Consider the following 72,089-nt stretch of genomic DNA (forward strand, 5'->3'; position numbering starts at 1 on the left):
GAGAAGAACGAGGAGAATCTCAATGTAGTTTGGTTTTCATTTGTCTTATAGAGAGTGAGGTTGACTGTTTTCTATATTTGTTATCTTTTATATTACAGTTTTTGAGAACTGTTCATTAGCGGACTTACTAATTGTGTTGCTTAACTTCTTCTGGCTTGCTTTTCTGAATTATGTGTGTATTGAGATACAGATCATCTGTCAGGGGCATAGCAAGCAAAGACAGTCTCACCTTCTGTATGTTTTTCATCACTCACTTTTGTATTTCCTCCGTGGTGCAGACGCTTTTTAATTTCATGAGTTCCTGTAGCAGTTTGAATGTAGTTGACTCCATAAGCTCATAGCCAGTGGCACTATTAGGAGCTGTGACTTTGTTGGCATAGGTACGGCCTTGCTGGAGGATATATGCCACTGTGGGGGTGGGCTTTGAGGGTTCCTATGCTCAAGATACTGCCCAGTGTCTACCACCACTTCCTATTGCCTTCTGATCAAGATGTAGCCAACACCACAGCTGCCTGAATGCAGCATGCTTCCCACCATGGTGATAATTAACTGAACCTCTGAAAATGTAAGCTACCACCTCGATTAAATATTTCCCTTTATAAGAGTTGCTGTGGTCATGCTGTCTCTTTACAGCCTTAGAAACCCTAACCACAATAGGCCCCTCTTTTCAATTATTGGCGTTATTTCTTGAGCAACCAGGGTTCTACTAAGAAGAATGTTGAGATGATCGCAGGATCTCTTTAGTCAACTTATGTAATATATTACACTTATTTACTTATATATCTGAAGATTACTAAATCCCTGGAATGATGAGTGAATGATTTTCTTGGTATGTTCTGAAACTCAGATTTCATATAATTTATTTGAGAATTTTCTGTGTCAATGTTCACCAGGGATGTTGGTCTGCAACAGTGATTTAATTAATACAGTTTCTTTGTGGTTATTTTGAGTCTGGGCAGCTGGGAACAAACAAGCAGATTCCTACAACACATAGACCTAAACAGAGAATTCTCGACAGAGGGATCTAAATGGCTGAGACACTTAAGGAAATGTTCAACATCCTTAGTCATCAGATAAATACAAATCAAAACAACTCTGAGATTCCATCTTACACCTGTAAGAATGGCCAAGATCAAAAAAACTGATGATAGCTTATGCTGGAGAGGATGTGGGGTAAAGGGAACACTTCTGCATTGCTGGTGGGGGTACAAACTGGTACAGCTGCTTTGGAAATCAGTATGGTGATTTCTCAGAAAATTAAGAAATATCCTACCTCAAGACCCAACAATACCACTTTTGGGTATATAAAGGATGCTCAATCGTACCACAAGGACATGTGCTCAACGATGTTTATAGCAGCATTGTTTGTCATAGCCAGAACCTGGAAACAACCTGTATTTATAGGTAGCTTTGAGTTGTCTGATATGGGTGCTGGGAACCAAACTTGGATTCTCTGGGATAACATGGGGCACTTTAAACCTCTTACTTTTAGATATAATTCTGCGCATTCAGTGACCATTATGTCATGGTGTTCAGCCTGTGCTGACTTACGCAGGTCTGAATTTAATGTTTCCCTTGATCATTTACATCCAAGATGAGAAAGTTCCTGAGCCAGTACAAGCTTCGGTTTCATATCCCCCAAAGGTGAAAAAAGGCTTTATGTGCTACAATGATGGGTGTGTGGATGTCCCTGCAAATCATTTCACATGGAAACTGTAATTCTTAACAGTGTTCTCTGAGCTGTAAACACTGAGGGCTTCACAGGGCTTTCATAGAACGTGACCCCTGTTTCACTTGGAAGTGGCTAATGAGATTTCCAGGAGCTGTGGGAGAAGAAGGGTTCCTAGGTCAGGGACAGGGACCTGTGGATGGATTTTAAGTCTGACAGTGGCAAGGTCGTGCTCGCATCTCACACGTATTCCCCTGGTGGCAGTCGCAGAATGAATCAGAAGTCTAGAAGTTTGAAGAGATTCGAGCCAGGGGGCTCATTAGGGAGCACAGTGGAAGATGGCAGGGGCTGAGACTGGAACACAGGGCCTGGGAGAGGAAGAGGGGAGCGCTTGGTGGTTGCCCCTCTGTCCCTTCTTGCCACCTGCCTCTTTCTTTGACAGTAGTGTTCCATGACAGTTGTGATATTTTAATAGAACCAATAATGCTTTTTATTCTACAGCACTTTGTAATGTCCCCACAAAAGATATGGAAAACTTAATATCTTCAGTTCCCACATTCAAGGCTTTATTAATATGAGAATTTCAAATGCCAAACCAAAAACCATAGAGAAAATCTCTCAGGAAAGAAATCTTTCTCTAGTTTATTATTTTTATTTTTTGCTCAAATAAGTCATGGAATAATTCTGTTCACAGTTGATACTGATACCCACTTTCATCTGATAGCCTGGTTTTTAATACAATATTGTCAACATGCTGCCTAATTTATAAGTTGAAAATCCTGCATTAGGGCAACGCCAGTGTTACTATTGGATAGTTTTGTTTTTCTCTGCTTCTGGTATTTTTTATTAGAATAATGCAATATCAAAGGGGAAGCTTAAACATACTCTGTTTACATAACAAGGCTAGAATTCAATGAAAAGCACATACTACCACCTCATTGCTGTGCAGGAGAGGAGGCACTGTGGTGAGTCATAAGCCGGGAATCATTAAACCAAGCCCTGCTTTTCGGTGCAGTTATCTGAAGAGGTGTCCATAGGACCCTCTGTTGGATGGATCCAGTAGCTGTGAGATGGCCAGTATACTAGAGATAAGGAAGAGCAGGCAGCTATTCGGAAGGAAAAGAACAACACCTTCCTTTCCATCTCCTCAGTAAGTGTCACAGCAGCGAAGAAACCTGGTAAAGGCTATGGAACCACAGGACTTTTGTCCTGCAGTCTTTTATATATTCCTCACAGTGTGGAGGGCATTTTGATTATTTAACCATCATTTAAAATATGTACTGGATACCAACTGTGTGTTTGTCACACTCCAGCTGATCATGAACGGGCAGAGAGGTGGAAAATAGATGAGGAAGAGTGCTCCCGTCTGCAGGATTATGCAGAGAGATTCCAGCTGGCAATATAGAAGGACGACCCGTGAGAAATATGCATTCTGACGGAGACAAGCTCAGACGCAAGGTGTGGTGAATACCGCCCCTTGAAAGTGGCTGTTCTTGCTGTGAAGCCATAGTGCTCCCCTCTCTAGTGGGACTCAAAAGCTCAGCAGTCTCTTAATCAATTATTGGGTGCAATTATTTCTGCTTACTTGTATATCGAGTGACTTTCTCCCCCACTTGGTGACTTACTTTCTCACCAAGGTCCCACGGACATATGTGCCCGTAAAACTGGGATGTAGTCATGAGATTACATATGCACACTACATGAAAATACATGACAATGAGGAGATATCATAGCTTTTATTGGACAGCTGAAATTACAGAGGAAACAACAGTTTGCAGAGTCAGTGCAAACAGCCTTGCTGATGGGGCACCCATCAGGGAGTACTTTCTCTGGTGGGTTGGTCTCTGCATTATCAATTGCTGTGAGCTGTAATTGTGTCCAGGCTCACCATAGCTCATGACAACTGCTCCTGACAGAGAAGTAAACAAAAATGCAAAAAAAAAATCATGCATTACTGTGTATAGACCAAAGGTGTATCTCACATATCTCTGTAGTTAGTAAGTATTGATGAATACTCCGGTGACAACCAATTGTAAGACCGCTAATGCTGCTGTATAATAAGTGTTATGTCACAGAATGCAAACATGTAGTGAGACATACTTCCCTGTAAGCACTACAAAACATCTGAGAGCTAAAATTTTAAAAAATGATTTAAATAATTTTTAATGATTTTAAAACACTTACAATATACTATGGAAATGTAAACATGTCGTCATTTGCAGGATCGCACAGATGATACTGCATTCAATTTCAGGACTTTATATTTGAGGCCTTGATTTTGGAATGGTACTGACCACCAGGACCTGGTACTTCAGTCCTTGTCCTAATTGTTTTCAAGAACCCATGATTTTGAGCATGTGGGTAAGAATAATCCTTAGCTAGAGATTATCTTGGTATGAAAGCCTTGTCTTGGTGGCTATCTCCTAAGAAGACAGCTTTTTTAAATACAATTAATAAATAATAAAGTTATCTTCTCAAAATTACCATGAATGATGACATCTCTTTTCAGAATCTCCCTACTGGACATTTTAACCTGTGGATTATTATGAAGATGATTTCTTCTTAAGTTTAATGTTATTTTAAATGGAGCTTTGACAATAAAAATATAAACAAGGAAGTGTCACACAGCTAGAACACATGAGTTTCTATTGAGAAGCCGTACAGACTGTGGCTTAGGCCAATGGTTAAGAAAAACAATTGGGTCCCAGTAGCCCAACTAACTTAAATATATTAACCTTAATGTTGGGAAATGTGTTCACAGGGTTTAGAGAGCATCATAGCTGAAACAAAACTTCAGCTTTGTTTTAATAATGTAAGGATAGACTAGATGTTTTTGTCATATAATTTTGAGATGAAAAACCCAAAAAGACTATCCAAAATTTTAGAAAGGCACATGGCTAAGTGAGGGATTAAGGTCAGGGAACAAGAATAAAGCAGCCTGATTATCATTAGCTGATGTACCTTTCTTGCTAAGATCAATCATCACCTTTGGTACCCATTTTTGCCTTCAATATCCTGAAAGAAAAAGCTATCGATGAGTGGGTATACACTCTAAAGATTTAAAGTAGAGCTGATTTGTCATGAGTCATCTTTTGGGGGGTGACTTTTGCTGCAGTCCAGCTACGGCGGGTTCACATGTTCCAGGGTAGGGGTGTGTGGTTGAAGATGTGACTTCTTCCTCTGGACACCTACCGCTGTGGCCATTTCACCATGATAGACTCTCTGTTAGGAATCAGAAACTAAAACAAACGCTCCTATTAGTTTTTTTCATCAGGGTTTTGTTGTTGTTGTGTATTTTCCCAGAGAAACAGAAAGTAGCTAATAGAGTTATTTAACCTCAATGTGTCTTTGTTTCCAAAATGTATGATGCTAACAGTGTCTTCATTTCGGCAAAGGTGCCACATTGAAGCAAGTTAGGGCACTTGTGAGAAAATATTAATCAATAAAGATATGGTAGAGGGATTATGATGTGCCTGACACATTTTAAGGAACGGTTTGCGTTGTCTTTCATTTATTTTTTTTAAAGAACTTTATAAAATGAGATTCATCCCTTTCTCAGTTTCACATGGGAGGAAATAAAATTTGAGAGAAATGAAGCGATTTGCTGCATGGCACGCACCTTGTAAGTCGTACCCGTGGCCCTTTCCTGCAGTTCTGCATCGTCTCCTTGTGGCTTTGAAAGACCCCACTCAAGCATGAACTGCTCATCAAGATGGTTGATGATGAAGAAGCCAGCATTCTCGGATAATTTTTCTTCAATGTATACAATGAATGCTATAGGAGGGGCCACTCAGAGCGACTTGCATCACCAGAGAGGATACAAAATCTAAGCGTGAAGTCGCACAGCTTCGCCGTCTTCAGACTTGGTACTCCACATTCAGACCGTTAAGGCGAATTTGTGTCATCCTGATTTATAATTTAAGAGCTGCTTCAGCCTTTGTATGCTTGGCTAAGCTGATGTAAGGCAAGCAAGTGGCCCTCTCTCTGGTGCCAATGTGTTAGTTGAGCGTGGCAGCTGTGGATGACTTCTGATATAGGCCACGTGCAGCGTGAGTGCAGCCACGGTCCCCTGCTCTCCCGAGCTTGCACCTGTAATCTAGGAGTCTAACAGAGTCACACCGTTTGCTAAAACAGTAGGAGGCTTGCGTTTGTATTAGCAAGGATACTGCAGCCCACTTTTGCTGACCCCGCAGAGTGCTGGGGTCCAGATGAGATGTAGAGCAAGAACAACAGCCCCGGGATTCCAGCCCGGTCCCAGATGCGATGGATAATTGGAGACGGTCTTCTGAGGGAGCCTGAGCACTTTCACCTGAGCGTCCTGGCGTCCCCACAGAATGGCACATATAGACTCTAAAAAACAGAATCCAGTGGACATTTATGCATTTTTTTTCTGAGACAAGCAGGAGCTTTTTGTTAAGATTCTCAGAGAGGTCCGTGACCCTTGCTAAGAAAAAAAAAAGTAACAACTAACAGTTTAATCTAAAATCCAGACTTAAAATGAAGTTGATTCTAATTGAACTAGAATAGATGACTACATTAAAAAGCTCTTCAAAAGCAAATGCAAAAAATACACGGTTTTCAGTTACTCAGCCCCACTTACCTAGGAAACAGGGTTTTCAGATGCTGACCCTCCCACCCACCTACTGCAGATTCCTCAGGCACTTTTCATTTATTTACTTAAGTTATAATCTCCATGGTTACAGCAGCCGAGGGGCCAGGGAAGAGCACTTAGGAGGACAGACACTATGTTACTATGGAATTTTCGAGTTTCTGAACTAGTCAATACATTTCCTCTGCTCTTTCCTCCTTAGTTTTACACTTTAACCATTTAACCATCGTTTTTTTCTGCTTTAACCCCCCTCTTCTGTTCAGCCTTTTAATATCCTTTTTGCTCCATGGAAATGGACCACAGAGCTTCCTTAGTGTCCAGCTAAAGCCAGACAATTAATGAACACAGGAATCTCACCTTCGGCTCTAATGACATCCACTACCAGTCACCACACTGTGGAGTTCACTACCTGGCTCCAGAGGGCCTTGCTGTAGGCTTGGGATTTATTATAGCTGTGCTGCAATCACAGCTGTCAGGGAAATGAGCCTTGAAGAGGTGAGACTGAAACTTTGTACAGCCATACTTGGTCAGTCAGACCGGGTCAAAAGTTCTAGGTAGTCTGATCCTGCGGTTTGATTTTCTTATACATTAAACACAGTGAAACATTGGGGGAAGAGTCTTCACAAGATAGTTCTCGTAACAAAGCTTCAGGGACAGCTGTATCAACATTCCCTTGGAAAGTGATGAAGCACCTGTGACCTTTACAACAAGAACGAATTCTATTAGTTGATAAACAAAGCTCAGGGCCCAAAGGAAGGATTTGTAATAATCATAAGGATGGATCCTGTTGATGGAGGATGCAAAGTACATGGAGCCTCTTTCATAAGGATGGGTTCTATTCACTGAGAGACTCAGTTCAAGATAAAGGTCTATGCAATTCCCCAGATCTGTGGTGATTTAGGAAAGTTGATTCTTGAGAGGAGCAAAAAGATCACTGGGTTGTCAGACTGCATTCTGATGTGGGATTCCCCTCTGTAAGCTGTGAATACCATTGGTTGATAAAGAAACTGTCTTGATCCCCTGATAGGATAGAACAAAGGTAGGCAGGGAAAACGAAACTGAATGTTGGGAGAAAGAAAGGGCGGAGTTAGAGAGAAGCCATGGAGCCTGCTGAAGACAGATGCACTAAGACTTTAGCCAGTGAGTCACAGCCATGTAGCGATACACAGATTAATGGAGATGGGTTAAATTAAGATGTAAGCATTAGCCAATAAGAAGCTAGAGCTAATGGGCCAAGCAGTGATCTAATTAATTAATATAGTTTCTGTGTGATTATTTTAGGGCCGAGCAGCCAGGAACCAACAAGCAGCCTTCTTATAACAACATTCACTCCGGCCTTTGGGTGACAAGGTGTCATCCATTTCCTTCCTTTGAAGAAAATAGGCCTGAATGTTTGACAAGCCTGGTTCCTCCTATTCTTCCTTTAATCAGAGTCTCTGACACTGGCTTATGTCAGAAAACAAACTGAGCAAGTCGGTAACCAGTGTATTTCCCTAGCCTCTGCTTCAGCTCCTGCCTCTGGCTCCCTCAAGTTTCTGCCTTGACTTTTCTTAGTGATGAACTATAACCTGTAAGGTAAATATAAGCCTTCTCCTCTGTAACTTAATTTTGGTCAGAAATCTCACAATGGGTGTCAGAATAGAAGTGCACACACTAACGTTGTTTTGATGGGTAAAGGGAAACATGAAGTTAAATCACTAAGTGAAGTGGAGGCAGAATTTAACTTTCTCATAATTCCTCAGCTGCCAAGAGCTGTGTCTACACAGTTTTTGTTTTTAAACTCCAGTGTACGTATGAAATTCTTGGCGGGAGATTTCTCACTCCCGTTCTTTATGCTCTGAAAATGCCACAGTCTTCACTCATCCGTAGTTTCAGTTTCCATGGTTTCAGTTACTCCATGTCTGCTGCTGTCTGGAAATATTGAATGAGATATTTCAGAAGTAAAGAATTCATACATTTTGGGTTGTATCCTATTCTGAGTAGCTTGATAAAAATCACAAGCCATCCTATTTTTTTTCTACTCAAGGCGTGACTCATCCCTTTGTCCAGCTTATTCATGCTGTAAACATTACCCATTGGTGTCTGGATGAGAAACTCAATTCCAGGGCAGAGCTTGTGTTGAATGACTCTTCTGGAATAGTCTAATGTTTTGTTAGTCTGTGTATGTCATTCACATCATGTCATCTTGTGGCATTACCTTACATCATTTTCAGGAGGATTTGTGGTTTAGTTTTTAAGTCTTGCCCAAAGGCTCATAAACTAAATGCTTTGTTGCCAGACTGTGGTGCTTTGTGGACATGATAGGACCTTTCAGAAGATGAAACCCAGTGGAAGGAAGTTAGGCTATTCAAGTGTTCCTTGAAATGGACAGTGTGATGCTGGATCCCCTGTATCTCTGCTTCCTGGCTCTCATGGGATAACTAGATCTCCACCATGATGTTCTTCTTTGTCTTATGCCCAGAGATGGCAGAGCTGGATCATCATGGACTAAACTCTCTAAAACTGAGGGGGAAAAACAAGCATTTCCTACTTCAAGATAAGTTTTCTCACATACTTGTAACATTGATGGAAGGCTAACTCAAGCAGTAAGAACCATGCAATAGGAGAGAGAGAGAGAGAAAGAACATGAGGGAAAGCCATGGATAAAGAACCACGCCCATGCTACACTTTTGTTATTAGTCGCTTTGTTAGCCTCTTACCATGTGAATCTATTTAATAGATATTATTGTGGCAAATGAAGGGATCATTACTATCAGTTGTTGAGGCTTTTGGATGTATCGCTCATAGACAGAATAGAGTATGTCTGTCAGGTTCACATAATTCTTAATGCATCCAGGGAATGGCAATAGATGGTTTAGTTCTAGTCCATAGTCTGACATTGTTCTCCTGTTTGCCTTTGTTCTCTTCCTCAATAACATTTAAATATATGACCTCTGGTAAAGACAATAAAAAGTGGATAAAACAGAAAATGCCTGACGTTATCAGAGCATTTTTAACTTGGAGCTGGACATAGAGGCACATATCCGTTTTCCCAACTCTGGGCTAGGGAGAAGACGGAGGCAGGAATTCCTCTCCTACCTCAAGTCCAGCCTTTGCTATACAGTGAGTTCAAGGCTATCTAATGGCACAGAGCCAAATTCTGCTCTAAAATTACCATCAAAGTAATTACTAAAAGTACTTGGGACCTGCAGCTCATATTTTAACACATTTGAACTTGGCTGACAAGTAAAGATGGTGAAGTATGCCTAACAATGTTGAAAATCAAAAATCGAGGGATTTCTAGCAACAACCAGTTGGTAGCTCAATACTGTAAAATTGAAACCAGAAGTCTCTAATTTGCCTCAGTGCCAATTCTCTGAATTTCTGCTTCATTGTTTCTACGTAATAATAGATTAATTAATAGACACCCAAAGCTTGAAAAGCTCTGTAACAAAGAATAATGAAAGTTAATTAGATAAGCAAATGTTCCTGCTGTGGCTTCAGAGTTTGAAAGGTCAAGAGGAACTTTAGTGGCTCCATTTCCTTACTTGCAAGACTCAGACAAATAGTGGTATTTTAAATGCTATGTCTGTGTTGCATGTGTGTGTGTATGTGTATCGGTGTATGCAGGCCTGTGTATCTGTGAACGTGGGAGTAAGAGGTTGATGCTAGAAATCTTTTATTCTTTGCCATTTTATTTTATTCTTTTAAATATAACAAAATATAATAAAACAAAACTATCACACTGGAGTTGAAAGAGACAAACAGAGAAGTAAACAAGCCCGAGAAGGCGCAAAAATCAGAGTCTTACTTGTTTTCGCACTCAGGAATCTTACTAGATTTCAGGAGGCTAAAGTCAGAGAAATGGTGTTGAGGTGGCCTTCTAGTTTGTTTCTTTTGTTTTTCATGTGAGGGGATTGGAATTTCACATGAAGCCCTCACTCTTGTGTTCCACAACACACAAGGAGAAGGAAAGAAGATCATGCTTTCAACTTGCAGGTACTCATGCTTGAGCCCTCTCCAAGAGGTTTGGGATGCAGTAAGGATGTCTGAACATCTTCTTAAACCTATTCTCTCTCCCGTCTTTCCAGAGTAAAGTTGGTAGTCTTCTCCCTGATGTTAGTTAAGGAGCACCTTTCTCGGGCTCTGCACTACAAGAGCATGGTATGACATTTTCTTGGAGCTCTCACCTTCATGCCAATCGAAGAGTTCTCAGTAAGAATCAAAATGTCAAACTCTGTGACTGTCTGAGAACCACACTTAATAGTGTTTGCCCCATAGATCTGTAAAAGAACTTAAACAGAGACTCCAATCTTATCGGAACATTCTATCTACAAAGCTATTTTTTCAATGTGTAGGTATGTCACAATACCTTCAATATGTATAAACACACATATATGTACATATATATACATGTATATGTATATATGTTTAGCTTAGCAGCCTACAGAATCAATATTTCTCTGCAGTCAAAAAAATTCAAAGCAAACACAATAATATGTATAATCCAGACACTCTGTGTATATTCCATCTTTATGTGGTTTATTTTTCTTTACTACTTTAACCTCTTACTGTGTACTCTGTCTCTTTAAAGACTTTGTTTTATTTTTTTCCATATTCTTTTCTCTCTCTTTCTCACAAATCCACATACATTTTTTCCAGCACTGTGACCCATTTAGAGGTCTATATCTGTCGGAATCTGTCTTTATTGCCTACCTTCAATCCTTTTCTGACCAGGAGCACTTCTTAAAATGCTAGGCGGTACGGCTACGGCTAAGGCTGCTTTACCTTTTGGCTCTGCCCAGTCCAACATGGTGGAGGCATGCTCAACACCTCTGCGAGGGGTCCAGGTATGAAACGATGTTATGTCGAGCCATTAAGCAATCTGTAACACAATGCTCACAAACTCCACTCAAGTGCTCAGCCTCCCGAGAGAGCCAGAGCTGTTCATGCAACTAACATGAACCAGGAAGCCTTTTCAAAGGAACAGCACAGCTTTTGCTGCTACTGCTGAGTCAGGAAGGCTTCTCTTAAAATAGCACATCTGTGCTTGCTTATAGCAAACAGAGCCCAATCGAGAAGATGTTTCTACCAAAACCCGTGTTGAACTCTGCTCTTTTGTGGTCTAGAATTTCTTTGAAAGCTCTCTCAGGTTTTATGTGGATGTAGCTGACCCACACTGGTGGGCCAATCTGTTGGCAGAGGCCACAAATTTACCCCAAGGGCTATTAGAAGATTTGTACCCAATCTATCCCATCATAACTACAGAGTTGTGGGAATGCGTGGTGCTATCTCTGTTTGATGCTTTAGCCAAACATCCTCATCAGTCAGTGTGGAAGAAATTGATAAGCAATTGATATTTCCCACAGAGAGCACTGGGAGAGAAACCAGACACCTCCCCCAATGCACAGAATAGACATCTTGTCATTGTGAGACAGAGAGTTACATCCACTGATGACCACGGGAGATGGCCGGCTCGACTGGGGAGTTGATGGTGATGATGATGGTGATATATACCGACAACGGGAAGAAAGAGCAGGACAATCTTTGAAGTGAGGCAGTCTGCTCTCAGGGTTGATGCTGGGCTCCCATTCTCTGGCAACACTGGGCTTTGAAAGGTTCTCAGGAAGCTGTACACCTTGAGAAAGGGTCTGGCCAAAGCAGAGAATAATTTCTGTGGCCCTGAAAGTCTACGGCTCAGATTCAAAACATATGCTGGCTGATATGATTTCAGCGAAGGCAGAAAAAATCGATCTGGAAGAGAGGATTTCTTAGAACAGGATAATCCAGCTATCCTCTTGCGGACTCCCCAGGGACACACTTGTGAGACTGTCCTTTTTCATTTCACTTCATTTCACGGTTGCAGTGTTTGCGCAGACATTTCCAGTTATTCTAGTAATAAGTCATAAGTAAGCTGTACAGGGAATTGCCCAAGTGAATGATTCTCATTCTGAAAATGTGTGTGCTATGTTTGCAAATGTTTCTGTTTAAGTAATTTGCTTCTTGACCTTAATAGTTTATCTGTACCATGTGACTGGCTCCAGTTTAAATCTTCAGAAGATCCACACCCTATCTTAATTTATTTCTCGGAATTTTAAGTCATCATTTGTCCGTGAAAAGTATGAAAATCAGTGGTTTTTCTCAAAAAGGAAAGATTTCTTAAACCTCTGAACTTGAATTTCCCTGTTTAAATTTCTTGCCAATAGTGTACCAAATCTCTAAGGTTGGTTTAGTTCATGAACAATAATTCAAAAAAAATTATGGGCTGTCAAAATTTTAAGTGCAAATTTTACATGGCCCCATTATGAGAAATCACATAGCATTCCAGCTAATTTTAGGCCATTTTGAATTTATATGAAAAAGGCTTGCCATGTATACAGATGTTATTTTTATTTGTATTTCATTTGTGTGTTTGTATGTGTCTGTGATATGTGTGTGGGTGTGCGTATGCCGTAGCACATGTGTGGAGGTCAGAGGACAGCTCTGTGGAGCTGTTCTCTTCCCACCTCTGCATGCCTTTCTTACCAGCAGAACAGCCACCCCAGCCCTTGTCTTCGGTTTCTTCCTTCGGTTTTGCCCATGATCACAGATGATCTGGTGGGGAACTGAATATGACATCGCAGGAGTTTTAGTGGCAAAATTGAATTTTATATAAAACAGTGTTCAGTGGTGATTATTTATTTTACAATATTAAAGGCATGGTTGTAAGTTCTCTAATACCAATATCTATGACAAAGCACATTTGAGTAATTATAACTTTTTAAATGCACAGGTGGTCCAAATATTTATCCTTGTTCCATGGGGTTACAGTCACAAAAATATGTTATGTATAATTAAGCAATAACAATATTGCCAGCACCATTCAGAGTAGCACCGATAGACTCTAGTTTCCTCAGGACTGTAATTGACCACCTGAGTTGTTTATAGATGTGATTATCTGTGATTTGATGTTCCTGGGATGATGCTGCTGACTGAGGACCACATGTTTACAGCAGGTTTTGAGAGTTTTCAAAACATTGACACTAACTTCATTATTTTTAAAAGATTATCTCTGCTTGTAAGAGCTGATTATTTGAAACTATAATCTCCTGAACATATCCTATCTAAAGAAAAATGAAACAGACATGCCTAATAAATTAAAAGACAAAACCAATTCAGAATAGTTCAGATACTGTGAAGAATAAGTATAACAGGGTCCCTTAAAATTGTTAGTATGTGAATAGAGTCATTAATAACAAAATGGAAGTTCCTCAAAAATTCAAAAATAGAAGTATTTTATCATCGAACAATCTCAATACTAGACAAGTAGCCAAAGGAACTGAATCTATATGTTGAAGGGGGGGACCTTCTCTCATTGTTTGCTGCAGGCCTGTGTACAATATCTAAGAAGCGCAAAGTGATACTAATCATCCATAAAAAGATAAAATATTATAATTGGCCATGGCATGGAGCGAGCTAGATACCATAATACTGAGTGAAATCAGCCAAGCATGCAAAGCAAGCACTACAGTCAAATTCATTTGTGGACTCCCAAACAGCGAATCTCCCAGCCATTGCCAGCGGAATGATGGCTCCTAGAATGTTTAATGCCGGAGAGAGGTCACTGGAAAAGGCTCATCAATGGCTCTCACAGTACCATTGAACAGGAGTTCCATGGTTTTATTGTGCAATTACAGAGTAGGGTAACAATATAAAGTGATAACACACTGTACATTTAAAACAGTTACATGAAAGATTTTGAATGCTTTTACCAGAACAAAATGATAAATGCTTAAAGAGATAGGCATATTAACTGAATTTGAATATTATACAATGTGTACACATGTGAAAACAATACATGTCCCATAAATATGTACAACTTTAATAAGTATAAATGAAAACACCTAAGGGTAACCCACAGAGTTCAGCCTACATAAATTTAAATACATAAGTTTATAAGGGTTAAAATAGGTTCATTTTAGCTAACAAAATATTGTAAATATTGCTTTTTTTGCACACATAGTATTCAATGAGTATTATTAGAAGATATAACAAATTGTTTTTGCCTACTAACTAATCTCAGAATTATGTTCATGTTCAACAGTAAATGATTTAGAGCAATCCAAAATTTCAATATAACTATAATACTAGAACTGTATATGATTTTATTATATTGGGTTTTTTTTCTTTGCTTGATTTTCCAAAAATTTGGTTACTCTGTCTTTAAGCCCGGCTGAGGTGTCTCTCCCCACATTTCACCTTCAGATGCAGCTGCAGACAAGGTGCTTCCAGGAACTGGAATCATTTGTATTGTTTTCTATCCTGTTTTTGAGCTGGATTGAGTATGTCAGGTTTTCACCTTTGACCCTGATTCTGACGTTTTTTTCAACTCTTTGAGATAGTTGTTATTTGGTGTCCTGTATCTTTCCCCCCCCCCCAGTATCTTTCTAATAGGCTAGAAGGTGTCCTTTAAACTCCAATGCTGCCAGTGACTGCTTTTGAGGAGCTGGGATCTGGCCCGGAGGAATGGGGGCAAACTGTCATTAGACATATTCATTTTTCTTCTTTGCTAAAGTCCAAACTAAATACAAACAAATGATATCTATCCCATTATGTATATAAACTTTAAAGCAGTGGCCTTTTCCCTAATGTTCAGAATTCTACGGTGGGAGAATAAAGAATCAATTTGGGGAATGAATTAAAAATCAATAGACTATCCCCAAACATCAGAGCCAAACAATGAGACTCTCTAATAAGCTTTAAGCCACAATTTCCTACTTGTGTAAGTCTAGAATGTCTGAATATATACAGTCTTGTAAACACACTTGCTCTGGGGTGTAGTCTTACACACACACACACACACACACACACACAGATGGAGTTAGGAAAGCTAATTGTTGACTTAAGAGTCAATATATAAGTCCCAAATTCATTAATAACACCTTATGAAAATGCTGTTTGCATGTGCTTAATGCGGCAGAATTTCAAACAGGTTGCAATTTACTCATTACGACTAACAGCCCCAATTAAGTGGAAGTTTCTGACTAAAAAAAAAAAAGATTAGTGTTGACACCTGAAGTGTAAGTGAAAACAAGATTAGTGATCTTGTTTTTAATTTAAGATTTATTTTTAACTAGTGTATGTGTGTGCCTGTGTGGGTATGTGTGCTCATAAATAACTAGTGTGTGTGTGTCTGTGTGGGTATGTGTGCTCATAAGTAACTAGTGTGTGTGTGTGTGTTTGTGTGTGTGTGTGTGTGTGTGTGACTGTGTAGGGCATGTGTGCTCATGAGTGCTGGTGCCGTAGTGACCAGAGGTCTTAGACTCCCCTGGAGCTGGAGCTAAGGCAGTTGTGAGCTGTGTAATGGCGGTGCTGGGATCCAAACTCGAGCCCTCTTCAAGAGCAGTTATATACTCTTAGCCACTCAGCCATCTGCCAGCCGTGAATTTATCAACCACTAATAGATATGTTCCAAGTTCTATTGGCTTATTTGACTGAATGCTGATCATTGCTCTTATATTTCATTCTGTGGTCTCAGTCTCATTCAACTTACGGATAGACTTTGATCTCAATTAAAGGACTCAAACATTGTTGAAGTAGGGGTTTTATTATGCTCCATTTCTCCATGGGTAAGTTCTATGGCACACAATGTAAAAATTAGCTAGACACAGTGATTTAAAGATTTACCTAATATAACCATAGCACCTCAGTGTGAAAGATAGGGATCCTGAGCTCTGAATTATTAGTTAGCCTACCACAACGAATCAGATTTGCAAATAAGAAACAACATGCTAACTTGACTGCACATTGATCTTTTCTGCAGCTGGTTGAACAGCATTTTTCAATGTAACAGGTGGAAAATGACACTGTGCTTATTGACTGAATTTTTAAACTGCCTAGTCCATTAAGATCATGTTTGTTACTGGGTCTTGAGGAAGGTTGTTTCCTAATTTTCTGAGAAATCATCACACTGACATCCAAAGGGGCTGTACCAGCTTGCACTCCTACCAGCAATGCAGGAGTGTTCCCATTTCCCCACAACCTCTCCAGCATAAGTTGTCATTAGTGTTTTTGATCTTGGCCTTTCTGACAGGTGTAAGGTGGAATCTCAGAGTTGTTTTGATTTACATTTCTCTGATGACTAAGGATGTTGAACATTTCCTTAAGTGTCTTTCAGCCATTAATCCTCTGTTGAGAGTTCTCTGTTTAGGTCTGTACTCCATTTTTTTATTGGATTATTTGTTCTTTTAATAACCGATTTCTTGAGTTTTTTATATATTTTGGAAATCAGACCTCTGCCTGATGTGGGGTTAGTGAAGATCTTTCCTCATTCTGTAGGCTGTTGTTTTGTCTTGTTGACCGTGTCCTTTGCTTTACAGAGCTTTTTAGTTTCAGGAGGTCTCATTTATTAATTGTTTCTCCCAGTGTCTGTGCTGCTGGGGTTATATTTAGGAACTGGTTCCCTGTGCCAATGTGTTCAAGTGTACTTCCAACTTTCTCTTCTATAAGGTTCAGTGTGGCTGGCTTTATGTTTAGGTCTTTGATCCATTTGGACTTGAGTTTTGTACATACTGATACATGTGGGTTTGGGGTATATATCCAAAGGATGCTCAATTGTGCCACAAGGACATGTGCTCGACTATGTTCATAGCAGCATTGTTCGTCATAGCCAGAACCTGGAAACAACTTAAATGTACCTTGACCAAAGAATGGATAAGGAAAATGTGGTACATTTACACAATGGAGTACTACACAGCAGAAAAAATAACATCTTGAATTTTGCAAGAAAATGTATGGAGCTAGAAAACATTATTTTGAGTGAGGTAACCCAGACACAGAAAGACAATTATTACATGTACTCATTCATAGGTGGTTTTTAAACATAAAGCAGAGAAAACCAGCCTACAAACCATAATTCCAGAGAACTTAGACAACAATGCGGACACTAAGAGAGACTTACATAGAACTAATCTACATGGAAAGTAGAAAAAGACAAGATCTCCTGAATAAATTGGGAGCATGTGAATCTTGGGGGAGGGTTGAAGGGGGAGGGGAGAGGCAGGGAAGAGAGCAAAGAAAAATGTAGAGTTCAATAAAAATCAATAAAAAAAAACAAAACAAAGGTTTGTTAAAGTGTGTATTTACACACTTACTTAAATTAAGGGACTTGATGCTTGCTTTATTTTAACCATATTTTATTGTTATTTTAGAAGGAAACTAGCTTTAGTAGTGGATTGCCTTGTACGTCTTCTCCTTTTGCTCTTAATATGCTATGATGTGTATGTTATTAGTTTTCAAGGTTCATCATGACTTGAAGTGCAAGGACAGATCTCAGTTTGTTTACCAAGCGATGTGACTTTTACCGAAGGATCTGCACTTTATTTCCTTATAACAGCTTGAAAACGTTATTTTTTAAATCTTTAAGTGACCTTGAATATTGATGGTACTACCTTTACCTCCCAAGTCTTAGATTAAAGCTGTTTACTACCATGCCTGGCTTTAAAAATACATTTCTCTGAGTCAGAGAGACTGCTCAGTGGGTAGAGGAACTGTCAATCAAGCTTGGAGACCTGAGTTTGATCCCAGCTCCCCTCCTTCTCCTCTCCGTGTGAGCTGAGGCTGGAGTGAGCCTCTAAGCTGAGAATGAAAGTGAAAAGCCTTCTGTTTCTGAGAATGTGTTTACAGCAGGCTGAAGCAGAAGGATCCTAAACCCGACTTCAGGGCCAGTCTGGTCAGACAGTAAGGCCTTGTTTCGAAATCAATGAGTACAAATAAAGAGATAAACATAAAGAAGGGATTTTCTTCCAGGGGTCCATTTTTCATTTTATGGTATTCAAATCCCATATTTTTAAATGCATAAAAATACATGGTACAGAAAATTTGCTTGCAACGCAGTAATTTAAAATGCCTCTGCAATATTTCCAGGTTATGTTTTAGGATTGTATATCGATTGGAAGATGAATTTCCCTATTTTATCCATTTCGTCTTTGGGCATTTAGCGCAGAGAAAGAAGAATGAGGAATACTTTTGTTCAGAATGAGTTGCATAAGATACAACGTCAGCAGAAGTGAAACGGATGAGCAGGTCATTTGGCACGGTACCCGTGGTTGCCCGTGCATCAGTCTGTTACTTGAGAAAGGGCTGATCTTGAAAGGACAGCGAGCTATGCACACTCTGCAGTCGTCTCTCCACACCTACAAACCGTGCGCTGTGCAGAGCTGAGCTCTTCAAGAGACACTTTTACGAAGATGGAAACCCCACCGTCAGCTTCCTGCTACCACAGGCTATGAGGCTTGCAAATGGATCATATCGGGATGGGGCACTGATTTCCTTACCTTTTCACTTGATGTTTTTCGTAGACTTAGAAAATATTAAGTAGATTAAAAATAGATTGGTAGTGTTTGAATGATGCAAAAAGCATCACAACTAGATATTATCTAGATATCATTAATATGTGTATGAAATATAGCCCTATCAGTTCATCCTGCTGTGTGTCCTTCTGCCATTCCACATGTCTGTCTTATGTTTGTATTTCTAAGCAAGTACTGATTTTTAAGTGTGTTTGAAATTTATGTAAATAGAACTGTGCTGTATTGTTTTTTTCTGTGATTAATTTTAGTTTAGCATTAGAGACTTGTATTTTGACATATGTAGGTATAACTCATTTTTCCCCCTTCTGTAGAGTATATCAAGTAATAATACACCCGTTTGTATTTCACCCTGTAATTGGTGAGCAGTGGGTGGGGCCATAGTTGCAGTCTTCAAACATCCTGTGTATTGAAGGCTTCATCTCTGGTGGGGACATTTGGAGCTGGTGGGGACATTGGGAGCTGGGGGAACCTAGAGACAGGGTCTAGTGGGAGGTCTTTAGGTCACTGGGAGCATGCCTTCCAGAGGACTGTGGGCTTTTTGTACCCTGTTCACTCCTGGTTTTGCTTCCTGGCCGTGAGGTGGTAGAATTAACCCTGCCCCTTCTTGCCTTGCTGAACTGCTTTCCACAGGCCCAGACAGAGTCTACTGGTGAGTGACTGGAACCATCAGATGGGAGCTAAGCACACTCTTTTCCTTTTATAGATTATCTCAGGCATTACGTAGTTCTAATGGAAAGCTTACCAAAAAGGAACTTCCTTGTTATTCCAACAGTATCGCTGCAAATGACCTTTTCCTTTGGGTGTGTTTGCCGACAGATTTTCAGGAGGGTCCTGGGGTAGGAGTGGGGTTATCAAGGGTAAGGTGGACCCATCTGTCGTGTGATGGCAATACCAAGCTTTTCCTTGCCATCTCTCCACGCGAAGGCTCTACGGGAGTTGCTGTGGTCATGGTATCTCTTTACAGTAATAGAACATTGATGAAGACAGCCACTGTAATTTAATGTTGTGGTTTTAATTAATATTGTTATTACTTTTGAAGCAATACAACTCTTCAAGTAATTGGTGCTGCCAGGAGCAGTCATGTCAAGAAAAATCTAAGTTCTTAAAATATTTTAAATGCCATATTCTATAGGTCTTTGAAGTGTTGAAGATTATCTATCTAGTTGAACTATATCTCTGTACATCTAGAAAACCTAACATGACTATAACTTTGCCTATTATAAATGGCTATCTATTAATCTATAATTTTAAATTATAAATTACATTTTAAATGAGCTGCAGAAATACATACACACAGTATTATCTTTATATCATATCTGCCCCTCTTTTTTCAGAAATTGACTGTGACCATTAATCATTTATAATCAACCCCCTTTAAATGAAAACAAATATTTATAAGCAATCACTTTGGGAATTTGGGTATTGTTTTCTCCAAACTGCTTCCTGCTGTTTAGTGGGTGAAGTAGTTTTTGTGGGTGATCACAAAGACCTTTCAGAGGGTCTTGTTCCATCAAACCACATTAGCCTGGAAGGGATCCACGGATTCTCATCTTCTGTGGAAACAAAAGCAGAATCTCTTTTCCAAAGTAACATATCCTTAGACTCAAATTTTGATGTCAACATACTTTTAAATACATATGTTGGCTTATCTTAGCAACACCCAGAATCAAATGTCACTCTGTAGTCAAGAAATTCAAGAAAACACAATAATATACATAATCCAGACTCTTTACAAATTTTTGTCTTTATGTGACTTTTTTACTTTATTACTTTTTAATATTTATTTTATTACTTTTCCTCCTTTAGTCTAGAACATTTCTACTCTTCTTCCCCCCCCTCTAAAGCTCAATTACTTTTATCCAACAGTTTAACACTTTTGGAGGTCTTTTTTTTTTGTCTAAATCAATCTTTATTGTGCATCTGTAAACATTTTCTGACAGTGTTTCTTAGAACGCTAAGCAATGTGGCTGGGACTAAGGCTGCTTCCTATTGGTTCTGCCCAGTCCAGCATGGTGGAGGTATATTCATCGACAGCTCTGTGAGCTAAGGCTGCTATAACTAAGAGATTAGATGAATTAGGAAAGTACCAAGATTCTCATTCTGAAAAGTGGAACTTGACAAACGTAGGAAAATGATTATAAAAAGTATAATGGCATTTATAATGGCATCTGTAACACTCGAATGGCAAATGGTTTTTTTTTTTAAACCTCACCCTTTCTTGTACCCTTGGCAGCTTTCTTAAGAAATAAAATTTATGTGGCAAAGAAAGATTGATTTGTAATGCAACCATTGTCTTCTATTATTTCAGCTAAGTAAATTAAATGGAATGTTTTATTAAATTGTGACTTACTTGTCTTATTTTCACAAAAAGCTTATTCTTTTTATTTTATCAGCTAGGTTGAGTATATGTGTGTGCTAAATGAAACTTGAGGAATAGTCACTAAATATTAATTAAAAATAGTTATTTCCATATAATGAGATTTGGAGTTAATTTTATCCTTAGCGGAATTTATTTAAAAATTTAAATTGTGAACATACATGATGGACTGTTTTAAAGTAAATTAATGTGATGAGATTAGTAACTGAATGCATTGATATCCTTTTAAGTTAAAAATTAAAGACAGAAGATTTTTGTCTACAAGTTTTTGTTATGTTTTGCTTTTCTCCACTGATATGGAACACATTTTCTGAGCTTTTAATTGTGGTTTAGCTGGGCAGTGCTTTTTCTTATATCATGAGTTTCAAGCACAGCTGTGATTGACAGGGATATTGATTCATGCTTCTGTCCTCTGAGTTTGCCTTCTTCCCAAAACTGCTATGGATGTCTACAGCTCTTGTGCCCACTTACAGAAGCTTCCCTTGAAATCCTTCCTCCTATGCTTCTAAACTCCTCCAGTAGCTCTTCCATCCTTATTTGAGAAAGGTCTTGGAATCTCTAAAATCTGAGTCACAAATATCTTAAATTCTTGTCTGGACTGAATTCACGGCTAAAGGAAATGTGCCCTGCTGCTATTTGTGTATTTTTGCACCATCACTATAATTTAAATAGATGAATAAATTAAACTTAACATATTATGGAGATGCATAATTTTTAGGACCTATATAAAGTTATTGCTATAAATATCTCAACTGGCTGAAATAGAAAAAGGAATATAGATTTTACTGTCAAGGCCAGTTTGGTTTGTTTCTGTTTGTCTACTTAACAAAGCTCAATAATTGGCAGGTGTCTTCATCTCTTGATTCTCATTTTTTTACATCTGTAAAGTAAAGATTATAATGATGATGTTATAGTAGTATTTCCTTGAGAATTCAGTGGGTCGATACATGGAATATAGACCCTTATTATTAGTTTTGAGCTTACAAAATCTAAGGCTGAGTTACTTAGCAAAACTGCTTACAAGAACTAAATCTAAGTAGGTAATTTTAAAAAGTTCTTTTAGATTTATTTATTTTATGCATGTGAGTACTTTGCCTTTATTTAAGGACTGATGTGGGGTATCATTCTGTATATATGTTGCTTTTATTGGTTGATGAATAAAGCTATTTTGGCCAGTGTCTTAGCAGAGTAAATACAGGTGGGAAATACACACACATACACACACACACACACACATGTATAGAAGGTTGAGTCAGATGAACGCCATGTAGTTGCTGAAGAAGAAAGACTCCAGAATGTTACCAGTAAGCCACAGCCTCATGACAATACACAGAATACACAGATTAATAGAAATGAGTTAGTTTAAGATGAAAGAGGTAACCAGCAATATGCCTAAGCCATCAGTCAAACATAGTTTATGTGTAGTTATTCAGGTGTTGGTGTCCAGGAAACGAAAGCACAATTTCTGGTTAGACACCAAGTGCATGTCTGGTTCCTTGAGAGATCAGAAGTCATCAAATTCCCTGGAACTGGGTTACAGATGGTTGTGAATCACCCTATGAATTCTGGGAACTGATCCCAGGTCCTCTGCAAAAGCAATGAATTCTCACAAGTACTGAGCCATCTTTCTAACCACTAGGTAATGTCTTGTGATTCTTAACTATTTTCAACTGCTACTGTAATCCCTGTACTTCAATATTTTTCATGGCGAATTTCCCTCTTCAGTAGAAATCACTTCCAATAACCTTATAAGTACAAAGAGAAACTGTTTGCTATAATGGTTGAGAATGAAGGCTTAAAATCAAGTGGCAGAGGTTTATATCTGCTTATACCTTTATGGGATGGGTTCCATGGGTAAGTTACCCTCTGCCTTGGTTTCCCTTCTGACACACACACACACACACTCACACACACACAAGCACACACACACACACACAAAGTAGAGGCAGACAATTGAGCAGAAGGATGATGTCTAACAAATGTTCACTGCATACTTTGGGCTATAGGAGGAACCATCTGTTGTTGAGGAGATTACAAGAAGAGGGGGAGGATAAGACAACACATGAAAAAATACACAGTTGTGACCAAGTCTGGGCCTCTGTTCAGTTTTCCAGTCTTCTTCCTATGAAAGTTCAGGGGACATGCCATTTGTTTTTAGGAGATAGTGGAAGACTATCTAAACAAATGCAAATTTTTATTTTAAAAATTTTACAGAAAGTTGCTGAGTTTCAAGTTCATGGGTACAATACTATTGGAATTTGAAGAACGCATCTTCATTTTTTAAACTTGGAAATACATTTCCTTTTTTTCATACAATCTATTCTGTTCATGGTTTCCCTTCTCAAGTCCTCCCAGATCCTCCCCACTTTCCCACCCACAGGCATCTGTATTCTCTCTTTCTCAGTCTCATTAGAAAACAAATAGGCAACAACCTACACCTGAGTCAGCCTGTAGCCAATTGGCCAGCAGTTAGTGGGAGGCAGGGCAGGTGTCCTAGCCCCCTCCCTGGGAGGTGGAAACCAGTAGGAGTTCACACTGTACTGGAGGAGGATGGTGAATCCAGGAGCCTTGGGCTTGGAGGCTACCTGCTTGGAGCTGTCAAGATCTGTGAAGTAGATAAGTATCCAGAGACTCAATATGAGGAGAAAGGTGCAGAGGGACAGAATGGAGACAGATGGATGAGGGATATACGAGTGCCCTCGGACAACTGGTGCTTTCCAAGCCAGAGAATGCGCTTTTCTTATGATGAGAAAGATCTTATCAGAGTTCCCCGAAGATCTGGCAGTGAAGAACCCTTTGAAAAGATCACCAACAGTGGCTTCCCCTCATCATCCTGTTGCTACACATGTTTCTTTGGGGCTTTGTTCTTTGGTCCAAACCCTTGTGCTTTTGTGCTTCCAGGAACTTGGTCTACCTTATGCCCCTCACTTAGCTCAGGTAACTGAGATCCTGACTTTCACTTTGTTCCTTTGGGCACGAGGAGGTACTGGACGTTTCTCTGGTCTTGAAGGCAGAAAAGAGATGTTGTCCATGAACATTGCCTTCTAAAACCCTTGTGCAGAAGTTTCCAGGACCCTTTGCAGCTGGATTCTCTTCCCTGCTTAGCAATACCCGTCAGGGCCACCGCTGTTGTACCTTATTTTCCCTGAGTCCTGGGCAATGTCAGATACTGGTAATAAAGAGGCACTATAAACAGAAAACAAGTAGGCCATCAAACAAAAACACAACTAGGACAAAACAAACAGGAAAAAAAAAAGCCAAAGGGAAGGGGAAACACAACAGATGCAGAGAAACATATAGAAATCCCCCCCCCAAAAAATTGAGCCGGGCAGAAGTGGCACATGCCTTTAATTCCAGGACTCAGGAGGCAGAGGCAGATGACATGAACAGTCACTGTCAAAGCTACTGCCCTAACTTTGAGGAAGAGTACCTTTCTTCAAGCAAACATTTCAATCTTATCCCCAGTGCTCTCTGTTTGCCATCTGTCCACTCATCTCCTATCCCAGGCATTTCTTGGCCCTAGCAGCCCGAGTTCTCCCCAAGGGACTTTACCAATAAACTGCTGTTCTGCAGGGATTTCTGTCTTTCAATATTCTCTCCTACTCCCAAACAATGAGAAGTTAATTTACCCTAATTTATTAACAGACATAGTACTGTGTTCTTATCTAATATTTACACCATGCTAAGAGTTCCTAAAAATAAAACAGAGATAGTAGCATTGAAACGTTAACCCCGTGGCTGTGTGGGAGAGTTTTCCTGGCTGCTGAGTTGCTGCCCTCATGTTAGTTTTGTTCTCATCAAATCATGGAAGATTTTGAGGGTTGGGGTGAGCAGACTCTGTGTATCCTTACACTGTTTTTCCTTCATTTCTCTCTCCAATGGTTAGCTTCCAGATTCATAATAAAGATCAATATCTTCATTATAACATTAAACTGATCTCTCTTGCCCACTACTCTGATCTCGTCCTCACTTCCTGCTTCCTTCCCTGGACTAGAGTTACCTTGGCTGCTCCTGGTTTGTCAGCCACCCAGATTGGTCTTGTCTTGGTAACTGTTAAAATTATCAGTATTGATGTCTTCCACAAATGTGGGCTTGTGACATTCAAATTCAGCCAAGCTCCTTTTCTCTTCCTGTTTTACTTTTCTTCCTTTCTAGCACTCCTGTTTTCTGGAGTCGTAAAAGGTTGTTGGTTTTGTTTCTCATGTAAAATTTTCTATCATGGAAAACTCCCACAAGGCAGAGACTCTACTTCATTACTGTTACACCTTCAGGACCCCAAAGATACTGAGCTTTGAGTAGACGCTCAATAAATATTTGGTGAGAATGTTGACTGAATAATCATAGCAGCTGTATAGTAATTTAATTGCTGGCTAAGAGAAAAGGGAAAACTTCTAATGAATTGTTTCCCTATTGACCACCTGAGTTTAGTTTATGAAAGACTTGATTGTTATCACATTCTAAAACCCAGAATGTGATCTAACATAAACAATTCTGTTCTTTGAATATCTTCAGGGTTTTTTATTTTTATTTTTTAAGACAGGTTTTCTCTGTAGCTTTGGAGCCTGTCCTGGAACTCACCCTGTAAACCAGGATGGCCTCAAACTCACAGAGATCTGCCTGTCTCTGCCTCCCAAGTGCTGGGATTAAAGATGTGTGCCACCACTGCCCAGCTTTATCCATCCCCTCTCTCTCGCTCTCTATCATCTATCTATCTACGATCTATCATCTTCAGTTCTTTAGTAAAGAAATAATACAAGACTATGGGGAAATTGTGAAGGGCTCAGAAACCTTGCTGGGAAGGAGCATGGTTGGAGATTAGCCATCTTGGGTTTTCACTGACAGATTAGCTCACTAGTAGAAAAGCCACACAGAAGAGCCTGCCCAGAAACCTGTTGTAGTGAGTCTTTGTGACATTCCCCTTGTCCTTGACTCCCTGGAAACTAGAAGAGGATGGAATCTGGACCAAGCTTTGGTTACAGCAAACAAGAGCAGAAGCAACAGCCTGAAAGCAAGATCAACAGAGGAAAGCCTTGGCCTTGAGTCTGTGGGAACCAACTATGGTAGTCTCAGGAAAAAGCATTGCTTCTGCTTGCCATGAGAATAGCAAGGGCTCTACCCCCAGAGACCACACCTCTGGGAGATGACCTTTATTCTGTGAGCTCCACAACAGGCAATTTTCTCTCTGCCATGATGCACTGTGCCGACGGTTATAGTGGTACAGCGTGTGTTACTATGGAGATGGAAACAAGAGGCAGAAGAATGGCAGCTTTTCCCCCACTCTCTCTTACTTGAATTTGAATTCTTATTTGAGTACTGCATCCCATGCTCATACCTTTGCAATTTTAAAATACCTGCTTGCTTATTCTTGCTTTATTAATTTCCCAAACTTCTTCAATAATTTGTTCTATAGATTTGTGCTCAATGAGTATTACTGAATAGTAAACATGGGTAATTTTTTAATATTTTTTTCTCTGGTGACTTATGAGGTGAATATATTTATATTTTGAAAAATTATTTCTCACTAAAATATTACCCACTGATGTCTTTTACCCTTTCAATTCTTGTATAAGAATCTTCTTCTCTTCCTGTTTCTCATTCCTTTTCTTCCTTCTCCCTTTCTTCCTTTCCTCTTCTTTTTCCTGTTTCTTTTTCCCTTTTGAAGCAGGATTTTACTATGCAGCACAAACTAGCCTTGAGCTTGAGATTCTCCTGCCTTAGATTTCCCAGAGCTAGGGTTACCATGCATCTCCAGGCCCATCTTCATATGTGTCTTAAATCTAGAGGTTGTGATCACAGGCTGTCTGGAGCCCTTGGAGCACTCTTGGATCTATTCCCTGCCACACTGATGGGTTAGTTATTCTCATCTTCAAGATGAGAAGCAATAAATATGACTATATTTAGGAGAAAAATACAGATTGTCATGCAATAAAATATATGTGGTTCCTATTATTGTTAGCCACTTAAATATTAAGGTGATTATTCCTTTTGTAGGTCACAGATTTTCCACATTTTTTTATTTGATATTTACCTCTATTCCTTCTGAAACTGACCACCAGCCCAGGGATAGCACACCCATAATGGGCTAGACCCTCCCCCATCAATCACTAATTAAGAGAATGCCTTACAGCGGGATCTTATGGAGGCATTTTCTCAATGGGGATTCCCTCCTTTCAGATGACTCCAGCTTGTGTCAAGCTGACATTAAACAAACCAGGATTCTGAGCAACATCAAATGGATATACCACACCTAGCTCCTTTATTACCAGTTAGTAGATACTTGGATTGTTTCAGGATATTGGATAGTAATGTCGCTATGAGAATCATTCATAACTCATAGGATGTTATTATTTCTCTTGAAAATGTACCTAAAAATGGAACTGCTGGGATATATGGCCGTTTTGTGCACAACTTTTAAAGAAAGTGACACACCACTTTACAAAGTGCACCTACCACTTTAATTTCCATAGGCCGTGTGAGTATTCCAGCTTTGTACTTTCTAATCTTTGCTACTTTTGACCTTGTTTAGGGGCATCTTAGAGGCTTTGAAGTCATATATCACATTGATTTTAGTTTTTCATATACCTTTTTGAACTAGTAAATACTTGAGAAAATTACTAATCCTCACTGGCTCTCTAGACTCCCCAAATTTTAATCTACTGTTTTCTGATGTTCTAACAGTCGATGTGGGCATCGCTTGTTCCATCATTCGTTGGTTCACTGCTGGAACCGTGGGTAACAGAATGACTGCTCCAGGCTATACAATGTTCTAGGAAGAAGAAGCCGAATTAAAATGATCCCTGCCCTCAAGGCCTTGAGAACACATGACCCACTGATAGTAAGAGCTATGGATTGGATACTAACACATTACAGAACGTTGTTCACGTTTGGGCCCTTTAATCCTACCACATCAAGTCCTCCCAGTTGTCACTTTCTTACATGGTTCGGGTTGATTTCTACTGGTGAGAGAGTTAGTCTGGAATGACATAGCAGCTGCCCCCTGCAAATGCTAGCAAAGTCTTCACGCTTCACCCCACATAAGTGCATTGTCAGGGCCGTTATCTACTTCAGAATTTGATATGCTGGTAACACCCGAGTTTCTGCCCTTGCATTTTAAAGTAGAAAGATCAGGTGCTCTGTTCATTAGCTGGCCATCTAAAGATGCTATACAGGGCATTCCCTTGACAGACTTGGATTTCATTACAGGGCTGTTTTTCTTCAGGAGGAAGCAGCTGGGTTGAACAAGTTCTGAAGGCAATGGCATTTACAATCAATTTATGACAAGCAAAGACGAGTAGTTCCTCAGGTTTTTATAATTCATCCGGTGGCCTTGTGATTTCTGCTGTCATATTTCCCTCTGCTACAAATGACTACCAACACAGCTACCAGCACCGTTTCCTCTTCCCACTTCCAAGAGCGACTGATCTCTGCGACATTCATACGTGGTTTTAAAACACAACCACAAAGAAGGAATTCTGTGAACAGGAGCTATTCTCAGATCCTTGGCTAGGAATTCTGTGAACAAGAGCTATTCTCCGATCCTTGGCTAGGAGTTCCATCAGTTAGTTTGGGAAGCTATGTAATAGCTACTTTTCTAGTTACCATGACGTGATGTCTGATGTAAACAACTCGTGGGGAAATGTTCGTCTTGTAGTTTCTGATGAGTTGCTCTCTTGGCGGAGAGCATGTGGCAGGGAACTGCCCTTCACATTACAACGGTCTGATCTCACAGAAAAAGGAGAGTGTTCCCATTCTGATGCCTTCCTTTTTTTTCTACTTCTAGTCCATGTGGAGTCTCCAACATAGTTGATTTGGTACGGAAATGCCCTTCCAGACATACCCATAAGTGTGTGTATCAACATGCTAGGGGAGTCTAAATCCAGCCAAGTTGCCAGTGAGATTAACAATGACAGATTTTCATACAACTTATTAAATATTCCTATGGCAAAAATTACAAACTGTTCCATAGTCCAGAAGCACCAAGCCCAGTGATTTAACATGGAAAATACACTAATAGAATGAAGAATTTATATAGCATGTGTTAAAGCATTCCTGAGTAAATTGGTTGAATGTATAAGAGTAACAATATTTGTAACATGTTAAAATTTGGTGAAACATACTGCAATATAATTTGTTCTTTAATTCTGCAAGTTCACAAAAACACTTATGTGTGTTGGGTAATTTATCGGGCAATATGCTAGTTTCAGTGGATACACAGATAAGGAAAATATTATCTTCATTGGAGAGGCAGACCTATGAACAAAGAATTCTAAGGATCTATTCTTTCCCCTTCCTTCCTCTTCCTTCCTTCTTCCCTCCCTCTCTCCTTCCATCGTTCCCTTCCTAGAAAAGTCTTCATCATCAGAACAAGAATGAAGAAGTTCTCAGAGCTTCCAGAGGAGAAAGTTTTGAACTGTATCTTAAATGCTGCTCAAAGTGTGCTTTATAGCACAACTGCATCAGTCAGATACCATTTTAAAAGAGGATTTAGTGTAGATGACTTATGAAGGAAAAGTCTGGAGGGCAAAGAGTGTGCTCTTGTTCAGTTCTGTTGGGGATCCATGACGAATGTAGGTGTTGGAGTGTGTGCTGGCTCAAGCACGCAGTTCCAACACAAGCACAGAACACAGATAGCTGGGGTCTAACTCAGACTTTAATTTATTAAAACCTCCTTTCAAGAACTGCAGGGGGATCCAAGAGCTATGGTCATGCTCCAAGTGACTTAGGGAGTCACCCCAGGTTTCATTTCCGGCTGGCCAAAGTCTCATTGAAGGAACCTCAAATCACTCTAGCACCGTAGGAACTGGTCTTCACATTGTCTGTAGGCATTGCAACACACCAGAATCCGCAGTTGACATACCAAATCAAAATCTTTTAATAAGATTTCTTAGAACTTATATGAGATGAAACTTTGAGAAGTTTTATCTTAAGTACCCTTAAAAATTCTGAGGTTCCCAGGAATATGACCCTCATCAGACACTCCCTTTTGTATATGACACCCATATACAAAAATAATAAAGAAAAAATAGTTAAATTGAAATTTACTCAGTATATTAGCCCCACTCTCTCAATGTAAAATAGTTTTTGGTTTGACAGAGATGTGTACATTTTGTAGTTCTTGAACACTCCAGTTGATTAATTAATTAATTTTTAAGAAACAGTAGCTGTTCTGAGAGAACATTGTACCATTTTATTTTATTTTACTGTGCTAAAGGGAACTGTGCCCAAGTCTCCAGTGAACACCTATTATTAACCATTTACCCTTGGTTGCTTTCAGACATTATCACATTTTATTTATGAGAATCATCACATTTGATCTAATAAGAATCTCCTGGTTATTAGAGTACTCAGTCATATCCAAGTGTTCCCCATCATTTCTTTTTTAGAAAGATAAGTAGGATATGTATTGTCATCTAGAACAGTAACGCCCAATGTGCAGTTCCTTCTGAAATACCCTGAGATCGTGTTATGCACAAAATAAATTTCTGTCACATCACTTCATAGCTGTTATCAATTTTGCTGTCAGGAAAGATGTGTGTCTAAGATGCCATAATTTTCAGATTTTGTTTAAATCTCTAAATATCCTGAAAAGCTCTTTTCTTTACTGAATATCTTTATGAAAATTTGATGCTGCTAAAACCTCTTGCTTTATTAAGCCCATTTCTCTGTCTGTTGGGATTAACTTTCCATGCTTATTCTATTCTTCCTTTACTTATTCTCCCTATTGATGTGTGAGTTTTCCAGGAGCTGTAAGTTTTCAATTCATAAGAGATGCAGGTTTTTGGCTTGACTACCGTGATCAACTAGGTTTGTACTTGGTGTTAAAGACATTCTTGGCTTTTGGATTATTCTTTATTTGAACACAGAGACAATGTATTGGAGGAAATTCACAATGATAAATACGTTGATGTGGAGAACAATAAGCAGAATGCTGGAACTCAGTGCAAATGTGCATAATCTCCTATCGCTACTGGAGCAGAAAGTCACCTCTTCAGGGCCACTGCGGTTTGAAGTAAGCTGAGTGCCAATGAGTCGCTGGGGATGTATTCCTTTGTTCTTGAATTTCACATGAGGTAGCAAGACTACAGCAATCAATTATTGATTAGTGCTGAAGAAGTTTTAGTCTCTACTGGACTGCCCCACACCCCAACACACACACACACACACACACACACACACACACACACACACACACTATTTTTATGAGGTCCAGGTCCCCACAAATTCAGTGAGTCTGCAGCCCTAGCACAACCCCCAAGCAGCCTAGGTTCAGAGCCAGGGGAGAAAACACACTCTGAAAACAGGATCACAGCCAGGGGAAGAGACACTTTGTCCCCAAACCTAGAGCGGGAGAAATGCAACAAACTAAGCTCCTAGATTCAGAGCCTACCAAAGATATTTGCCTTGGTTCCAAAATTAGAGTCAAAAAGGTAAAAAGAACCAAAGAAAGAAGCACAATTTGGTCCCAGAATCAGAGCCACCTATGCCCCCAAACACAAAACCAGCCAATCCCTGAGCAGGAAAACGGACCAATGACTGAGCCTCTAGAGGCTTGGTAGTCTCTTCAGGTTGTTACTGGCAGTTGGGAATTCCCCTCAGGCCTATAAATCTCATTACATCATAGGAGGCAGCCAATCACAAACCTGGAATCCTGAAATCCCCCTCACCCTACTCTGGGACCGCCAATCACAAGCCTTGGAATTCCTTAAACCTCTTCCCCTATATCAACCCCCTCCTTGCACCACATGGGGTCTCTCCTGTGCTGTTCCTGTTGCTGCTGTCACTTGGCTCTCTCTCTCTCTCAGGGATCTTGTGAGCACCATCAGTGAGGCTAGGGGAGGAGGATATATTGCCTCTGAGCTTCTATTAGGTCAGGATTGATTTCTATAAACCTTGAAGTCGCTTATCCATCAGGAATATTTCTCTTCCTGCAAACCTGGGATGACAATGCTGTCATCACGAGGATCCCAAGGTGTAAAGTGTTTGCCAGTCACAGTTTCAAAGTTTTGTAAATAGGAGAAAATAAGTAGCTATTTATGCATGGCTTTTCTTTCTGAAAACAAAAGTGATTTAAATATTGGCGAAAGGATTCAGACTAAGGTCACTTTCCTTCATATTCTCTGCATTTCCTGTGACTTTTCATTCTTTTTACTCAAATCTCTTTCGCTATGGTTACTTGGTACTGATGCAGTACTCTGCTGGGAGTATCACCAATCTAATCTAAACCCTTTCACTTGCAAGTGCCATTCATGGTTCTGTGGTGGTAAGATTTTATCAGAACTCTAAAGTGAAGGTCAAGCAGTCAGAGAAACTGCAGTATAAAGCATTTCCTTCCACCATTTAAAAATCGTTTGTTTTGAAAACAAAAACAAAGAAGGAGATTTCTGCCCCCCCCCCCCCTTCCATTGTTAATCTGGTATAAGCTTTCCAGTTTTGGCTTTTAGCCATGCAGTTACAGACAGCACAGGCAGCTTTAAGCTTAACATAAAATATGTTACTTCTTTTCACCTTTTGCTGAGGCAAGCCCTTTCTGACATCTGTAGGTCAGTTCTTGTTGGTGAGCCGATGACAATGGAATCAGCTTTGGAAACAGTGCAACAGGATGTCAAAATAAGTCGAGCAGCAAAGGTCAGGTGAGAACAGGAGCCCAGGCGCTCACGTGAGCCCCAGGCCGGCATTCTATGGAATCTGAGAAGCCCTTCCCTGGGGAGCAGGAGAACATTGTGTTCTTGCCCAGTCACCCTCTACCACTGCCCAGGGACACAGGAGTGACCAAAGTCAGCCGTGGCCAGGTGAAGGAAGACAGAAGAAGCAGATTAGCTGAACATGGTCAAATAAATGGAGGTAACTGTGAAAACAAGGCCTTGCCCTGTTCCTCAGTGCGTAGTTCTATCTGCCATCTTGGAACCTTAAGAGGGGCGAATCTAAAAAGGCAGCGTACTTAGTTAAGGATAGCAAAATAAAAACATGGGATACAACTGGGTCCTTATAGCCTTTCCTGGCAGAGAATTAACCAACATGATAAGAGTGTTTCAAGGGCATAGGACTTTTATGTGCTAAACAGTCATTTTTTTTTTTAAATGTTAGCTACTGTAAACTGACATGCTCCTGTGAGTTGGAGGTAAAATGGAAGTTTATTTTGTTTCTTCTTCTTCTTTTATAGTTAAGGAGCCACTACCTAAAGAAAACGTTTTTGTCCCTTTGATGAAATAGATTCTTTTCTCATCCCATATAGTCTGAATACAATTTCCCTCTTGTCTGCCCCCACTTCCTCCCCATTGCCTCTCATCCAGATCCAATCCCTGCCTTTCTCTCATTAGAAAAGAATGGACAGCTACAGAATAACAAACAAACATAACAAAATAAAATATAAGATAAAATAAATATTGAAGTTGGACAAAACAACAGAAAACTTAAAGAGCCCCAAGAGAAGGCACAAGAATTAGTGACCCATTCATTTACATAGTCAGGAGTCGCATAAAAGTACTGAACTGCAAGCTATAGTGTCTATGCAGAGGATCCTGTACAGGCTGGAGCTGGCCCTAGGATTACTGCTTCTGTGAGGACACGTGAGCTTTGCTTGGCAACTGGTGTTTTAATCTCGCCTTTGGATCAACTGTTTTTCTTGCTAGAATGTAATTCCTTGAGAAGCTGTAGCATGCCATAGATTAAGAAAACTATAAATTGTAGGAGAGAATGTACTCATAGACTAAAACTGAAATATTTTTTTTAATAATGTGGTACTGAAGAATAGAAAGAGACTGCCATTAGCTTCAGAGCTCTATTTGGATCACAGGATTGGCAGATATTTGGCAAAGGATTAATAATGTAATAGACACAGTTACTCTTTTCTTCATGTAAGAGAATTGCCATGAGCCAATTATTCCTCCGAAAAGTGATTTTTACTCGGTCTTCACATACACATATCTTATAAGTAACACAAAGATACCATGACTCATGTCTGAGGTAGGAATTTGGTCTCCTGGTTTTTAAAATGATCCCTAACCATAGATGCTATGATGTCATTCTGACCAGCCACCATTTCACTGTGCAGACCCATTATAAAAGCCCAGAATTCTTGTTTTTGTAAAGCAGCTTGAAGTCAATTGAGTTTCTTTGGATCTAGATATACTACAGAAAACAAAATATTAGAAAGTTGTTATACATCAAATTTATCTGAAATTAGTTTTAATGATGTTGAGGTAGAATTTACTGGCCAAATGATTGCTAACATGTACAAGTACCTCAATTAGGTTCCCAACATTGTAGAACCAGAAAATAATAACAATAGTACATTTTAATGAAATAATGTAAAGAACGTTTAGCTTGGGCTGTTTTGAGGAAAGGCATTTCCTTTTGGACCATTAAACTGCTCCAAGGTAGAAAGAGACTGATCCAGGTTCTCATATACTGTTGTGTGACAGGAATTTCCCTGGGGAGACAAAAGATACACTCACTGCAGAGAGGTAGCCACAACAGACCAAAGTACAGGTACCACTAACATCCAACTTGGTGAACCAATGGGTTTGCTGGGGTTATTTTCAGGGATATAGGTGAGAGGTTATTTACAAGAGCAGAAATGACTCAAAGGTAGATGCATCACCAAAGTCTACCCCAGAACGAGTGACAGCTCACAAAATTTAGGAACCTGGACCACACTCTGTAGCTTGTAGGCAGCTCATCAGGTGGGCCAGTGTCCTTCTGAGTGACCCTGCAGTATGGAATGATTCCATCTTGGAAGAAGCTGCTAAACAACAGTGCTTAGGGATGAAACTTTAGGTTTGTGAAATGGGGATCCATAGATGAGGGTTTCCCTGGAAGAAAAACAGGTTTGTGGCATTCAGACACATTCATAATCAGTTAGTTACATGTTAGCAAAATAAGAAGTCTCAGAACTATCACTTCTTTGGGTTGAAATATAGGAATTCAGATTGCATAGCTAAACCTTTCCTGGATATTCCTCTCTTTGTTACCCTAGTGCATACCTGCAGACTTCTCCCCTGAAAATAGGCAAATGTTCCTTAGAGTCTGATATCACTCAGCAGAGGTCATGGAAAAAGACCAGTGAAGCCCGTGGTAGAGTGGACCGCCCCTGCATTAGCAGTCCCCAAACACAGTGTGCTCCCAGAGGAGAATGACCCTGCTGAGCTCGCTGACTTTGAGTGATTCTGCAGTTCTTTTCTGTTGGTTTTCTAAAATCCGTGGAGTGAGGCTGGTGGTACAATCTATTTTACTGGTCTTTTGCAAATATTGCTGAAATGGTAGTTGGGTAAAACTCTGAAAGAACGTGTTATTTGAGGGCATAGAACTATTTCTTCATGCTCAGAAGTTATTATTCCTAGACAAGGTGTCCCTGGAGCTTGGAAATAAGGAAACTGCATGACCTCACAGAAGATCCCAGGGTGACTAAATCAATCCAAGGCAGTGTATTGATTCATGGGTGGAAAAAGTAAAACAAAACAATTTTTCATCCGGCAGAACCTACACACAAATGAAAGTAAAAACCTTAGCTATATTCTCATCATCATACCCAAAGAATAACAAAAAATAAAGTGCCCAAAACAGCAAAAGTGTATGTATATGCTGAGGTGAATGAATAACTTTCTATTCTATCCAATCCATATATGAATAAAATACTGAAAGAATGGCTTACATTATTTTTATGTAACCTTACTATAGTGGACCCATTCTCATGGCCATTAGATGGTGAATAACTCTTTCTAGAAACTGGCATTTAAATAAACTGAAGGAAAGGTTAGGGGTTGATGTTAGTTCAGCTTTAATTTCCTTGCAAGATGTTGGGTTGGTATGGTAGTTGGCGTTGGACACTGAGACAGTTTTGTGACTGCTCTCCCTAGAACCTGCAACCATTAAAATAGTAACCTTCAAAGGAGATGCAGCCCAGGGATAAAGTGCTTCTCCAACACATGTAAGACCTTTCTTCAATATCCAGCATATCCATACAAAACAAGTAATGTTTGCAGGATCTCACAGAACCCTTGATTTTTGCTTATAGTGATAAAATTGCATTTTGAAGAATAGACATTAGTTCAAAAAATGTTAAAGTTCAGTTAGATGACAAAGAATGGTTGGTGATAGTTAGAGACCTCAGTCTAATAATGAGTGCACTCTTGGCTTCCGATTCCTCTAATTGTCTACAATCCAGGCATCTGCATCCCATAAAAGGAAAAGGTAGATTTTAGGGTCATATGCCATTGGCAGTTTTAAATAGAGCAGTATGCTTGGCTCTGTCTGTCATAATCAAGTCTAAAGACAGCGATGCTGCATCATGTAATGTTTTTGTGTGTTAATAGATTCCCAAAAAATAGTGTGTGTCTTAGTTAATTGGTATGCTTATTTGGATCTTAATTAACTGTAGGATGGGATAAATAGCGATTCTTGTTATTTGTGGCTTATGGAGAATCAGCTAGCTTAATTCTGCTGCTAGATTTGAATGTACATCATCTTGCCCAAGATAATATTTTTCCCCCTTTCCTTTTAGAGGAGGTATTTGCATCTGCATTTTTTCTTTTAGACATGTCCACAGATACCATACTCATCAATTTGGGAAATTCTATCTGAAATTTAAAAATATTCCATTTTAGTAAATTAGTAATGATTATTTGTTATATTCAAAGCCAGAGACAAAGAGACAGTGGTCTAGTAATTCTCACGACGCCTTCCACTTCTATTTCCTCCTCAGCACTCAAATCACATTTTAATGGCATTGATGTGAGCCAATATATTGAAAAAACATTCATATTTGCTAGAAAATTCTCCAAATGGATATTTCTGGCTATTATTGATTCTTTAGTGAACTTGAAAGCACAGGAAGGCAGACTACTTGAAACTGAGTGAACTCAGGGACCACAGGCAAAGAGTCCCCGTCTGTGATCATAAAATCTGTTTCTTTGGGAGTGTTGAAGCCTGTGTTCACTTGAGAGCTGTGAACTGTCAACTCCTAACTGTGTTCATCCTACCAACAGGGGTGGGGATTATTAGTACCTGCTGAGTTTTTAAAGCCATCTCAGGAAGGGGTCATTGAAGCCTTCTGGTGGCTCAGGAAGTAGTCATTAAAGCCTCTAGTGGCTTAGGAAGTGGACATTAAAGCCTCTGGTGGCTGAGGAAGTGGACATTAAAGTTTCTGGTAGCTCAGGAAGTGGACATTAAAGTCTCTGGTAGCTCAGGAAGTGGACATTAAAGTCTCTGGTAGCTCAGGAAGTGGACATTAAAGTCTCTGGTAGCTCAGGAAGTGGACATTAAAGCCTCTGGTGGCTGAGGAAATGGACATTACAGCCTTCTGGTAACTCAGGGAATGGATGTTAAATTTTCTGGTAACTCAGTAAATTGACATTAAAGCTTTCTGGTAACTCGGGAAATTGACATTAAAGCCTTCTGGTAACTCAGGAAATGAATGTTAAATCCCTGTGGAGGCTCAGGAAGTGGAGATTAAAGCTCCTAAGTGGCTCAGGAAGTGGACATTACAGCCTCAGGTGGCTCAGCATCAGGAGGAAGTCCTTACAGAGGTGCTGGGAGACTTTGCCTCTGCAGCATGACCTTTTTCATGTTTGTCTGAATAGTTTGCTATATCTCAATGTACTTGAGTTTATTGAGGCCATTTATCCCTCTCTCTCTCTCTCTTCTCTTCTCTTCTCTTCTCTTCTCTTCTCTTCTCTTCTCTTCTCTTCTCTTCTCTTCTCTTCTCTTCTCTTCTCTTCTCTTCTCTCTCTCTCTCTCTCTCTCTCTCTCTCTCTCTCTCTCTCTCTCTCTCTCTCTCTACCGGAAACATCTCCTTCTCTTGCATAAACGCAGGTTCGATCTCTCATGCTACAACATCTCATGCTTTTAGTTTTGGATACTAAATTAGGAGACAGCTTCTCTATTCATACACTGAAAGACAGTTGTGAGGACTGGCCCCCCACATAAGACTTAATTGTACATTTCAAAACACTATTCCCTTTTCACCTTCTTCCAGCAGTCTGAATCAACACCCATTCCATTTGGTGAAATTACACTTAATACCAACTCACCCAGCTGGCGGAGCATCTCATTCAATTTACTCCAAAGATATAATTCTGCACTGGAACAGCTGAGGTAAGCACAGTCAATTGCTACCATAAGGTATTGTCGTTGCAACTTGAGGCAATCATTAAGCCAAAGATAATTTACAGTTCTTGTCACCACAAAAGGGTGTATGAAAGGCTTAAAACTCTGCAATAAAAAAGAAATGACACCACCCATAAATCTGAATATATCATTCTGAAAACTTTGAGGCTGGGGATGGTATTATCTCCTCTCCCAGTCATATTCTAGGTGTAGTTGTTCTGTAAAAATAGATAAAAAAGGAAAATTCTGATAAAAGAATCACAGGCAAAAGTGAATGAGAGGAAATCTCAGCACAGGAGTTTTCTAAGATGGACCACATTACTTACAGGGCCATGGGTCCTTTTGATGATGTCATGATACCACAAGCCCAGCTGAAGCACCTATATATTGTGCTACATGTCAAGAGATTAAATTGGTATACGTCTCATTATTTAAGATTAAAAAGCTAGGGATCTGTGGGTTTTCTTTTTCACTCTCTGGGGGCCTGCTACCCAGCTCCCAAATAAATATGCAGAGACTATTATTACTTATTGAATGCCTAGTCTTGGCTTGGCTTGTTTCTAACCAGATTTTCTTAAATTATCCTGTCCATCTCTTGCCTGTGGGATTTTACCTTTCTTTATTCTGTACTCCTGGTTGTGTGGCTGGGTGGCGGCCCTGGCGTCCTCCTTTCCTTCTCCTTTTCTTGCTCCTCCCTTTTCTTGCTCCTCCCTTTTCTTGCTCCTCCCTTTTCTTGCTCCTCCCTTTTCTTGCTCCTCCCTTTTCTTCTGTCCTCCTATATATTCTCTGCCCGTCAGCCCTGCCTGTTTCTCTCTCCTGCCTAGCTATTGCCATGCGGTTCTTTATTAGACCAATCAGATACTTTATGCAGACACAGTAACACAGCTTTACAGAGTTAAACAAATGCAGCATAAAAGAATACAACACATCTTTGTATCATTAAATAAATGTCCCACATCATCAACAAATGTCACACATTTTAAACTAATATTCCTTAACAGGGACCAGATAGAGAGTTCAAGATAGAGGGCTTGTTGGGAAAGCTTCAGGACTTTCCCCCTTTAGATCCTGAGCTCCCAAGTAAAACCTGGCTCATTGTGATGTAAACTTATGACCTCAACACCAGTGGGCGGGGCCAGATGCATCTTGGGGTGTAACTGCTGACCAACCATTTTAGCACAATCTGTGAGCTCTGGAATTAGAGACCTTGTCTCAAAAATAAAATGAAGAAAACACACACGCACACACACACACACACGCATATACACACACATTCATACTACATACCACACACAAGCATCACATACACACCATACGCATAAACACATAAACTTCACACCCATACCACATACCCACAAACCACACACCCACACACCACACACACCACATATACCACACATACATCACACACTATGCACACTACACACATACCACAAACACCACACATATACATGCATACACACACACCACCACACGACACTACACAACCACACACCTACATACACACCACACTTCACACACACCATACACACCACACCATATACATCACACACTATATGCACTACACACACAGCACACATACTATATACATCACTCACATTCACACACACATATGCACGCGCCAGTACTCTACCAAGGAACTAAATATGTAGTCAAAACAGTCTTGAAAAAAAAAAGAATATTGAATTTGGAAAAAATTCACCTAATTGCTTAAAACATAATTGAAAATTTAATTTCTGTTGTTTTAAATGGAAAGATTTTAAATTAAGAGTCAGGACACTTGTGGCTGGAGAGATGGTTCAGCAGTTGAGAGCACTTGCTGCTTTTTCAGAGGTCCCGGGGTTCAATTCCCCACACCTACATGGCAGCTCAAACTGTCTGTAACTCCAGCTCCAGGGGATCTGACACCCTCTTCTGGCCTCTTCAGGCACCATCCATATACACACTGAACATACATGCATGCAGGCAAAACGCTGATACAAAATGAATGAATGAATAAATAAATAAATAGAGCTAGAACAATCATCTCTAGATACATCCCTGACAACTGCTCTAGTCTTCAGCCTGGTCCCCAGCTAGCCTGGGAGTATTCTGGACAAAATCATCAATACTGTGCTGTGTTTTTCAGTCAGCGCTTTGAAATCTTTAAAGAAATAAAATCTTGATTATAGTGCATTGCAGAAGAAAGTGTTTTATGTTAAAATATAAAAGTCATTTTAGATATCCAAATGATACAAAAATAGCCTAGGCTGTTTAAATGGAAGGAAGGTAACCATCAGGAAAGGAGGAAAAAGCTTCTTAATAATGATTATTATAAAAGACAAAGTTAAAAGCTGTTTAGTGGAACAACCAGAGAGAATTAAGAAAATAATAATGTTCAAAGGATCAAATAGGGAATTTATTTTTAGGAGTATCTTTAGCAAAAGAAATGCAAAAGTTTCATACTAAAAACTGAAAGCTGTTACTAAAAATTAAAAAGGAAACAAAAGTGGAGAAATTTCTTGTGCCAGTAGATGGAAAGGCTTGGTACATATAAGATGACGACATCTTGCAAAATGTCCCACCATGCACAGCAAGCCACATCAGATCAGGTGACTTTTTTTCAGGAACTGACAAGCAGACCTTAGGTGTCATATGGGGGACGTGAGGGACCCAGAACAAGGAAACATCCCTTCTGTTCCTGCAGGATGAGGTGTGTCAGCCACTGAGCTACACCCCAGTCCGCAGCCGAAACACTCTTTAAAAAAAAAAAAAAACAATGAAGTTGGAAAATGCATATCTGATAATTCAAAAGTCTCCTAATCATGAAGGCCAAGAGGATAACTTTGAATTTCTAGGAATAATTTGCTACATTCATCGCCATTTGACTCCCAAGAAAGGCAATGATGCTGGGGAAACTGCATGTTCAATAACAAGAATGCATTTCAATGCCCATCTCAAACTATGCCCTAAAGGGATTCAAAGCTGATCCCAGACATAAGTCTGCAGGTACGACAGTCAAGATAAACACAGACAAGACCAGGTGTTAACAAGGAGTGGAGGAACGGAAGCTCATACACTTTGCTGGTGCAGTTGTAATGTAGGTACAGCCCCTTTGAAAATCCTGGAAATTCCACCATGTTAAAATATGCTGCCATACACCTACTGTGTTAACTTCCCATGGCTAATGTAAAGAAGCACAACAAGCTTTATATTAAAGTGATATTAAGTTATAACCTTTCTATTCTTGTTTGCATATCGCAGCTGAGACGTCGGTGCCACTCCGGTCGAGGGAGCTCACAATTTGACTGCTCTTCCTCCCTTTTCAGATTTGTGCGTTGTTGTTTTCTCTGTTTCAAAACACAACAACCCATAACTTTATTCTCGGCTGATTTGTGTTCCTCCTTGCATCCCGTGTTTTACCTGCATCAGGCCAACTAGATAAACCAATATACTCTCCCACTAGAGATACTTTAAAATGTAGTTACACATAACCAATTTCATTTGCAATATAAAGTAAAACACACATGTTTTGTGCATTAAAACAGGAATATACTAGAAATCTATTATTCAATTTACCACACTAAGTGTCCTGGTTAGCTTTACCTGACAACTTTTGGACATCTCAGATGAGGGAGATTGCCTGGACCTGACTGGCCTGTGTCTGTGTCTGTGTCTGTGTCTGTGTCTGTGTCTGTGTCTGTGTCTGTGTCTGTGTCTGTGTCTGTGTCTGTGTCTGTGTCTGTGTCTGTGAGGGTTTGTGTCGACTGTGAGGCTGAGCAAGTCAGAGAGTGAGCCTGTAAGCAGTATTCCCCCATGGTGTGTGACTGTGTTCCTGCTTTGACTTCAATCAATGATGGACTGTGATTGGAATCATGAGCTGAATATAATAATATATAATAAGCCCTTTCCTCCTCTAAGCTGCTTCTGGTCGTGTTCTTTTACCCCAGTGGCAGAGAGATGGCGAATACATCCTACGATTCTTGGTTACGGACCCAGAAGAAAGGGAGACATGTCCACACACATAAACACGCAAATATTCATTCCCTTAAGTGTCTTTTGGCCATTCGGAATTCTTCTCTTGAGAATTCTCTGTTTAGATCTATACCCCATTTTTAAGTTGAATTACTTGGAATTTGATGTCTAGTTTCTTGAGTTCATTTATATTTTGGAGATCATTCCTGTCAGATGTGGGATTGGTGAAGATCCTTTTCCATTCTGTAGGCAGCTGTTTGGTCTTGTTGACTGTGTCCTTTGCTTTACAGAGCTTCTCAGATTCAAGAGGTCCCAGTTATTTATATTGCTTTTAGTGTCTGTGCTGCTGGTGTTATATTTAGAAAGTGGTCTCCTGTGTCAACGTGTTCAAAGCTATTTCTCATTTTCTCTTTTGTGAGGTTCACTGTGGCTGGACTTATGTTGACATCTTTGATGCATTTAGATTTGAGTTTTGTGCATGGCAATAGATATGAATTTATTTGCATTATTCTACATGTTGACATCCAGTATATACCAACACCATTTGTTGAAGATGCTGCCTTTTTTCCATTTTATATTTTTATCTTCTTTGTCAAAACTAAGGTGTTTGTAGGTTTGTGGGTTAACATCGATTCCATTGGTCCACCTGTCTGCTTTTATGCCAATACCAAGTTTATTTCATTACTGTAGCTCTATAATAGAGCTTGAAGTCAGCGATAGTGATGCCTCCAGATGTTCCTTTATTATACAAGAATGTTTTGGCTATCCTGGTTTTTTTTGTTTCTCCATTTGAAATTTAATATTGTTCTTTCAAGGTCTATGAAGAATTACACTGGGATTTTGATGGGTATTGCATTGAATCTATAGATTGTTTTTGGTAAGACTGTAATGCTTACTATATTAATCCTACTTATCCATGAGCATGGAAAAACTTTGCATTTTCTGATATCCTCTTCAATTCTGTTCTTCAAAAACTTAAAGTTCTTGTCATACAGGTCTTTCACTTGTTTGGTTAGAGTTACATCAAGATATTTTATGTTGTTTGTAGCTATTGTGATGGGTAATGTTTCTCTGATTTCTTTCTCAGTCTGCTTATCATCTATATATAGGATGTCTCCTGATTTTTTTTTTTAGTTATTCTTGTATTCTGCTACATTATTGAAGGTGTTTACCAACTGCCAGAGTTCCCTGGTGGAGTTTTTGGGGTCACTTAAGTATACTATCATATCATCAGCAAATATGATGATATTTCCAATTTGTATGCACTTGATCTCCTTTTGTTGTCTTATTGCTCTAGCTAGAATGTCAGGAACTATATTGAATAAATATGGAGAGAGTAGATAACCTTGTCTTATTCTTGATTTTAGTGGAATTGCTTTGAGTTTCTGTCCATTTAGTTTAATGTTGGCTGTTGGCTTGCTGTATATTACCTTTATTATATTTAGGAATGTTCCTTGTATCCCTTATCACTCCAACACCTTTATCATTAGAGAGTATTGGATTTTGTCAAAGGCTTTTTCAGCACCTAATGAGGTGATCATGTAATTATTTTCTTTCAGTTTGTTTATATGGTGAATTACATCGACAGATTTCTGTATGATTAACTATCCTTGCATCTCTGAGATGAAGCCTATTTGACCATGATGGATGATTTTTGTGATGTGTACTTGGGTTCCATTTGACAGTATTCTATTGAGTATTTTGGCATCAATGTTCCTGGTGGAGATTGGTTTATAATTCTCTTTCTTAGTTGTGTCTTTATGTGGTTTGTGTATCAGGATAGCTGTAGCCTTGTATAAAGAGTTTGGCCATGTTCCTTCTGCTTCTGTTGTGTGGAACAATTTAGGAGGATCGGTATTAGCTCGTCTTTGAAATTCTGGTAGAATTCTGTGCTAAAACCATCTGGCCCTTGCCTTTTTTTGGGGGGATTGGGAAGCTTTTGATGACTATTTCTATTTCTTTATGGTTGTAGGTCTATTTAATTTGTTCATTGGGTCTTGATTTGATTTTGGTATGTGATACTTATTCAGAAAATTTTCCATTTCCTTTCCATTTTCCTATTTTGTGGAGTACAGGTTTATGAAATATGACCTGAAGATTCTATGGATTTCCTCAGTACCTGTTGTTATGTCCCCCTTTTCATTTCTGATTTTGTTAATTTGGATATTCTCTCTCTGCCTTTTGATGAATTTGGATAAAGGTTTGCCAATTTTGTTTTTTTCTAGAAGAACCAACTCTTTGTCTCATCGATTCTTTGTATTATTTTCTTTGTTTCTATTTTGATTTGATTATTTCCCACCATCTACTCCTTCTGGGAAAGTTTGCTTCTTTTTGTTCTAGAGATTTCAGTATCCTGTTAATTTGTTACTGTGGGATTTCTCTATCTTCTTTACATAGACATTTAGTACTATGAACTTTCTTCTTAGCACTGCTTTCATTGTGTTCTATAAGTTTGAGTATGTTGTACGGTCATTTTCATTAAATTTTAGGAAATCTCTAATATCTCTCTTATTTCTTCCTTTACCCAGGTGATTCAATTGAGTATTGTTAAATTTCCATCAGTTTGCGGGCTTTCTGCAATTCGTGTTGTGTTTAATTCTAATTTTAGCCGTGGTTTTCTGATAAGATATATGGAGTTATTCCATTTTTTTGTATCTGTTGAGATTTGCTTTGCTAACGAGTATTTGGTCATTTTTTTTAGAAGGTTCCATGGGATACTGAGAATAAGGCATATTCTTTTCTGCTTGGGTGGAATGTTCTATAGATGTCTGTTAAGTTCATTTGAGTTAAAACATCTGTTAGTTCTGTTAATTTCTCTGTTAAGTTTCTGTCTGGCAGTATCACCCAATGTTGAGAGTGGGGTATTGAAATCTCCCACTATTAGTGTGTGGGGCTTAATGTGTGATTTAAGCTTTAATAATGTTTCTGTTACAATTGTGGGTGCCCTTTATTTGGGTCACAAATTTTCAAATTGAGATTTCCTTTTGATAGATTTTTTTTCCTGTGACAAATATGAAATGTCTCTCTTTATCTCTTTTGATTGATTTTAGTTTGAAGTCTATTTTGTTAGATATTAGGATAGTTACACTAGCCTGTTTCTTAGTCCATTTTATTAGAAATTTTCTTTCCCCAATCTTTTACTCTGAGGCAATGTCTGTTTTTTAGGTTGAGGTTTTTTTTTTTTTTTTTTTTTTTTTTTTTTACAGCAGAAGAATGGGTTCTGTTTTTGCATCCAATCTGTTAGTCTGTGTCTTTGTATAGGCAAATTAAGTCTATTTATATTAAGGGATATTAGTCACCCTTCTTTGGGATTTGCTGCTGTGGTATCCTTTGTTTGCTGGGTTTTTGAGGATGTAGCTGATTTCCTTGGGTTGTAGTTTTCTTTCTAGTGCTTTCTATAGGGTTGGATTTGTGGATAGGTATTGTTTAAATCTGGTTTTGTGGAATATCTTATTTCCTTCACCTATGGTGATTGAAAGTTTTGCTGGGTATAGTAATTAGGGCTGACATTCCTGGTCTCCTAGTGTCTGCATAACACCTGTCCAGGATCTTCTGACCTCCACTGTTTCCATTGAGAAGTTAGGTGTAATTCTCATAGGTCTGCCTTTATATGTTACTTGGCTTTTTTACTTAGCAGCTCTTAATATTCTTTCTTTATTTTGCATGTTTAGTGTTTTGATTGGTATGTGGTGAGGGGACTTTTGTTTGGTCCAGTTTATTTGGTGTTCTGTAAGCTCACTAAAAATAAATGAGGAGCCGGAAACATGACTGGGATTAAGAGCGCTTTTTGCTTGTGTGGAAGACTGGAGTTTGGTTTCCAGCACTTATATTGAGCAGGTCACAACTGCCTATACTGCCAGCTCCAGAGGATTTGATACCCTCTTCTTCTCTTCACAGGTACTACATTCATGTGCACATATGCCCCCTCCATGCACACAAACTAAAATTTGTCAGTTTGTAAAATAAATCAATGTTAAACATTAAAATATTATAAAAAATAATCCTGAAGAATGAAAATGGTACTTGGTAAACTCATTGAATCAAGTCAAAACTGTGAAAGCCAGGCAAATACAGAGATGGAGCAACATGGCCACAGAGGAATTAAAATTTCATTCAGCAGAGAATGGAAAACATCAATAAAGGAACACTGACCAGCACTCTGGTTGAATATGAGAAGGTGCATTGAAGATTCAAGAGCAGATGCTATGGAGCCAAAGCAAAGGAAACTTCAGAGAAGTGTGACAGCTGAAAACAGAAACAGATGAAGAACTGGAGGAAAACCAGATCTGTCTAACAAAGTGAAAACAAACAAGTAAATATATAACACAAAATTCTCATGCCTCTGGGGAACACATAAGGAAATATACAGTGGAAGGTGGCATCCGGAAGCTCAACTTCAGGTAAAAAGTTTCCTACTGTGAACGTAAGGAAACAGGAAGTTGTGAAGAACATAACACAAAATCTTAGTCTTATGAAGGATATGTCTCTAAATTAAAAAGGCAAATATAAGTATGGTTTCCCATTTTTACATGTCACCTGAAAAAGATAGCATTTCATTGTTTCCAATTGACATAGAATAGATATATATATATATGCTATGATATGCCACTACCATTCATGTGAGTATGTCAAGCAATGATCAAATAAGTCCCCCCCTGTGTGTGTGTGTGTGTGTGTGCGCAGACATGTGTGTATGTGTGTGTGTGCACATGCGTGTGAGTGTGTGACCAGCTCTCCTTTTCTGCAGCTGGGACTGGCTTTGAACTAGAAATTTTCTTGCCTCAGATCCCTAAGTGACAGGATTATGGCATCTGCCATCTTACTTGGCCAAGATGTTGTTTGCTTTTCTTATTTCAACCGCAGGTTTTGGGCATACTCACTAAAAGTCTTAAGTGATAATGAGCACTGTATGCTTTAGATTATGCCTTATTTAAATACCTTAAGAATAAAGTCAATTATATGAAAAATAAGAAGAGAGAAAAGATGTACATTTATATGTGAATATGCTGATCCATTAAGCAGTTGAACAATGACTGAAATTTTGCCCTCTGCACAGTAGGAGTTGGAGTAATGGAATTGCCATGAAAGAACTTTATTGAGGGGAATAATGGCGTGCAAACCATGACGTGAAAGTGGAACTGAAAAGGGCCTGAGAAGACACACATGTCAGAAAACGGGTCAGGAAGAAAAATCCTCAAAGCCTTCTGTTCACACATCTTTGTCTCACCATGAATGTTAGCTATGATTCATCAGAAGAAGGTGAAATGACCTAAACAACAAGCAAAGGTTCCGCAGAAAAGAACGGTGATGAAGGTACTTAATAGGCTTCAAGAAGGACTGGAATGACTCATGGTTTTAGTCAGATACGGAGGTTTTGTAACATGTCTAGACTGGAATAGCTGAAGACAAAAAGGCCAGTTCTTGATGAGTACACTAATGAGAGAAGAGAGAGAGAGAGAGGAGAGAGAGAGAGAACAGAATAAGAAATATTTTGTCAAAAAATGATACTATCAGCAGTTTGAAATACTTGTAGTTGGAGACTAATTTCAGCAATATTTGTATAAATGAAACTTTATAACTCTGTTATATATTATTTAATATGAATTTTAAACATTAGATTAATTACACAACAAAACTTTCAAGGTAATCAGTGAGAAGAGGGCCTATTGTTTTGTTATATATTATTGTATGACACATAGGTTTCAAAACAGCCCAAGTCTATCTCTGATGTTAGAAAGCAGAGTAATGCTTGCTTTAGGCCTTACAACTAGTCTAGGATGGAACAAGTCAGGTTTCTGAAATGTTTATTTCTTGAAAAGATGATATCATTTATTATCTCCTAACAAACCATTCTGGTCTTAGTGGTTTAAAAATAAGAGTAATGTGGTTTTTGATGAATCTATAATTTGGACATATTTTAGCAGCATGCCCCCGACACTACTCCATATGTTTGTCAGTTAATGCTGTCAGTTGGCTGAGACCACATCTGGGGTGCTGGGTTAGGACACCTGCAACTGGCTGCTGTGTAGGTTTGTTGGGCTTTCCTAAAGCTTGGCTGAACTCTAAGTGTGGACATACTGAAAGAGTGACACCCTTGGCATTTTTGTGAGCTAGAGGCTTGTTTGCATTTCTACTACACTCCAGCGCTCAAGGCAATTACAAAAGTCTTACTGAAGTTCCAGTGATGGGGTATAGGCCCCTCTGTTCAGTGAAATGGGTGTCCATGTCACGTGCAAGGAGAACACATGAGATGCCACACACTAATGCGTCCTCTGGAAAGTTTGCAAGGTTTTCAATGCAGTGTTGCTGTGTTTTAGAAAACCACGCTAAAGACATTTCAAGTTTTTAAAAATGTAAACTAGCAGCCCCTGGTGGTTATTTTAAGGTAAAGGGGTCCATAGGAAAAGTGAACATCAAACAGAAAATGAAGCAAGCTGGTGACGTCAGTTCTCAGTAATTAACTCTTTCAGAGCTGGGGCGTGGTGGGTGGCATGCACCTTTAATCCTAGGACCCTTTAATCATGAGTTCTAAGCCAGTTGTCAGGCTATGATGGAGGAAGGTAATTGGTTAATTATAATAAACCAACTGCTTGGCCTCATAGCTTAGAACATAGGGGGGAGGAGAAAACAGAATAGGATGTTGGGCGGAAGAGGAAGTGAGGTCAGACTCTGTGCTGCTTCCAGAGGGACCGGACAGCCGCCATGCTCTGCTCTCCCAGGCAGCTTCAACCCACGATTGACTTAGGCTAGAATCTTCCCGGTAAGCGCACCTTGGGGTGCTTACACACATCATTAGAAATGGGCTAGTCCAGGTGCGAGAATTAGCCTGTAAGGGCTAGAGTTCAGGAGCCTAGCAGTTCTTAAATGAACACAGTTTGTGTGTTGTTATTTAGGGCATGAGCTAGCCAAGCGGCCAGGGTGTTGGGGACGCAGCCACCACAGCTTCATATTACAACAAGGCTAGCCAGGCCTACACAGTAAGATCCTGTTTCAAACAAACTAACCGACTAAAGAACCAGACAAAATTCACTTGTTTAGTTATGTGTTAATAGCGACTCATTGACATTAAGTGTTTGATAGGTCCCAGGGCATACAGAAATGGGTCAGACAAGATCTTGTTCTTAGGAATCTCAGAGGTATAATAAATGGCTTCGTTGTAATTTGACTGTTACTCTTCAGCATTGGGGAGATAGAGGGGCTATAGCTAGGGAAATCCTAGAGGAACAGGTCTCAGACTGGGTGTGCATTAGATCATTTCCTGTCGTACTGTAGTACTGAGGGTCACCCCTTCTCTGTGAGGTCTGTGTGGGAAGTGTTTGATCATTGGAACCTGGTGTGTGGGGCCTCTAGTTGCCTGCACCAGCAAGCCCAATGACTGCTTTGTACACTACTATTGACTTAAATAACCACGTTTCTTGGCTTCTCAAGGATACCACTCCATAGGGTACTTAGACTTACCTAAAACTAAGTAAACTGGGACAGAGTGCTTGGTTACAGAATATAGCAGTGTGTCTTACTAAGGGCAGCTTATCTGTCAGGGGAAAGCTATATTTAACTTACTCTTTGTTAATTGCTTCAATGTAGTTCTATGAGCATCGAAATTTAATCTCATTGGAAAGTTTTCTTTTTATAGATCCCAGGCTTTTCTTAGATAAAAAATTGCATTACCTCATTTTAGAAAAGAACAAATACGATGTCATCATACAGAGGAATAATTAACAGGAAGTTTGTTATTTTAAAATGATGCGTGTCCTCTCAAAGTCTGAAATATGAAATGAGTACCTAAATTTCAGTAAAATAAATGAGTTTATACTCACACCTTCTTTTTGTGCAAACCTGGACAAAGATGGAGCACAAAGCATGTCTGTGTAAACTCAAAGCACTCCCTAGTAGATGCTATAAATAATGTGGGTCATGAAGATTTCCAGAATACGTAGACTGTATATATTTATGTCTCTATACTCATGATATATAGGCAATACAGATGTGTTGTCTCCTTTAAGAATTTTGGTTTATAGAATTCAGATGAAATGTTTGAGGGTCTTCAGAACCCATACAGTGCATCTGTTAAGCAACAAGGACAGAAATTAGATATTTGTTGTGGGAGGCCTCTTGTTTTATTCCCAGCTGTTCGGCCCTGAAATAATCACACCAAAACCACATTATTTAAATCACTGCTTGATCTATTAGCTCTAGTTTCTTATCAGCTAGGACTTACATCCTAAACTAGCACATCTCCATTAATCTGTGTACTGCCATGAGGCTGTGACTTACCGGGTAAAGTTTCAGTGTCTGTACCTGGTGGGGCTACATGGTTTCTCTCTGACTCAACCTTCTTTCTCCCAGAATTCAATTTAGTTTTCCCTGCTTAGTTCTATTCTGCTAAGCCACTGGCCAAGACAGTTTTTTTTTTTATCAACCAATGATAATCATAGCATCAGAGGGGAATCCCACATCACCTCCCCTTTTCTGTTTAAATAACAAAACAGGTATCAAACAAGAATTACAGTTTTATCTACTTAACATTTATATCGACTTAATTTTTAGCATAACTAACGAAAAGTAAAGCTATTTATTCTTCAACTCCATTGAAGACTCCAGAAGGATATAATATTACCTAAGTAAACGGGAAGTTTATTGTAAGCAACTTCCAAAACTCTAGAATTAACAAAGGCATCTCACTCTTGGACAGTCATCCAGAGTTCTTCTGTATTGGTTGCATCCAATCTTCAGCCCATTGGCCCATAGTATTCGGCGGACTTTTCCATGAAGCAAGAAATTTCAAAGGCAGTTTCGCCTATATTGGCAGTTTGACAGTCACTTTCTTCTATATCCTGCAGAATGTCTGGCAAACTCTTTCATGAAGCAGGGACCCCAAAGGGTCATCTCACCTTTAGGAAAGTTCAGCAGTCATTTCTATGTGGGTCCTGCATGTCAAGTTCATATAGCATAGTATCAAGCTGCTCAGGCAAGAGCAGTTTCTTGCCCAAATAGCTAACAAACTCCCTAAGAGACTGATGCCCATTCTCCTTTAGAAGCAATTGGTGCTGCCAGGAGCAGATGTGTCTTACTGTCATGAAAAGTCCTAAGTTCTTAAACATCTTAAATGCCATATTCTGTAGTCTTTGAAAGGTTTGAAGAATTCCTATCCATCTGAAATATACTTCTATACATCTAGAAAAACTAATATGACTCCAAGCTTGACTATTATAGATAATTATCTATTAATCTATATTTCTTAATTATACATTACATTTTTAAACGAACTGTACAGACACAATACCTTAATCAAGAGCAGAAATATATGTCTAACAAAACTGACCCTAAATTTGTATCAATAAACCAAGATCCATATCAATGCAAAGTATACATCTCTATAGCAAATGAGCGAATGTGATATGGTGAGTATATTTGGTAACTTCCAGAAAGATATGAAAACAGCAAGAATATCTTTGAAAACATAGAGGCTCAAATTAAAGAAAGTATATTGAAAGATGTCAGGTGAAATTAAAGAGATAAAGAAATTGCAGAAGTTTAATTTAGGGTCGGGAAATGACAAATAAATACAGATTATAGACAGAATGGTCTTTATTGAAATAGGTGTGGGAAATTCTTATGAATCGATAGGGCAGCATCACTTCTCAAACAGTCAGTGCCGCCATTAGGTCCTATTTAGACTGGGTAAGGGAACAGCATTTGCTTTTTCTTGTTTAAAGAAAGGAGCACAGCTGGGAGCTAGGGTTGTGTTCTGACACCTTAGTGTAACCAAGCTAGAGACTCTGCAAAGACTGTGGTCTTTCATCTGCTCTTCCTTTGCTTTCACTGGAGGAAAGGTTCATTTATTTCTTCTTAGTTTAGGAGCTGCAAAGTTTTAACGCGATTTACTTTTCTTTCTGTAGCTTAAAGGGAGATACAGCCAGATTCCTATTTACTGTTGGAAATGGACTCCTTTCTACACTGCTTTAACCAGCCTTTAATACTTTGAGATGGGTCCCTTTTGTACTCACAGTTTGTATGTTTAATCTTTTACCAGGCAAGGGGATTATTGAAAGAGTAGTTTAAGTGAATTTCTTTTTTCATAGCCACATATGTAGAGATAATTTTTCACTAGAGAAAGGAAAAAAAAATCAATCTTTTAAGAAGTAGTGATTTTAAATGTATCTACATTTTCATCACAAGGTTTCAGAGAGTAGAGGTTGACGTTGGCTCACAGTATGATGGGTACAGTCCATCATGGCGGTAGCTGAGGCAGTTCAGTCTGTGGTCTATTATGTAACATGGACCTGGGATCAGAGAGCTTGGCAAGAAGCCAGGCCTTGACCCAGCCCTTTATGCTCATCCCTAGTGACATACATCACCAACCAGGTCATACGACCCAAATGGTCTTCAGCCTTCACATATCATGAGGACATAGTATTCAAACACACAAACTTGTGTAGACCCCTTATGTTCAAATCATAATACTTGAAATTTCAAATCACAAATACTGAAAACATTTAGGAAGAGTTTTATTTTTAAAAGCAATAGAAACGTGAAGCAAAGGAGCCCAAAGAAAAGTTTGGCAGGTGTTGTCCATCTTGTCTCTTTTAAGATATTTAAGTCTATTCTTTTAAAAATATAACGTTTCTCTGCTCTTTCATTCTGTTTTCTCATAGACATCTACTTAATGGGCTCCCAGACTTCCCTTCCTGTGGTCATCACCAGGACATCATCTTGGGGTTCTTAGTTCTCATCAATACACAGTCCTCTTTGAAAAGTACAGTGTCCCGTCTGTGCACATCTGATGCCTTTAACTCTCACCATAAGGGATTAACGTCAATGTATAATACCCAGTGATATTAATTGTCTCAGAATCAGCCTTGTGTTTTAGTCCACTGCTTAATTCTGTGTAAATTCCTTTCTTTACTTCAAACTTATTTTCTTTTAATTCAGATGGAATGTATTTCATTTTTTTTTTGCTACAGTTGAATTTTCCCCTAGATTCTCTGGTCATATTGAAGTATAATCATTCTCCCTCAAACACCTAAATTTAACCTTTTATATCAGTTTTGAAATATTATCTTTTTTTTCCTTATGTAAAGCTTTTTACCAACTACATTTTGTATTTTTTTTAAAAACAGTTTGTATTCCCTTTGGTATTGTTCAAATCCAGTCTCATCTTACTGGGCAACTAAGTCACTGAGTCTCTCTGTTAAAGGCTCCACCCCTCAGATATGGAACAAGATGGTGCCCTGTAGCTTGTGCCCCAATCCTTCCCTCGGCCGACTAGAGCATGGCTGCGCCACAGTGTGATCCTGGGGCTTGAAGTAGGATTCTCAAACGCTTGGTGAGCAAGTGGCTATGGTGGGGTGACTTAGCTGTGCTTTGTTTGTGTGCATACAGACAATGGGCAGGGCTGAGAACAGCAGGGAAAGCTGGCCCAGACTTGAGAGGTGAAAGGAGAAGCGTTATTGATCCATCTCAGGGGCTCAACATACTGGCTTTGTGCCTTGTGGTATTTGTAAATTTGAATCTTATGTTCTGTACTAAGCCCCTCTTTACTTGGAGCTAACTAAATTGAGATCGTTTCTCCTGCTCAAACATTTCCTCATTCAGATACAACTTTTCTATCATAGGAAGGTTTCTATCCCTAAGTCCGGTTCATTCTTACATTCATGTAAAAGGTCTTAAGACCCTCTAAGTGCTCTTCCCACTGCTAACTAAAACCCAAACCCCTCTTCCTAGCATTGACTCATAAATAGGTGGCAATCCTGCTTTAAATATCCTTCCTAACTTCCTCTCTTTAATCAGTAGACTGCTCTAGTTGGCCATGGTGCTTTATTCCAGAAATGTTATGTCCATTCCTTACTAATTAATATACTTACTTTTCCTAGAAAAACTGTGTGCAGATGAAGTCATTATGTTTTTATGCATTACTGCAGTGTTTGGTTGAGTAGTACTGAATACATAAAAGTTGAATGTATGCATTAATAATTATCTTTAAGACTCAACATAAGTGTAACTTATGAAGACTGTAATTGATAGATTTTTGTCAACTTGACCCAAGCTAGTCATCTGAGAGGAGGTTGTGTAGGCAAACCTATGGGGAATTTTCTTGATTTATGATTGATGTGGGAGAGCTCAGCCCATTGTGGATGGTGCTATCTAGACAGATGGTTCTGGGTGGTATAAGAAAGTAGACTGAGGAAATCAGAACTAGCAAGCAGCATTCCTCTTTGGCTTCTGCATCAGTTCCTCTCTCCAGGATAGGAACTTCCTGATAACAGGAACTTCTGACTTCCTAGATGATGGCTATTGTGTGGAAGTGTATGTGGAATAAATCCTTCCCCCCAGGTTGTGTGTTGGTCAAGGCATTTATCACAACAATAGTAACCCTAACTAAGAGAAATGCTTTTTATATTACTTTTAGCATGAGCTATGACTTTTCGTTTATAATTTATATACTTGGCTATATAATCCAGTGATCAATTCATTATATGCATCCTTGTGTCTTAAATTTTGTTTTCTTTTTTTGCCCTTCTAACCAGATGAGAAGATCTTGACTGTCAGGAAACATATCATTGTCTTATTTTGTTTTTCCTTCACTGTTTTGGGAGGAAAAATTCATTGCTCAAAAGTGCTTTATAATTATTCATGAATTATCATACTTACAGAATTTTGGAGCTGATATCTCTTGTGGTTGTCTAGAACTGCTTCTGTATATATAGCTATATTCATCTCAGAAAAAGGACACACTAGCCAAAAATATAGTTTCTTATTGACAAAACACAATAGCATTATACCCATGCTATATCCAGTCTTTCCTTTTTCTTTCATTGGCAGTAATGTTTTAAATAGCACTAAGTTATTTATCAAATGCCAGTCTGGGTAGGGAACACACTCATTTCCTTTATTTGCTCATAGTTAAGCTTCTGATTTGTTAGAAACACTGAAGAAATACAGGAGACAGTTTTTTTTAATATTCATTCTGATTTGAAAGTGTTCATGTGAGAACAAAATCCATCTTCTCTGTCAGATGCTTGTTTTTTAAATTTGAGAAATTTGGCTAGAAGTAGGAACTGATTTGCTAATAGTGTGAAAGAGTAGGAACTAATTAGAGAAAAGAAATAATATCAAAACTTTCAGGTGAGAGAGAGCTCTTCCACTTCAATTTGCACTGTTTTAAAACATAATATAATAATATAATATAACGATAAAGCAAAGAACAAATGCATCAGAATAGGACAAAAGAAACAAACATAATGGAAAAAGAACAAGAGAAGGAACAAGAAGTACATAGGCAGAGACCCCCTATTTTAAATACTTAGGAGTCCCATTAAAAAACAAAACAAGAAGCTGTAATATATATGCAAAGAAGATGAAAGATAAAAAAGAATGCATAAATAAAAATAACGTAAAAAGACAAGAATAAAAGACAAAGAACAAAGCAAAGCCCTGCGTGACAATAACGAGAAAAGGAACCTCAGAAGATGCCATGGAGTTCAAGTTCTCTTGGCCGTCTAATGCAGGACTTGCAGCCTGCACTGAAGAGTAGTTTATTTCCCAGTGAGATTTCCTCAGAGAAAGCTAAATTTTCACTTGTAACTTGTCATCAACTGGGAATTCTTCTGGGGTAGGGATGGGGCATGTGTCCACTTTTCCTTTCAACCCTAGAGCCCGTTAGATGCCTGCCTGTGCCGGACCAGCCAATCAGTATTCTACTATTCTACTGCAAGAGCTGATTCCAGGACAGACTCCAGAGCTACAGAGAAACCCCATACTGAAAAAAAAGAAAAAGGTCAAATGTTGCTGTTAACTAGAGCTCATGAAAATAATAAGAAAAATGGACATGACTCCATAGTTATTTTAAGATAAAGCATATTGGATTTCTTTGAAAAAAAATGTAGTTTTAAAACAAATTTATCTTAAAAGTCAAGAAAATATTTAATGTAATTGCATCTTTTTTTGGTGTGTGTGTGTGTGTGTGTGTGTGTGTGAGAGAGAGAGAGAGAGAGAGAGAGAGAGAGAGAGAGAGAGAGAGAATATATGCAGATGTGCAGGTATGTGCATGAGAGACAGAGAAAGAGGGGGTGCATATACAGATATGCACGTGCGTGTAAGGGAAAGAGAGAGAGAGAAAGAGAGAGTGCATGAGCAGGTGTGCAGGTGTGTGTTCGCAAGAGAGAGAAAGAAAGAAAGAGTAGGAGGGCATGTGCATGGGTGTGTGTGTGTGTGCGTGCGTGCATGTGTGTGTAGAGGTTAGAGTTTTCCACTGGCCCAGAATTCGCAAGATAAGTTAGGATGACTGAACAGTGTGCTCCAGAAATATGTCCATCTTCATTCCCCAGAGCAGGGATTCCAAGCATGTGCAGTCACACTGAACTTTTACACCTGGGTTCTGGGCTCAATCTTGGTCCTTATGCTTCCATGGCAACCACTTAAATCACCAAGGTGCCTTATCGGCCTTTACATCTAGCTTTTTGTTAAAAATTTTCTGTTAATAATTTTCCAAACAGTACACAGCAATTTATCCTAATACTTAAGGAATGTTAGGGTTCTAGTGAGACTTGGGAAAATTTTGACACAGCAACCTTCCCCATTTTGAAATATTTATTAGTTTTAAATGTGATTAGACTCTTGAAAACCATCTTCCACTGGACTAAGAGAATGGATGATGAGGCATTGAAGTTGGGATGTTGTCACACCCTACTGATGAATACTGTAACTGTAGCAACCACATGCTGGTGACCCACCTTCTACCAGGAATGGGTTTAGATAATTCCCAGGAGGCTCCAGTAGCTTGGTGAGCCAAAAGGGAACATATTTCAAATTAATTGTTCCCAGTTTGTATGATAAAAAAAATCAGCCAGACTCCTCTGTGACAATCTTGCTTTATTGTGTCAGCAATGAAACCACACATTTAATTGACAAGTGACAGTTCCTTGCTGTTCTGTTTCCTCTGCTATTCATTATATTGTCAGTGGGTGTCGGCAGTGCCAAGGATGCTGACGGCAGGAGGGAGGCAGTGTGAATTCGGTCAGTTCTGCCCATGGTTAGACAGGAGTCTCTTACTTTCCTTGGCCATGTTTAGGTTGTTTGGTTTATAACATTAAGAAATTGAATTATGCTTTTTTACCTGTAAGGAAGTTTGCCTCATGTGGAAATCATACTATAATTTTTTTTTGTGAAATAAAAGATTCACCTGTGCTGCAAATAATTGGTCAAGATGAAAGACCGGGGAATAGTGTTCAGGGTGGTTACACAGACCACAGATAAAGCAATTGACTAGGACGCGGCCACTGCTTGCTTTATCGCCCTGGAAAGGTACCTCTTGAACAACGGTATTCTCTATACCTTGTTTCTATCTTTCTAATGTAAGCAGTCTTACTCCAGAAGGTGAAATTTCTAGTTCTCAGAGCGCTTAAAGATACATTTTGCTGCTGTCCTAGTTTAGGATGCTGAGAAGGAAACACTGTAGACTGGGGTGGCTTAAACAGTACACATGTACAAAGTTCTCTGAGAGGTTGCTGCCCCGCTGTCTCTTCAGATGATGGAGACCACAGAATGAGTGAGATAGACACAGATACAGGAGGAAGCCGAGGAAGCCCACATTCTTGTCTTTTCTTACAAGGGTAACCATTTTACTCAAGGACTTCCCCATTAGAGCCTAATGGGTGGATTCAATCAACCGCGGAGTCTGTCAACTTGTAGGGCCCAGCCTTTACCACTGATGCAGGGCCTTAGAGTCACCCCAGCTTGATGAGGATGAGCAGGAGGGTTGGGTTAGGTCCCTCCATCTTTTACTCTACACTGTTTTTCTTTCTTTTTTTCTGCAAAGAGTACATTTCTAATGCCTACATTGTATTTGGCACCCATTCCTGCCAAACAAACCAACAAATACAGAATTGTAAGCTTTTTCTAAACCTATAGCACTGACCCCACCAATAATGTTCAACACCCAGTGAATCACAAATTCGGGGACTACAAGAGCCTGCCAGAGAGCCGAGTGCAAATAGTAGCCTCAATCTAAGGACGTGGGAGTTCTTCAGCTCAAGGAGCTGCGAGACACAAAGACTTCTCAGCGCAGAAAAGCAAGAGGACAGGTAAGGAGTTAGCTGTAACGGTGAATTTGCAGGGTTGCGTTCCCACCAGTGGGACAGACACAAAGGAAGCCTTGTGGGAGCTTACAGCACTTCACAGCTTCTTTTTCCTTCCACCTAATTAAAAAATAGGTATGGATAGTGTGTGAGAGACAGGGTCCAAACCTGTCACAAGTGAGTAAACCAGAGTTGCAGGCTAAAGGTGTGGTGGGAGGAGGGGCACAAGACCCAATCAAACAAAAAAGCCAAAACATTCCTGCACGCAGAAAACCAGGCTGATTACTTTCCCGGTTTACCTGGAGCTCGCCTCCCAATATGGGGAGGTAGAAAGCACACTCCCTCATTTGACCACCACAGACTTGACAAGAAGAGAAAGTGGAGGACTGAGAGAACCTTCTTTCAATGCTCAGGCTCACGGGGCTTCTCTACAACGAGGTCCAACAGCTTCACAGCACCCTTGCTAGCAGCCTAGCTAGGAGCAGCACATTATCCTGGCCACCCATACAGGAAGAGCAAAGCCGATGAGACAGGTCTTCCTCCCAGATCCGCGTTGTCTAAGCTATGCACCTATGACTGATGAGTTGAGTTCATTTAGAAACTCCTAATCCCAGCCAAGTCCTGGGGCAGCTTACCTACTAGCTGACACCACAGGCAATGGGATGCTCATAAAATATACATGGTAAGCATGAAAAACTGGAAAGCCAGACTCAGCCGTGGTCCTGACTAGATTGATAGGCTGTGCAAACTCCTTCAACCAATGGCCTGTAAGATACCGGCCTACTCTGGGCGTGGTCTCACCAACTGTAAAGGCAGAAGAAAGGCGTGCCAGGGCCTTTTGGTGACTGGATTCAGTTCCAGTTCTCAGCACAGGTAGAGGACTGTGGATCGCTACTTTTTCTGCGAGTTTATCCCCAGATAAATAAACTCCATTTTGGGCTATTGTGGAACTCTTTTGGACGTCAACATAGACAGGGTCTTTCTACTGACTGAAAGTGCAGTTCCCGTTATGTTCTTGTAAATTATCCCAGTCTTTCCTAAGGAACACTGCTGACTGAGGCAACCTACACAGGATAATTCTCCAGGAGGCATAAGAGAGAGGGCAGAAGAGAAGAAATAAAGCTATAGACTTATTACTTCAAAATAGGTATCAAACCATAGATTAAAGAGGCCCAAGAATTACAAATCAAGATTGAGACACCTGTACAGTTAAGTTAGACATGTATTCAAACTGCTGGAAGTCAAGATGGAAAAGTATCCAGCAGACAATAGGGCTGAAAACACACTATACAGAAAAGATAAAGCTAAAAGTGGCTGTTCACTCACTGTGTTCTTCAGACACTGTGTTTGTACCCAAAGAAAGCTGAGGGACAACATTAAAGTTACAGAAATTCCTTTATCAATCAAACTCTATGCTAATGAAAATATACCTCAGGTTGGTCTTAGTTTTATTTTTGACAATAGATAAATGATTATAAGTGTAACAATGCATTATTTTAATAATAATACAGGTAAAATTAGACCATAGGATGACGGCAGCATAATAGAGAGAGGAATTGGAATCTTATATTAAAAGGATTTAATGCTGTACTTGAAGTGTTATGATATTATTTGAAAGTAGAATGTAAACTAAACACATTGCCTCTGGAAACCCAAATCGAAAAGAATAGTTGTGCAAGTAAGTCAACAATGTGGATAAATTGTATTATTAAAAACGTAAATGTAGTAGGAAGAAAAAGATAATTAAAGACGGGTTTAAAAAAAGGAAACAATCTAAGCAATGGTAGACTTAAATATAATCATATCAGTAGTTGTAAGAAAGAATCCTAAATACCCAATGTAAAAAGGAGAGATTGACAGACTTGGAGAAGGGAGCAGGCAGGATTTATGTCAACAAATTAATTTTAAATATATAAATGCTTTAATATATATTAAGGCAAAATAAGAGAGATAATGCTGATAACAAATAAACTGGATTTTTAGAAAAAAAGCATAGTTCTACAAATGAAAGAAACAGAAAATAAAATGTTCAATTATCCACAAAAGCATTTACTTCTTAAATATGTCTTAGTCACAAATTAGCTTTAAAAATATTAAAAACACAATGCTTGATCAAAAGGAACAAAGCTACAGTCATCATTAAATATGAAGATACTCTTCTTTCAGCAATCAGTGGAGTAAACACAATATCAGTGGATGAGGATGCCCTCAAGGGGCACAGACACGGTATCAGTGGATGACGATGTCCTCAAGGGGCACAGACACAGTATCAGTGGACGAGGATGTCCTCAAAGGCATAGACACAATATCAGTGGATGACGATGCCCTCAAGGGGCACAGACACAATATCAGTGGATGACGATGCCCTCAAGGGGCACAGACACAATATCAGTGGACGAGGATGTCCTCAAAGGCATAGACACAATATCAGTGGATGACGATGCCCTCAAGGGGCACAGACACAGTATCAGTGGACGAAGATGCCCTCAGAGGCATAGACACAGTATTAGCGGACAAGGATGCCCTCAAGAGGCATTTGATGCTCACCAGCCTTTTCCCAGCAACAGAATACTCTGCTTTACACTATACAAGAACATTCTCCAGGAGAGACAATATTCAAGACCTAAACTAAACCTTGACTAATGTAAAAGGATTAAAATTGTGTATATTATGTTCTATGAACACATTGTAATTAAATTAAAAACCAATGTAAATCCAGTTTGGCCATTACAACTTTTTTTTTAAATTTATTTATTTCTTTATTAATTAATTAAAGATTTCTGTCTCTTCCCCACCGCCGATTACAACTATTTGTAAACTAAACAACATTCTTATAAATAACTGACTGATAGGAGGGGAGGTTTCAAGATAAGTTGAAAGTGTTTTGAATTAAATGGGACTATTTACCTTAATTCAATTGAAATAAAACAAAATTTGAGAGACATCTAATGGAGTGTTTCAAAAAATGATGTCTCATATTAGAAATGAAAAAAAAACCTAAATTAACAACAATTTAAGCTTCTACATCAAGAAGTAGAAATGAAAAATCAAGCAACCTCCACCCGCAAAAAAAGAAAAAATAAGGACTGGAGAAGATATCTGTGACCCTGGTAAGAGCAAAAGCAACAAAACTGCTGGGCTAAAAATCCAATTCCTTGGGGAAAACAACAAAATAGAAAAGCCATGGTGCCAAAGGTTTTCACCTCTAACAAAGTTGAAATCTGGGCCTGGATAATGATGATGATGACAAAGAGGCGCCGGTCACACGGAGGAACCGCAGCAATATCCCTGACCTCCGTCACTTAGATGTTCATAGCTTCTGCACTCCAGTTAGAGTCACTCAGAAGGCTCCAGGCATCGCCAAATGCTTCCTGGAAGGCAATATTGCATCCACTAGAACCACTGCTCAAGCCAGTGATCAGTTAAAAAAGTATGGGGAGGCTATAAATCAACATTGTAAATAACAGGAGTTCAGAACCATTGAGCATACTCTCATTAAAAGTGTTAATAAGGAAAAACATGGCATAATTTCATATTAAATTCAGAATCTTATGTGAGATGCACAAGCTAGCTTCAGGAGTATAATCTAAAGGATTTTAGCAGGACAAAGGGAACGGAGGAGCAGGGCAAGGCCTGCCAGAGCCACATGGCAAGGGGAGTAGTGTCCCTTCGCCATAAATGCTTGCAGTGATGTGGCAGAGGTGGAAACCAGCACACTGCCAAGGTAAGGGCAGCTTTTGCTCAGTCTCTGGAGAGGTTTGATCATGTACATGCCACACTGAACCACGATTCACAAATTTAACTGTAGATTTTTCCTAAAAGGGATGAAAGTGTATGGACACACAAAGACATTGTACAAATGTTTACACTGACTTTATTCTTACGCCTAGCATCTGAGAACAACGGAGATGCCCGTCAGTTGTTTAGTGAGTAAGTCAACCCTGGGACATTAGTTCAGTGAGTATCGGTTAACAGTATCTGCGAGTCTCAGGTGTACTGAGAGAAAAAGGGCCATCTTAAATAACTGCATGCCATGAGCCCATTGGGATGCCCTTCCACAGAAATAAAATTATTAGTAGAGAACAGATCTGTCATTGCTACATCTGAAATTGGTGACCAGTGACACTAAGAAGGATTTGGAGAGATGGAGATGTTCTAGCATTTGGTTTTGATGTTGGGTTACTTTATGGATGCATTTGCCAGAACTCACACTCCTGTATACCTGACAGTGTCCCCATGACAACGTATCTGCTGCATTTCAATATTGATTTTAAAATGCTAACAGCTGGCAATATAAATCAGCGGTAGAATGCTTGCCTGGCATGCACGGACTCTGGGTTTTATCTTTAGAACATAAGTAAATAAATGTATCCATAAATACATAAATAAATGGTTAAAGGTGGTTTATAAAATGAGATTTATGTAAGTATGTATGTATGTTAAGTATGTATGTATGTTTGTATGTATGCACTTGTGTATTTGTGTGTGAGTGAGTGAGTGAGTGAGTGAGTGTAAGCACATGCATGTTTGTGGTTGTCAGCTATCATTCTCTGCTTGTTCATTTGAGACAAGGTCTCTCTCTGATCCTGAGGCTGAAATCATCTCAGTTAGGCTTGAAGTCAACAATCCCCAGAAATCCTGGAGTTACGTGTAAGCTGAGTTCCTCACTTTCATGTAGATGCTGAGATCCCAGCTTTGGTTCTCATGGCTGTGCAGCAAATGCTGTTAGTCATTGACCTTTTCCTTCAGCCCCCAGATATTGTCACTACATAGAAACACTAACATGTACTGAAAGTGACTTTACCTTGTTGTACAGAACAGCAGCCACGTCCCACTTTCGGCTCTGCTACTCAGCATATTCCGAAGCTGAACATTTCTTCTTATCACATGCTCTTATTACTGTAAAGAACCAGTGAATTGCAAAAACCAAATGGTAAGGTCATGTGCCCTCTTTTTTTTTTATTGAGAATAAGAAAAAAAATTTTCCGCCTCCTCCCAGCCTCCCATTTCCCTTCCCCTCCCCCCACTCTTCTCCCCCTCCCCCCACTCCTCTCCCCCTCCCTCTCTAATCCAAAGAGCAGTCATGGTTCCCTGCCCTGTGGAAAGTCCAAGGTACTCCCCCCTCCGTCCAAGTCTAGGAAGGTGAACATCCAAACTGGCTAGGCTCCCACCAAGCAAGAAAATGAAGTAGGATCAAAACCCCTTGCCATTGACCTTGGCATCTCATCAGTCCTCATTGTTCGCCATGATCAGAGAGTCCGGTTTTATCCCATGCTTTTTCAGTCACAGTCCAGCTGGCCTTGGTGAGCTCCCAATAGATCAGCCCCCACTGTCTCACAGACAAAGGTCTGTGCCCTCTTTTTTATTTATTTAATTTTCCGTCAATTTGCCAGGTCTCTGCATGTGTTGAGCGCCTTTCGGGCTTCTTTCTTGCAGTTTGGAAGTAAGAGCATGCGGGTATTAATGTGTTCAGTGTGGTATGAAGCAGGGTACTCAGCATCTTTATTCCTCTTATATTTTTCATATTTGTAGCCAGAGCCCACTCTCCTTCCTTCCCTGCCCCCTTTGATTTCTTAGACTCTCTTGCTTCTGTCATCCTCAACTTAGCTTGAATCTACACGAGCACTTGAGAGTCTTAGAACTGTCACAAAGATTGGTTTGATTGCTCGATATTTCCTAAACAAAGACAATAATTCCACCCCAAAAGGCTGAATTTCTAGGTGAAAGTGAGCTGGATGAATATCTTAAGATATATTAAAAGGTTTTCTTATGAAGATAAAATTATTTGAGACAGGGTCTCACTAGGTAGCCTTGACTGACCTAGAACTCGTTATGAATACATCATTTCTAACTCAGCTTTTATGACTAAATAAACCTTAGAAACCTTACCATGTTGAAAAATTCCATTGTTTTCTACTGAATTAAAGCAACATTTGCCTTTGCCATTGAGGACAGACAGAGACCTACACAGTGATTCATTTCATGACCTTCAAAAAGAAAAAGCCAAGTGCGTCACCTTATAATAAAACAGGAGACCAAAGAGACAGGTCTTATTACCGTGAAGGTCAGTGACCATAATAAAACAAACAATTTTTTATTAACGTGTATTTTTTAAAAAGTTTCAGCAGCAAAATAGGCATAAAAATGATATTCTATATTAAATTAGAAAAGAAATACACCTCTCATTAAGTCTGGAATCTGGTCACAGAGAGGAGTGTCAATCCAAATGGCAGCATAGCATTCCTTCCTTAGAAGTGGTATTTTAACCAGGATCAAGGAGCAGAGAAGCCAATTAAGGCTCCTCTAAATTGTCAGTTAATGTTTTAGAACTAATGAAAGGTTGAAAATTGGTGTAAAAAAAGTGTGTATACACACACACATATACATATATATAGTACCACATTTTATTTTAAAATTTAGGCCTTCCAGAAATACCATAGTTTTCACAGAAGCAGCCTCGGGGAGCAGCTTCTGCGAAGGTGTCTTGAGGGTCTGTTGTGAGACTTGCTCCCCAGATTCTCTGTTTTAGAACTCTGTGATACATTAAGCTTTCTAACTATGTGATACAATAAGCTTTCTACTGTCACTGCTAACATCAACTGGCAATCTGTCTTCCCATTTCTGACCTGGGTTCTACTCATACAAGGAAGCCCACATGGCCTAGAAACACAGCCTGATCTGGCAAAGACAGGCAATTCCTTGGATGCAGAAATTAATATTCTTCTCGAACATGAAAGGATCTAAAGTTTCTTCCATTTTGAGTATACAGAAATAGGGTGGAGATTTTTCCAGAGTTAGTCATGATGGGTAAGGGTCCAGAGGAAGCAACTTCCTGTCAGGATTAGTTACAAAGGTGTTAGAAGCGCCTTGTAGTAGAGGAATGAGAGGTGACCTAGATGTTACCATCTACAAACAAGCCTCTGCTGCTTTCTCTGCACGGCAAGGCAAGGGGGGGAAATAGATTCACCTAAACCATGGAGCTAGGGCCAGCTGACCAGAGCCAGAATCTCCAGGGAGCAACCCAGAAGAGCTGGGCCTTCCCTAGAGACACTGAGCGTCAGGACTCTGACCCACCATAGACACTCAACGTTTCCCAAAGGTGAGGCCTGAAGCCGCCATCATCATTTCTGGTCATCTTCCAAGTCTGTTTTGAGCGTCCTTGTGCCCAAGACAATTGGAAGACAACTTTATAAGGAAGTCTGCGTAGTGGGACATTCAGGGGTCAGGACAAGTGGAGGCAGGCGAGGTGTCCAATTTAAGAGCAAACAGAAGACCAAACCATTAAGGCCATGAATGACGCCATACACACAGCTCCTGAGATTATCAAAATTTTTTGGCAAGGATTAATTTCTGGGTCCCCAGAAGCTGTGAACTACATGATCCTGGTCATTTTGAAGAGTTGTAATGAATTGATAAAAATACTGTAGTAGAAGAAAAAAATGAAATGCTGTTTCATTTTTTTATTATTTTGCATTTATTTATTTTACATTGCTGCCTCAGTTTTCCCTCCCTTTTCTCCTTCCATTTCCTCCCCCACCTCACCACTGGACCCCCATCCACTCCTCCTCCGTTTCTGTTCAGAAAAGCACAGGCCTCCCATGGATATCAATAAAACATGGTATATCAAGTTGCAGTAAGAATAAGCACCCCCATGTATTAAGACCGGACAAGGCAGCCCAGTATGAGGAATAGGGTTCCAAAAGTGAGCAAAAGAGTCAGAGACAGCCCCTGCTCCCACTGTTAGGACTACCACAGGAACACTGAATTATGTAACTGTAACATACATGCAGAGGGCATGTATGTTACAGTCCCAGGCAGGCTCTAGGCTGTCTGTTCACACTCTGTGAACTCGCGTGAACCCAGGTTAGTTGATTCTGTGGGTTTCCTCGTGATGGCCTTCAGACCACTGGGTCCTATGATGGTCCTTCCTCCCTCTCTTCAGCAGGATTCCTCGAGTTCAGCTGTGGATCTGTGTCTGTTCCCATCAGTTGCTAGGTGAAACCTGTCTGATGACTGTTGGGCTAGTTAAGGAGCATTTGGAGGCCAGTGGCCTAGAGGAAACAGCAGGAGAGAAGTGGGCGGCACTGGCTTGGCACAGATGATGCTGAGTTAAAGGTGAGGATGCAGAAATGTTTGGAAAAGGTCCTTCAGAGCAGGCGGTGTCCTTCAGAGCAGGCGGTTTGGCTGACACCGGCAAAGCAGCCTGCACCTCCGAAACCTGCTAGAAAGAGAACATAATATGACCTCCTGTGCTTGTTTATATCAAATGATAAACATTGGAGCCAGTCCTTTGGAAATGAAGGGCAGTTACTGAAACCTAGGGAAATAGGGGGCTCTATTATTTACAAGTAATGTGTGCAGATATTGACAATCTTGGTGTTAGTTAACAACAGATAGTGCTAGCAACTGTCAGGCATCTGTGCTCTGAACATGGTGGTGTTAGGAGAGTATCTCATTTAGCTTTCATAGAGTGGGTTTTCTTCTCACTCATGGTTCGAGAGAACAAAAGCAAACCAGGTCACATAGGTGGTAATGGGCAGAGGAGAGCTTGAGCTTGGACCACCTGACTTCAGAGGTTTCTGGTTCAATCATCAACCATGCTGTTTCCCACTACATAAGTTTGTAGCGTGTTTATATAACTTTATCATTTTGAAAAAATCAGCCACATCTCGGCCCTTTAAAGGGATAAATTTGGAAGATGTTTCTAGGTCATGCCCATTGCAGAAAGAAGGCTATGTCTTTCAAGACATGAGCGTGCCCCCTATACCGCCAAAGGAATAGGGAGATGTACATCAACCAACACCCCCAGGGCCGTGTATTCGGAATCCTATTCAGTCTGGCCAGATGCTATCCATCCGGCTGTGCATCCTGCTTGCTTCTTTAGTAATCTATCTCATTGAAGCAGTGTGTATCACACCCTACTACTTGGGGGCCCTCTTCAAAACAGGCATAAACACTGCAGCTGTGATCGCACTCATGGGAAGCAAGGAAGCTTCTCTTCAGGAAGCCCTGCCAAACATCTCGCCATCTGAAGAGACAATGCCAGGAAGAAATTTTGCATTGCTGAAGGGATGAGCGTTTCTTCCTGATACCCCAGTGTTTGAGCAAATGACGGAAGGAGCCTGAAATACGCCCTCCTGGCTCAAACTTCATCGGCTGATTGTCTTAATGGAGCTGCGTTTGGAAGTTTGTTTCTGAAGGAAGTCAGCGGGCTGACTTCAGCTGTCAGTAGATATTCCAAAACAGATTTCTTTTGCTTTTTACTGTGGGAAAAACACACAGGGCTTTACACTCGCAAAATACCTGAAAAATTAAGAATCTCTTAGTTCTTCATGGGTAGAGTGAGGCAGCTAGCTGCCATAGTCCGTGACCTTAGCTGTCAGTTGCAACTGATTAGCTAAGTTACAAAAACCTAAAGTAGAAAAGAAACAAAATTACAAGCTTGACTTCACATTGCAAATGTCTTTCTTTTATTCTTGAAATGGAATTTTTGAGCTATGAAAGCAAGTTACAAACAGAAAGAAAATATTTATTAAGTGGCCATCAAATAAATAACAGGTTCCTGGGTTATGTAAAGCATTGTTGTAACTCAGTAAATGAAAAATTAACAAGATGATTTTTAAGAAAATGCACCAAAGATTTAAACAGATTCTTCACCACAGAAGGAATGCAGATGATATAAAGATAAACAAACACTAAACTTTGCTTGGTATCATTGTTTGTGGGGAAAATACAGGTTGTAGGAGATTATAATAAAGTAATTAGAACTGCTGATATTAAAAGTATGATTGTTCTAAGTGGTTGTAATATTATGGGACAAACGAGAGTTGCCTGTATTTCTCACAAAAGTGCAAGATTTTGTTGTCACATTGAAAACAGTTACATATACGTTTCATGTCCGATTCAAAGTAGACTGGGCTTTTGATCTCCATGTGATTATGGTCAGCAATCGATGGGGCAGAAGGGAAAGTTAATGCTTCACAACCACAAACGTGAGCTTCAGGGACAGAACCAGAATCTTTGCTAATAATCTGTCTTTACACTGTGTTACACTAGTGACTGAACGTGGGGACGGAGTACGACATTAGCTGTGAAGTGCTAGGTGGGATATAGAATATATTAAGTCACGTCCTTGCCATGGCAGCTCTATATTGTGATTTTATAAGGGTCTAATTCATCTTAAAATACCTCACTGGCTATAATTGGCATGCAGAACACTTTATTGGTGACATGGAAAGGAGATTTTTTTAATTTATTAGATTTTTAAAAAATACCAATCCAAGTTCCCACTCCCTCCCCTTCTCCCATTCCCTCCACACACCCTCGCACCCCACACTTATCCAATCCACAGAGAGGGTAAGGAACATTGCTTTGCGGAAGGTCCAAGGCCCTCCCTACTATATCTAGGCTGATCAAGGTATCCATCCGAAGAGAATAGGTTCCCCAAAAGCCAGTACATGCAGCAGGGATAAATCCTGGTGCCACTGACCGTGGCCTTGCAGTCTGCTCCAGCCATGCAACTGTCAACCACATTCAGAGGGACTAAATTTGGTCCTATGCTTATTCCTTTCCAGTCTGGCTGGAGCTTGTGAGCTCCTATTAGTTCAGGTTAACTGTTCCAGTGGGTGAACCCATCATGGTCTTGACCTCTTTGTTCATATTCTCATTCCTTCCACTCTTCAGCTGGACTTTGGGAGCTCAGTCCAGTGCTCTGATGTGGGTCTCTGTCTCTTGCTTCCATCAGTTGCTGGATGAAGGTTCTATGGTGATATATAAGATATTCATCAGTCAGACTACAGGGCAAGTCAAGATCAAATCTCCTCTCCTCTATTGTTTAGGGTCTTAGGCTGAGTCATCCTTGTGAATTCCTGGGAATTTCTCTAGAGCCAGGTTTCTGCTAACTTTATAATGGCTCCCTCAATCAAGATATAGCTCTCCTTTCTCTCATCTCTGTCCTTCCTCCATCTCAACTATCCCATTCCCTCAAGTTCTCCCCAATCCTCCCCTTCCTTCCTCCTTGTCCCTTTCTACTCTCCCTTCTCCCCCTACCCCATGCTCCCAATTTAATTAGGCAACCTTGTCTGTTTCCAAATTTCCAGGTGGATTATATATGTTTTTCTCTGGGTTCACCCTATTACTTAGCTTCTCCAGGATTGAGAACTATAGGCTCAATGTCCTTTTGTTTATAGCAAGTATCCACTTATGAGTGAGTACATACCATATTCATTTTTTTGGGTCTGGGTTATCTCACTCAGGATAGTGTTTTCTAATTTATCCATTTACATGCAAAATTCAAGATGTCATTGTTTTTACCACTGAGTATAACTCTAATGTGTAAATGTGCAACATTTTTTTTATCCATTCTTCTGTTGAGAGGCATCTAGGTTGGTTCCAGTTTCTGGCTATTATAAATAATGCTGTTATGAACATAGTTGAACAAATGCTTTTGTAGTATGACTGAACATGTTTTGGGTATATAACTCTAAGAGTGGTATTGCTGGATCCTGAGGTAGGTTGATTCCCAATTTTTGAGAAACCACCATACTGATTTCCAAAGTGGTTGTACAAGTTTGCACTCCCACCAGCAATGAATGAGAGTTACCCTTACTCCACATCCTCTCCGGCATAAGCTATCACTGGTGTTTTTGATCTTAACCATTCTGACAGGTGTAAAATGGTATCTCAGAGTTGTTTTGATTTGCATATCCCTGATGGCTAAGAATGTTGAACATTTTCTTGAGTATCTTTTGGCCGTTTAAGATTCTTCTGTTATGAATTCTCTGTTTAGTTCCATACCCCATTTTAAAAAATGGGTTATTTAGAATTTTAGAAAGGAGACTTTTTAGAGAATGATAAAAAAAACAACTTTTATTCATGATTTTAAAAATTTGTGGCATGCTGAGTGGGTGGAACAAAACTCCCAAGGACTGAACACTTTCTCTTGCTTCCCAGCAATGCTGTTGTCTGTTTCTACCTAGCATAAAAGGAAACTGAGGTTCAGGGCAGATACAGACTTTCTCAAGGTCACAGTGACTAAATGGCAGGAAGGAGTCTGAAGACTAGATACACTTTAATACTAATGCCTCCGCCACTGGCCACTGTGCTGACCCAGTAGGCTGCACTTCTGACCTTACTATTGCATCCACAGCAAACCTATTAGTTTTTTTCTCTTATGACTTGCCTTACTACTAAAACCTAAAAATAGGAAGAAAGAAAAGTAACGTTGCCCTTCCACAAAGACATTTGGGCTCTAATGAATAATACTTGTTAAAAAAAGGAAAATTTAAAATAATAACTGTAATTTGAAAATGGAAGGGTGAAAAATGGAAATGTTGCCATACAGCCCCATCGGGCTCTAACAGTGAAAATATGAAAACATTATTTGTTTTTAGTTTACATGAAAAGGACAATGATGATGACAATAATTAAAAAATGTATGACAAAAATATATATATAGACCAGGCTGGCAGTCCCCAATAGAACCCTCTGGAAAAGAAACTTGCCAGCCTCTCTGACCAAACTGATCCAATCTGAGTGATCTAAAATTTAAAGAAACTTCAGAAAATACTATTTACTTGACTAATCACATTAATATACCAGCATATTAACATATTATACAGATAAGGAAGTGCCTTCCAAATAATTTAAATTCAGTTGGTCTTTATTTTAAAATAAAAATGGCTTAAATCAGTATGAAAACCCCTTTTCTCTTCCACGAGCCCATCTTTATCAATGGAACAATTTCAGGCTTGAGTCTGGGCTCTCTCCCTATGGTCCGTGTAAGCAGAGACTGCACTTGCTTTTCCTGGCCACCCAGACCTGAAGAATCAAACAGAAACCATATTAATTACAACACTGTTTGGCTCAAGTGTATTTCTAGCTAACTGTTATATCTTAAATTCACCCATTTCTACTAATTTGTGTGTTGCTACTAGGCCGTGGCTTATGGGTGCTGGCATACTATTCCTTTGGCAGATGCATGGCATCTCCTTGGCTCTGCCTACTTTCTCTGTATATCTCTGTTCAGATTTCCTGCCTGGCTTTGCTCTGTTAAGCCATTGACTGAAAAACCTCGGTTCGTCAACCAATAAAGTAACACATATAGAGAATGACATCATACATCATTTCCCCTCTTATGTCTTATTAAAGAGGAAGGTTTTAACTTTAATATAGTAAAGCATATACATATATGTTTACATATACAAATTACATATACAAAACAGTTGTCAAGCAAGAATTATAGTCATGATATTTAGTCCATTTACATTTGGCAAATTAAGGAAAATACTCTATCATCTATTCTATCTTGGTGAATCTAATGTTTTATATCTAATTTACTGTTTATCACAACTAAGGAAAACTATAATTATCTATTCTTTAACTCCATCAAAGACCCTAGAAAGATATAATATTACCTAAGTAAACAGGAAGTGCATTGTAATCAACTTCCAAAACTTTATAATTGACAGACACATCTTACTGTCTGGACAGTCACTCAAAGTTCTTCTATAATGTTGTGGCATCCATCTTCAGCCTACAGGCCGATAGTATCCAGCAGACTTTTCCATGAAGCAGGAAATTTGAAGATTTATTCTGTCTTGTAATGGCAAAGGTCATCAGTTGCTTTCTTCTGTGTCCTGCAGAATGTCTAGCAGATTCTTTCATGAAGCAGGAACCGTGAAGGATTGTCTAACCTTCTTTAGGCAACTTCAGCAGTCATTTTTCTTTGGGTCAGACATGTCCAGTTTATACAGCATATATATAAACATATACAGCTTATACTACTAAGTAATCCAGGCAAGAGCAGTTTCTTGTCCAAATGGCTAGCCTTATCACATTGAAGGCAAATACCACGACAAGTTTCTTCAATACCCATCAACGTTTTTGAAGTAATTGGTGCTGCCAGAAGCAGACATGTCTCACTGTCAAGAAAAGTCTAAGTCCTTAAAACATTTTAAATGTCATGTTATGT

This window comes from Alexandromys fortis, unplaced genomic scaffold (genome assembly GCF_014885135.2).
Source record: "Alexandromys fortis isolate MF-2015 unplaced genomic scaffold, M_Fortis_MF-2015_v1.1 scaffold_18, whole genome shotgun sequence".
NCBI classification, from domain to species: Eukaryota; Metazoa; Chordata; class Mammalia; order Rodentia; family Cricetidae; genus Alexandromys; species Alexandromys fortis.